This window comes from Triticum aestivum, chromosome 5A, assembly GCF_018294505.1.
Source record: "Triticum aestivum cultivar Chinese Spring chromosome 5A, IWGSC CS RefSeq v2.1, whole genome shotgun sequence".
NCBI classification, from domain to species: Eukaryota; Viridiplantae; Streptophyta; class Magnoliopsida; order Poales; family Poaceae; genus Triticum; species Triticum aestivum.
This window is the reverse complement of record NC_057806.1, coordinates 436,480,227-436,552,315: the sequence shown is the minus strand read 5'-3', so window position 1 is coordinate 436,552,315 and position 72,089 is coordinate 436,480,227. Positions and strand designations below refer to the sequence as shown.

The following is a 72,089-nucleotide window of genomic DNA, read 5'->3' as shown; positions in this document are numbered from 1 at the left end:
CTCTCCCCAAGGAAGGAAAAGAACCGCCCCTGAAGACCTGGAAATGAAGGTTTCCAAACAAGGAAAGAAACCTTCGCCAAGGGGCCTTGCCCCGGAGGGCTTCCTTACCGCACAGTGCCCACAAGGGGGCCAACCCTCCACCGAGCTGTAAGTGAATCAAGAGTATTTTTGGTAAATATATCCTGCTTTATCTCCAAGGACAATAACCGAGACATATATCTCGTAGCCCTTCTCAACAGAGTTCGTCTTCGGGGGATCTTCTTCCGGAGATGATGGAGAGCAAAATGCCTCCCCCTGCCTCCCCGCCTCCTGGGGCGGACGACCCTGAGGTGTCATCACGGAGGGTTTCTCCTGACCCACCAAGGCCAGAAGGTAACCCTTCAGCCACCCGAAGTTCGGAATATTCATCTCCTATGGAGAGCAACAGAAAGAGTCCGGGACTGTCCGGTGCGCAACCGGACGCCCTGATGAGTCTTTTGGAGAAAGCGGCTATCTCGGAGGCGCATCGTACTTTAATGGGTACGGTGGTTGAGAGGATTTCATCTGCCAAAAGTGGGTTGCATGAAGCTTTTGTGAGTCTGCTAAGAGGCTTTGAGGTACGCACAGTAATATATAAATTTTTTGATGGTTCCACACATGCTAGGTGTTCTCCATACAGATAGTAGCCCCTGAGACTCTGGTTGCTGTCCGGAGGCGGCAAACATAGGATCGTAGTCCCAGGTAATGATTGCGCTGCTTTCATGTGCAGGCAGCTGACAGTCCGGTGGCTCGCCGGACTGCTGAATTTGCCGGACTTAGCTGGCAACTTGACGCGGCAGATGCCGACATCGCGCTTGTGAACAAGCGGCTTGACAAGGCACAGAGTATGTATTTTCGGGTGGTCAACAAATATTAGGAGGAGCATGATGCTGGTATCTATAATATGTTGTGACTGCAGATGGAGCTGCCGCCGTGGAGACCCTTCGGGCGGAACTTGCCCAAGCTAAGGAACAAGCCAGGAGGAGTGATGCGGCCGCCCTAAAGGCGGCCGAAGAGTTAAGAGCCGACCAGGCTTCTCGTCGCCAGAGCGAAGATAAAATAGCCAAGATGGCTATTGAGCTGAAGGATGCCGCCGATCGGTATGAGCTTCTTGAAAATGAAAGCCAAGCAAAAGCGCCGGACCTGGAGAAAACCATGGTAGCAGCCGGGGAGACCCGCTCTAAAATCAGAGCGGCGAAGGAGGAGCTTCGTCAAGCCGGAGATATCATGGCTGGGAAGCCCTTTTTGTTGCAAACGAAGTTTGGAGATCCGAAGTATGCCCCTCTGGATCAATTATGGAGTGCTGCAGACACGTATTTGGACCTGGCAATGAGTGCTGCTGATGCGACTGAGTTTTTCAAGATCAAAAAGATCACGAAGTGGAAAAGTTGTTCTGGTCGCAGTTCAGTGCTCCAACGTGTCTGCTGCTGTTAAATGAGCAAATGCCCGAGTGGGGTGAGCTCCATAGGTTGTCCGGGCTTGCCATGAGGTATGTCGTGGATCATCTTTGGCCAGAAGGACCAAGGCCGAATAGTTATTTTGGGTTAGTGCAAAGATTTCTTGGTGATGTGCCGCATATCGACGCTGTAAAGAGGTCGGCGTGCATAGAGGGTGCGCGGATGGCTCTTGCCCGTGTTAAGACATACTGGGCAGAGATGGATGCCACTGCTATTGCAACCCAGGGTCCGGCCATAGGCCAGGTCTCGTCCGAGCACTATTTTGAAGAAGTCCTAGAAGGCGCTCGTATAATAGAGGCTCAGTACTCGAAGAGTATCATGTTCGAGTGACATGTATCCCAATTTATAAAAACAATGCTATTTGGCTTATAAAAGGCTATGTTTATACTTTTGCCTGAAAGTATTATGATGCCTCCTGTGCGGCTGTTTTATGTATGTATATAACCTGAAAGTTTGCAGTCGTCGGCTTCAGCCCCCACGCATATAATGCGGGGGTGTTCGGAAAAGCGTGTATTCACACTTGATCCAATGTCTTGGTCCATTAAGGAGGTGATAGCGCGGCGAACAAGGCAATCGGACTATATTGCTTTAACACTTTCACTTAGCCATAGGAGTTTGACAGTGGGGCTACTATATAGCCCCTGGTACTTCCGCGCTTATCCGAATGCGGTGCGCATACATACATGACCGGGAAACCGGTCCTTCGTTAATGCGGAGGAATCGCGAAGATTCCGCTGAGTCCTCGAGTGGTTGACCAGTCTCATGCTTTATCATAACAGTCAGTTTTCGGCTTTCTCTACTGAGGTGCTCGTCTAGATGAACCAGGGCACAATCGCAGTAGTTCTCCTGGTGCCACCTTAGCTGATAGAGCGGAACGTAAGGTAGCAAAAGACGGGAGCCGGGCAAACCCAACTATTGACCAAAGACATGATTCGGAGTTGATGCATATAAGGCCAAACTCGCGACACCGAACACTCCCTAAGGTATTCGGTCTTTACAATGTATACTGGGCTGAGTAACGCCCTCGATAATAAGCCTTGAATTTCCAGGTACGTGCATTAGTCTGACACGACGAAATGTCAATAACGCCAGCATCCCTCTTGGTTATGTTGAGTATCCTGAGGGGTGAACCAACAAGAGACAGTAAAAAAGGTTTACACAGGGACTTAATCTAAAAAGAAACCTTTGAACGGGGCCCTGGTGCACGTCTGCACTTGTGTCTCCATTGTGCCGTATCCTGGAAGGGTGTAGCACGACGATCATCTATAAGAGAGAAAAGCCCAGGTGAAAGTTTTCGTGCGAAAAATTGGTTATTCTTAATAAACCTTTAAAATTCAATCTAAATAAGATCAAGCCGAACTGTAGTCCTTTTTACATGTGGGAAGCCCCTAGCATCACCTATGGGGGTATATCCATCGACCCAGTTGAGGGAGTCCTGGATTAGGGGGTATCCGGACAGCTGGATTATATCCTTTGGCCGAACTGTTGGACTATGAAGATACAAGATTGAAGACTCCGTCCCGTGTCCGGATGGGACTCTCCTTGGCGTGGAAGGCAAGCTTGGCAATATGGATATGTAGATCTCCTTCCTTGTAACCGACTCTGTGTAACCCTATCCCCCTCCGGTGTCTATATAAACCGGAGGGTTTAGTCCGTAGGACCAACAACAACAATCATACCATAGGCTAGCTTCTAGGGTTTAGCCTCTTCGATCTCGTGGTAGATCAACTCTTGTAATACTCATATCATCAAGATCAATCAAGCAGGAGTAGGGTTTTACCTCCATCGAGAGGGCCTGAACCTGGGTAAAAACATCGTGTCCCCCGTCTCCTGTTACCATCCGCATAGACGCACAGTTTGGGACCCCCTACCCGAGATCCGCCGGTTTAGACACCGACATTGGTGCTTTCATTGAGAGTTCCTCTGTGCCGTCCTCGTCAGGCTTGATGGCTCCTTCGATCATCGATAGCAATGCAGTCTAGGGTGAGACTTTTCTCCCCGGACAGATCTTCGTATTCGGCGGCTTCGCACTGCGGGCCAACTCGCCTGGCCATCTGAAGGAGATCGAGAGTTACGCCCCTGGACACCAGGTCAGGTTTGGAAGCTTAAACTACACGGCTGACATCCGTAGAGACTTCATCTTCGACAGATTCGAGCCCCTGCCGGGTGCGCCGCACTGTCACGATGAGCATGATTTAGCTCTACCATCGGACAGTGTTCAAGAGAACGCACCGGCAACCGCTCCGACCCTCAATTCGGAGCCAATTGCTCCATCCATGGACGGGTGGATAGACCCCGCCACGGAGGCCGCATTCTCAGCGGCGATCGAGCCGAGTATCGACCTTACCCTTCACGAGAGCCGTGGTGCCAAACTGCCGGATTCTTCCCCGGCCACGGACTCCGAACCGCCTGCGCCCGTGCCTATCGAATCCGACCGGGCGCCGATCATGGAGTTCACCTCCGCGGATATCTTTCAGCACTCGCCCTTCGGTGACATACTGAACTCATTAAGGTCTCTCTCCTTGTCAGGAGAGTCCTGGCCAAACTATGTCCGGCAGGATTGGGATGCGGATGACGAAGAAATTCGCCGCCCACCCACCACCCACTTAGTAGCCACTGTCGACAATTTGACCGACATGCTCGACTTCGACTCTAAAGACATCGACGGTATGGACGACGATGCAGGAGACGAATAAGAACCACTGCCCATAGGGCACTGGATAGCCACCTCATCATACAATATATATATTGTGGACACACCCAAAGAAGGCAATGGCGATGGGACAGCAGAGGATGACCCCTCCAAGAAGCAACCCAAGCGCCGACGTCAACGGCGCCGCTCTAAGTCTCGCCAAGGCAAAAGCGGTGATACCGGCACAGGAGATAATAGCACTCCGGACAGTGCCAAAGATGATGACAATCCCATCCAGCAAGATTTAGAACATGAGGATGGAGAAGCCAGCCCTCCCGAGAGAGCGGCAGATGGAGAGGCGGAGGATGGTAATTACATGCCTCCCTCCGAAGACGAGGCAAGCCTCGACGATGACGAATTTGTCGTGTCTGAGGATTCTGTCGAGCAAGAGCGCTTCAAGCGTCGGCTTATTGCCACGGCAAATAGCCTTAAGAAAAAGCAACAGCAGCTTCGAGCTGATCAAGATTTGCTAGCTGACAGATGGACTGAAGTCCTTGCGGCCAAGGAATATGAACTCGAACGCCCCTCCAAGAGTTACCCAAAGCGCAGGTTGCTACCCCGACTGGAGGAGGAAGCATTAAAACCTACATCTCCAGCGTATGACACGGCTGATCGGCCACCTCGTGGCCGCGACAGAGAGGCATTTCAGCCAAAAGCTCAGCTCGCACCCCGATGCCACTCAAATAAAAATGTCAAGGCACGGGGAAACACGCTAGACCTGCGAGACATATTGGAGGACAAAGCAAAACACGCAAGATCAATCTACAGATCACGAGGGTGTGCCACTATGTGAGACGATAACTGTCACATCGGATACAGTAAAAGTAAATCCGGCCGGGCCGAACACAGCGGACAAGACTTGTTTGAGCTGTGTCGCGATATAGCCCAGTACAGAGGCGCCGCACACCCCCTATGCTTCACAAACGAAGTAATGGATCACCAAATCCCAGAGGGTTTCAAACCCGTAAATATCGAATCATACGACAGTACAACAGATCCTGCGGTATGGATCGAGGACTTCCTCCTGCACATCCACATGGCCCACGGTGACGACCTACACGCCATCAAATACCTCCCACTCAAACTCAAAGGACCAGCTCGGCATTGGCTCAACAGCCTGCCAGCAGAACCCATTGGCTGTTGGGAAGATCTGGAAGCCGCATTCCTCGACAACTTCTAGGGCACTTATGTGCGACCACCAGATGCCGATGCCTTGAGCCACATAATTCAGCAGCCAGAGGAATCGGCCAGGCAATTCTGGACACGGTTCCTGACAAAGAAAAATCAAATCATCGACTGTTCGGATGCAGAGGCCCTAGCAGCTTTTAAGCACAACATCCGTGATGAGTGGCTCTCCCGGCACCTTGGCCAGGAAAAGCCGAAATCTATGGCAGCCCTCACGACACTCATAACCCGCTTTTGCGCGGGAGAGGATAGCTGGCTGGCTCGAAGCAATAACATATCAAAGAACCATGGTACTTTAGATACCAAGGATAGCAATGGCAGGTCACGTCGCAACAAACACAAGCACCGCATCAACAGCGACAATACCGAGGATATGGCTGTCAATGCCGGATTCAGAAGCTCTAAACTCGGTCAGCGGAAAAAGCCATTCAAAAGAAGCACTCCGGGCCCGTCCAATTTGGACTGTATACTCAATCGCTTGTGTCAAATACACGGCACCCCCGACAAGCCAGCCAACCACACCAACAGGGAATGTTGGGTGTTCAAGCAGGCCGGCAAGTTAAATACCGAAAACAAAGATAAGGGTTACATAGCGATGACGAGGAGGAGCCCCGACCGCCGAACACCGAAGGACAGAAGACGTTCCCCCCACAAGTGCGGACGGTGAACATGATATACGCAACCCACATCCCCAAGAGGGAGCGGAAGCGTGCGCTAAGGGACGTATATGCGTTGGAGCCAGTCGCCCCAAAGTTCAACCCATGGTCCTCCTGTCCGATCACTTTCGATCGCAGGGACCACCCCACTAGTATCCGTCATGGCAGATTCGCCGCACTAGTCCTAGACCCAATCATCGACGGATTTCACCTCACTCGAGTTCTTATGGACGGCGGCAGCAGCCTGAACCTGCTTTATCAGGACACAATGCACAAAATGGGTATAGACCCCTCAAGGATCAAACCCACAAAAACGACCTTCAAAGGCGTCATACCAGGCGTAGAGGCCCATTGCACACGCTTAGTCACACTGGAAGTGGTATTTGGATCCCCGGATAACTTTCGAAGCGAGGACTTAATCTTCGATTTAGTCCTGTTCCGCGGTGGCTATCATGCACTGCTCGAACGAACCGCATTTGCGAGATTCAATGCGGTACCGCATTATGCATACCTCAAGCTCAAGATGCTAGGACCTGGGGGGTCATCACAGTCAATGGAAACACAGAGCGCTCTCTCCGCACGGAAGAGCACACTGCGGCCCTCGCAGCAGAAGCACAAAGCAGCCTCTTCAGGCAATCCACCAGTTCGGTGATTAAACACTCGGACACCGTCAAGCGCGCCCGGAGTAATCTGCAACAAGACCGCCTGGCACATTCCGAGCTCGCATAGCAATGCGGCCCCCACCCCAGTCCCAGCCAAACAGTGACATCCGTGCCACGCGTACATAATTACGCATTGAAAATACCATGGGCATAAGTGGGGGGGCACGACTACGGCATGCCCCAAAACGCGGATCAACCGCACTAGGGGCTTCCCGCTTTGTTGTTTTTTCTCTCATTCAGGACTTTACTCTCTGGAAACCCCGTCCTGCAGTACGATTGCTGGACACACGATACAACAACCAAGGAGGAAGAAAGCTACGTCGCACCATGGAACTCCCAGGTGGTCTCTGATAACGAGTGAAATACCTGCTTTTAATACCATTCCTCAGCTTGCCCTTGGAGGGGACATGTCAAATAGTCCTACTTTTTGCTTATCGCACTACTTGTATCATTCTGCTTTGATGCACCTTTTTGAATAAACAATGCATAGCACTAGACTACTACCGCATTCTCTATTCTTTTTTATATATATGTTCATTCATGACATTCAGCACCCGTACACTCTGGTACGGCCAATATGCCAGGAGCTTAAGCGTACCCCATAATACAGCGTGAGAAGTCTGAACACTTTCGACAGTGCAGCACCCCGAACTTATAGCATTATATGCATCAACTCCGAATCATGTCTTGGGTCAATAGTTGGGTTTGCCCGGCTCCCATATTTTGGTACCTTATGTTCCGCTATATCGGCTAAGGTAGCACTGGGAGAACTTCTGCGATTGTGCCCCGGTTCATCTGGGCAAGCACCTCAGTAGAGAAAGCTAAAACTGACTGTCATGATAAGGCGAGAGCTGTTCGCTGTTCGAGAGGTCTCGAGTCCCTAAAGACTTATGTCGCTTAGGCGAGGAGTCAGCTTTGTCCGTCTTAGGCGTGTATAGCGCCCTGAATTCGGCCTTCCGAATACTAGGGGCTTCGCCAAAATTTAAAATTGTAGACTTCTATGGCTAAGTGAGAGTGATAAAGCATTATAATCCGATTGCCTTGTTTGTTGTGCTGAGCACCTCCCCCCAAGGACCCAACAATGGGAAAAAGAGTGCTCAAATTTATCATGAACACCCCAGCACTCGTGGCATGGGGGCAGAAGACGACGACTGGCCATCTCTCAGATTTGATAAAAAGCCGCACAGAAGGTAATATTTTAAATTCAAACAAGCGTTGCATAGCGCACATGAACAAGTTTTCATAATACAAGATCACACGAGCAAGTTCATTCAAAAATTACATCCTTCGCACACTCGTCCGCCACAAGACGGGCACCCTTCAGGACACCCTCATAATACATTTCAGGGTGGCGATGCTCCTTGCCCTGTGGCGGCCCCTCCTTCACCAGCTTCTCGGCGTCCATCTTAGCCTAGTGCACCTTCGCACGGGCAAAAGCCCGGCGTGCACCTTCGATGCAAATGGACCGCTTTATGACTTCCAGCCGTGGGCAGGCATCCACAAGCCGCCTCACTAGGCCGAAGTAGCTGTTGGGAAGGGAGTCACCAGGCCACATCCGGACTATAAGGCCCCACATGGCCTGTTCGGCCGCCTTGTGCAGCTCGACCAGTTGCTTCAGCTGGTCGCTCACAGGCATCGGGTGTTCGGTCCCAGTATACTGAGACCAGAACAACTTCTCCATCGAGCTTCCCTCCTCGGCTTGGTAGTACTTTGCGGCATTCGACACGTTGTGGGGCAAATCTATGAATGCTCCTGGAGAGCTCCGGACTCGGTTAAGTAACAAGTAATTTACTTTCACATGCTTGCTTTGCATAATGAATGCCTTACCCGCTGCTATCTTCCTCATCGCCTCAATTTCCTGGAGGGCCTTTTGGGCTTCAGCCTTGGCATGCTTTGTGCTTTCGAGGGCCGCGGCAAGCTCGGACTCTCACGTCTTCGAGTCAAGCTCCAAAGTCTCGTGCTTCTTCACGAGAGCCTGGAGCTCTTGCTGCACCTCGCCCACCCGTGCCTCTTGTTTCTCCCGCTCAGTGCGCTCCTCAGCCGCTTTGTTTTCGGCCTCGGACAATGCTCGCTTCAGGGTCGCCACTTCTGTCGTGGCCCCTGGCACATCCATGGTGATCCTATCATTTTGCAACCACATCTTTTATATATATATATAGACAAGGTATTACTTACCTTTGTTCTCCTCGAGCTGCCTCTTGGCAAGGCCGAGTTCTTTCTTGGACCGCTCGAGGTTCTGCTTCAGCGTGGCGACCTCCGCAGTCAGTGCGGCAGAGGTCAGCAGCGAAGCCTGCATACGCATATAGACATACTTGTATTAGACTCCTGCAGATATTATTTGATCCTCTATTTGGCTTTTCTTTGTGAACACCAAACTGAGCATCAGGGGCTACTGTCTATGCGGTAATATTTTCTATATTTTAAATACTTACCTCAAAGCCTGTTAGAAGGCTGGCACAGGCTTCTGTCAATCTGCTCTTGGCAGACTGAACCTTCTTGATAACCGCACTCATAATAGTGCGGTGCTCTTCGTCGATGGAAGCGCCGCGAAGCGCTCCCAGCAGGTTGTCCGGTGCCTCTAGATAGACAGAGGTCACTGGCACGGGCGGCTTGCCCCTCTTGGCAGGGGGCTGCCTGCCGGAGTCCGGAACTACTGGAGGTTTCGGCACGGTGTTCGGCTAAGGGCCGAACTTGGAGCCCTTGGGAGTCTTGCTCCCTTTGCGCCTGGAGTCCGGAAGGTCGCCTTGAGGCGCCTCCAGGACTATCTCCCCTCAGTTCGGTGCCCCTTGAGACAATACCTCGACATTGTCCATAGGGCGAGGAGAGGAGGCAGTTGGAAGTGACTCTCTATTCATGTCCGACGAGTCCAAGGAACCGTCCGACGAGGATACGTCGATGCGGGCTCGGGGCGGACTGCATGATCATATTCGACGTTAGGAGAAGCAGTGCAATAAAAGTATGCTATGAGTTACTCTGGTATACGAATACTTACGACTTCGCCAGGGGCTTGGCCCTGAGTAACCACTCATCTTCGTTGTTGGCGGCGGTGGTGGAACAGTCCGGAAGGAGAGTCCTTCCCTTCTTGGACCCTCCGGCCTCCCCGGTTGGGGCGGCCTTCCTTTCTTGTCTCCCCCGGCTGGAGGAGGAGAACCGTCATCTTCCTCCTCCTCGTTTTCATGGGAGGAGTGCGTCTCGGAGTTATCAGACGATGAGTCCGATACCACCTGGCACCGGGAACTCTTTCGGGTTTCCGTGGCCTTCTTCTTGATCTTCTTCTCCGGCACCTCATAAGGAGCCGGAGTCCGCATCTCCATCAGGAGAGCGTCTGTAGGGTCTTCGGGCAGAGGGGCCGGATAGTCAATCTACTCCGATGTCTCCACCCAGTCCTATCAAAGGCATGGGAGCTCAGACCCCGCACATGGTTAAACTATGGAAAATAAATACCCTACAAGGTGTACAGAACTTACCGGATTCGCAGGGCGCGTCGCGCTTAGCCCGCGGTCCTCGGTAAGGGAGGGGGGACCTCGGCGCCCTTGAACAACACCTTCCAGACGTCCTTATGCATCGTGTCGAAGAGCTCACGTAGAGTCTGGTGCTAGGACGAGAAGAACTCCCATAAGTTGAAAGCCTGTCGTTGACACGGGAGGATCCGGCAGAAGAGCATGACCTGGACTATGTTGACAAGCTTGAGTTTCTTGCCTATCATGTTCCGGATACACTTCTGGAGTCCGTCCAGCTCCAGTGATGAGCCCCAGGACAGGCCCTTCTCCTTCCAGGAAGTGAGCCGCGTGGGGATTCCGGATCGAAACTCGGGGGCCGCCACCCAGTTGGTGTCGCGTGGCTCGGTGATGTAGAACCACCCCGATTGCCACCGCTTTATGGTATCCATGAAGGAGCCCTCGAGCCATGTAACATTGGGCATTTTGCCCACCATGGCTCTGCCGCATTCCGCTTATTGGCCACCTACCTTCGGTTTGACATTGAAGGTCTTCAGCCACAGGCCGAAGTGGGGCCGGACGCGGAGGAAAGCCTCGCACACGACGATGAACGCCGAGATGTTGAGGATGAAATTTGGAGCTAGATCATGGAAGTCCAGCCCATAATAGAACATAAGGCCGCAGACGAATGGATGGAGGGGAAACCCTAGTCCGCGGACGAAGTGGGTGAGGAAAACCACCCTTTCGTAAGGTTCCTGGGTAGGGACGATCTGTCCCGCGGCTGGCAGCCGATGAGCAATATTCGCGGCTAAGTATCCGGCGCCGCGCAGCTTTCTGATGTCTCCCTCTGTAACGGAAGAGACCATCCACTTGCCTCCCACTCTGGACATGTTTGGAGAGGGTTGAGGAGAAGGATGTCGACTTGGGCGCTGGAGCTCGAGTGCGCGAGAATGGATGAGCAAGGAGGAAGAAGGCGTGGGTAGAAAAAGGTGAACCCTTATCCCTTTATAAGGGCGGACGAAACTATGCGCCCCCACCAGCCTGGTAAAACTCGCTTATCCCCCAAGCGTCATAATTGATGGTGCGGTTGGGTTACCCACGTCCGTATTGATGGGAATCCCATAATAAGGGGACACGGTCTCTGCTTCGACAAGACATGCCATGGAAACCGCCTCGCGAAACACGCTGAGGTTGGTTGTGAAAAATGATTTGAATGGTGACCTGGCTGTGGTGTGATGTCACACTGCGGAATGCTTTGGCAGATTAGATTTGTGAAAATATTATTCTCTCTACGGTTGTATGTGGAACTTGTTTTGCATAGCCGGACACGATCCTCATGCTCAAAATCTTCTATGAAGTATTCGGAGGAGGAACCCGCCTTGCAATGCCGAAGACAATCTGCGCGCCGGACTCATCGTCATTGAAGCCTGGTTCAGGGGCTACTGAGGGTGTCCTGGATTAGGGTGTATCCAGGTAGCCAGATTATATCCTTTGGCCGGACTGTTGGACTATGAAGATACAAGATTGAACACTTCGTCCCGTGTCCGGATGGGACTCTCCTTGGCGTGGAAGGCAAGCTTGGCAATACGGATATGTAGATCTCCTTTCTTGTAACCGACTCTGTGTAACCCTAGCCCCCTCCGGTGTCTATATAAACCGGAGGGTTTAGTCCATAGGACCAACAACAACAATCATACCATAGGCTAGCTTCTAGGGTTTAGCCTCTTCGATCTCGTGGTAGATCAACTCTTGTAATACTCATACCATCAAGATCAATCAAGCAGGAGTAGGGTTTTACCTCCATCGAGAGGGCCCGAACCTGGGTAAAAACATCGTGTCCCCCATCTCCTGTTACCATCCGCCTAGACGCACAGTTCGGGACCCCCTACCCGAGATCCGCCGGTTTTGACACCAGTCTTGGGTTTATCTGAGATGTTGCAGCTAGTTGTGCGCCAGACTCGTCTAGCCGTGTTCGCGGTCTTGACGACCTATCATTTATTCTGGTTGGAGAGGGTGTTCAGTGTTCGGCTGCTAAAGCTGCCACACGTTCTTACGCACATAAGGAACGTTCTGTGTTTCCGCTAACTATGATGATGTCGTTCTTCCGAGTAGTGCGTAATGAGCGAAGGCCGTTCTTCCGAGTAGTGCTTGATAGCCACTTCGGAATGGAGCGATGTCAAAGATTAACTTTTCACTTCGGAAGTTGTCGGGAGAACCGAATACAACCTCTAGTACTAGAGAGCCCGTGCAGCGGGCCTCTGAGCCTGGTATTATTCCTTTAAAGGTAGTATTGCTTTGGCTGATTCTTGTCGGGTCTATCCCCATTTTGCGGACTATGTCCTGATATACTAGATTAATACTACTACCGCCGTCCATAAGGACTTGGGTGAGATGGTATCCGTCAATTATTGGCTCTAGTACCAAGGCAGCCAATCCTCCGTGTTGGATATTAGTCGGGTGATCCCTGCGATCAAAAGTGATCGGGTAGGCTAACCAAGGTTTGAACTTGGGGGTAGAGGGCTCCACGGCGCGTACGTCTTGGAGTGTGCGTTTGCTCCTCCTCTTTGTTACGTGAATCATGTTCATTGTTTTGACCTCCGGTGGGAATTTTTTCTATCCCCTAGTGTTCGGCTGGCGAGGCTCATCCTCGTCTTCGCCTGGTGTCTCCCTCCCCATGTGTTCAGTGTTTAGCTTGTCGGCCTGCATGAAGACCCAGCATTCTCTGTTGGTCTGATTTGCGGGTTTGTCAGAGGTGCCATGAATCTGACATAATTTGTCTAGAATCTTGTTTAGGCTAGATGGTCCATCTCTGCTACCTTTAAATGGCTTTTCCATTGACCGGGTTGAGAGCTCCTGAATGCGGCGTTTACCGCCGTGTTGTCTGGGATGTCTTCCTTGTTTCGATGCTTGCTTTATTGCGTCGTGGTTTTCCATTGCCATCCCTGACTTCGAATGTGCCTGGGTCGCTGGTGCCGCTACGGGCCAGCCAACTATCCTCGCCCGTGCAAAAGCGGGTCATAAGGCTTGTTAAGGCTGCCATTGTCCTCGGTTTTTCCTGGCCGAGGTGTCAGGCAAGCCATTCGTCCCGGACACTGTGTTTGGAAGCCGCTAAGGCTTCGGCGTCCGGGAAGTCGACAATTTGGTTCTTCTTAGTGAGGAATATGTTCCAAAGCTTTTGGGCTGACTCTCCGGACTGTTGAATTATGTGACTTAAATCATCTGCATTCGGAGGTCGGACATAGGTCCCTTGAAAATTAGCCCGAAAAGCATCTTCAAGCTCTTCCCAACTTCCATTTGAGTTCTCGGGGAGGCTCTTCAGCCAGTGCCTAGCTGGTCCTTTCAACTTGAGGGGTAAGTATTTAATGGCGTGGAGATCATCTCCGCGAGCCATGTGGATATGAAGGATAAAGTCCTCAATCCAGACCCCAGGGTATGTCGTTCCGTCGTATGCCTCTATGTTCACGGGTTTGAATCCTTCTGGGAATTTGTGATCCAGAACCTCATCGGTGAAGCATAGGGGGTGCGCGGCACCTCTGTATTTGGATGTGTCATGGCATTCTGACGGTTGTAGTGTTCGGTTTTGATTCTGCGTCAGAGCGCGCTTCCTAGATCCATAGATGGACCTGGTCATACCAGCTTTTTGGTGCAAGTCCTCACGTAAATCGTGTGCCGACTTATGTGCGACATCGTTAGCCGCCCTATCGCGGCCACGGGGTGGTCAATCCGGCTGATCGGCCGTTTTATTTTTCGGCTTTATAGGTTCTAAGGCCTCGTCATCGAATTCGGGCAGCAGCTTGCACTTTGGATAGCTCTTTGTGTGGCGGCTGCCCCCGTACTTTTCTTCAGTGTCGAGTACTTTGTTCCATCTACTGTTGAGTGTATTTTGCGCGGCCTTAAGCCTTTGCTTCTGCTTCTTCAGACTCCTCGTGGTGGCGATAAGCCTTCTATGGAGGTCCTCTTGCTCCAAGTTCCTTTCAAGGATGATGTGTGCATCATCATCCGGACTGTTTTCCTCTCCGGAGACAGGTTGATGAGCTTTACCTCGGCATCACCGTGATCGGACAGCGGCTCCGTGCTATGTTCATCGTTCGCTGGTTCATCCTGCTCTGTCGTTGGGTCCATGTGGTCGTCGTTTGCTTTGGAGTCGACCGAGGTATTATTATTTCTTGCGCTATTATCGCTATTTTTGCCGAGGCGGGGTTTGGAGCGGCACCTACGTCGTCGCTTTGGTTGCTTCTCGAGGGAATTATCCTCGACTGTATCCTTCCGTTCCTCATCATTGTTTTCTTTGGGTGTATCCACCATGTATATATCGTGTGATGAAGTGGCTGTCCAGCGCCCTGTGGGCGGTGGTTCCTGTTCCTCTCGTGCATCGTCGTCCATACCGTCGATGTCTTCGGAGTCGAAATCAAGCATGTCGGTTAGGTCGTCGACAGTGGCTATTAAGTGGGTGGTGGGTGGGGAATGAATTTTTTCGTCGTCCGGTTCCCACTCAAGCCGGACATAGTTCGGCCGAGGGTCTCCTGATAAGGAGAGAGAGACCTCAATGAATTTAGCACGTCGCCCAAGGGTGAGTGCTGAAAGATATCCACGGAGGTAAACTCCATGATCGGTGCCCGATTAGATTCGATAGGCACGGACGCAGGCGGTTCAGAGCATGTGGCCGGGGACGAATCCAAGGGTCCGGCAACACAGGTCTCATAGGAGGTGGAGTCAGTATTCGGCTCTATCGCTGCTGGATGTGCAGCCTCTGTGGCGGGGTCCATCCAGTCGTCCTCGGACGGTATGATCTCCTCCGGATCGAGGGCCGGAGTAGCCACATGTATGATCTCCCGAACACCGTCCGGCGGCAGAGCTAAGTCATGCTCGTCGCGACTATGCGGCACACCTGACATGGGCTCGAATCCCTCGAAGAACAAGTCTCCGCGGATGTCTGCAGTATAGTTCAAGCTTCCAAACCTGGCCTGATGGCCAGGGGCGTAGCTATCGATCTTCTCCAGATGGCCAAGCGAGTTGGCCCGCAGTACGAAGCCGCCGAATACAAAGATATGTCCGGGGAGAAAAACCTCACCCTGGACCGCATCGTTGCCGATGATCGACGGAGCCATCAAGCCTTATGGTGACGACACAGTGGAACTCCCAATGAAAGCACCAATGTCGGTGTCAAAACCGGCGGATCTCGGGTAGGGGGTCCCGAACTGTGCGTCTAAGGCGGATGGTAATGATGACCCACAAGTATAGGGGATCTATCATAGTCCTTTCTATAAGTAAGAGTGTCGAACCCAATGAGGAGCAGAAGGAAATGATAAGCGGTTTTCAGCAAGGTATTCTCTGCAAGCACTGAAATAATAGGTAACAGATAGTTTTGTGATAGGATAATTTGTAACGAGCAACAAGTAACAAAAGTAAATAAAGTGCAGCAAGGTGGCCCAATCCTTTTTGTAGCAAAGGACAAGCCTGGACAACTCTTATATGATGTAAAGCGCTCCCGAGGACACATGGGAATATCGTCAAGCTAGTTTTCATCACGTTCATATGATTCACGTTCGGTACTTTGATAATTTGGCATGTGGGTGGACTGGTGCTTGGGTACTGTCGTTACTTGGACAAGCATCCCACTTATGATTAACCTCTATTGCAAGCATCCTCAACTACAACAAAAGTATTAAGGTAAACCTAACCATAGCATGAAACATATGGATCCAAATCAGCCCCTTACGAAGCAACGCATAAACTAGGGTTTAAGCTTCTGTCACTCTAGCAACCCATCATCGACGTATTACTTCCCAAATCCTTCCTCTAGGCCCAAATAATGGTGAAGTGTCATGTAGTCGACGTTCACATAACACCACTAGAGGAGAGACAACATACATCTCATCAAAATATCGAACGAATACCAAATTCACATGACTACTAATAGCAAGACTTCTCCCATGTCCTCAGGAACAAACGTAACTACTCACAAAGCATATTCATGTTCTTAATCAGAAGGGTATTAATATGCATATAGGATCTGAACATGTGATCTTCCACCAAATAAACCAACTAGCATCAACTACAAGGAGTAATTAACACTACTAGCAACCCACAGGTACCAATCCCAGGCTTGGAGACAAGAACTGGATACAAGAGATGAACTACGGTTTTGAGAGGAGATGGTGCTGGTGAAGATATTGATGGAGATTGCCCTCTCCCGATGAGAGGAGCGTTGGTGATGATGATGGCGATGATTTCCCCCTCCTGTAGGGAAGTTTCCCCGGCAGAACAGCTCCGCCAGAGCCCTAGGTTGGTTCCGCCAAGGTTCCGCCTCGTGGCAGCGGAGTCTCGTCAAGGAAGATGGCTTATGATTTGTTTCTCATCGAAAGACTCCATATAGCAGAAGATGGCCACCAGGGGGCCCACAAGGTAGGGGGCGCACCCAGGGGGTAGGGCGCGCCCCCCACCCTCGTGGGCAGGGTGTGGCCCCCCTGGTGAAGTTCTTGCGCTCAATATTTATTATATATTCTAAAATTGACTTCCGTGAAGTTTCAGGACTTTTGGAGCTATGCAGAATAGGTCTCTAACATTTGCTCCTTTTCCAGCCCAGAATTCCAGCTGCCGGCATTCTCCCTCTTTATCTGAACCTTGTAAAATAAGAGAGAATAGGCATAAGTATTGTGACATAATGTGTAATAACAGCCCATAATGTAATAAATATCAATATAAAAGCATGATGCAAAATGGACGTATCAACTCCACCAAGCTTAGACCTCGCTTGTCCTCAAGCGAAAGCCGAAATCGAAAAATATGTCCACATGTTTAGAGATAGAGGTGTCGATAAAAATAAAATACGGACATGAGGGCATCATGATCATTCTTAGAACAACAACTTATATAATTATTGTCATATGATTTCTTATGCTAGAGTAATAATTCAATCACAATTTCAAGTATGAATCATAAACTTCGTTGAAAACTAACAAACTATAATCTCAGTCATTGGAGCAATTGCAATTTATCATAACATAGGAAAGAGTCAAAATAAGAGCTTTTCATCAAGTCCACATACTCAACTATCATATAGTCTTTCACAATTGCTAACACTCACGCAATACTTATGGGTATGGAATTTTAATCGGACACAGAGAAAGATAGGGGCTTATAGTTTTGCCTGCCAGCGTTTTACCTCAAGGGTAATGTCAACAATAATAGTTCATGAAAACTCACATCCAATTAGCCATATATACCAGGATCCTTCCAACATGTTGTGCTTGCCAAAAGATAAAATATAAAAAGGAAAGGTGAAGATCACCATGACTCTTATATAAGGTAGAAAATGAAGGTAAAAGATAGGCCCTTCACAGAGGGAAGCAATGGTTGTCATGCGCTTTTATGGTTGGATGCACAAAATCTTAATGCGAAAGAACGTCACTTTATATTGCCACTTGTGATATGGACCTTTATTATGTAGTATGTCGCTTTTATTTCTTCCATATCACATGATCGTATAAAGCTTATTTCCTCCACACCAATCAATCATACATATTTAGAGAGCAATTTTTTATTGCTTGCACCGATGACAACTTACTTGAAGGATCTTACTCAATGCATAGGTAGATATGGTGGACTCTCATGGCAAAACTGGTTTAAGGGTGTTTGGAAGCACAAGTAGTATCTCTACTTGGTGCAAAGAATTTGGCTAGCATGAGGGAGAAAGGCAAGCTCAATCATGTTGGATGATCCAAGACAATATAATTTATCTCAGATGTAAGAAAACATAACCCATTACGTTGTCTTCCTTGTCCAACGTCAACTCTTTAGCATGTCATACTTTAATGAGTGCTCAGAATCATAAAAGATATCCAAGATAGTATATTTATATGTAAAGACCTCTCTTTCGTTATTACTTCCTATTGATTGCAACGATGACCAAAACTATCTTTGTCAACTCTCAACAACTTTTATTCATCATACTCTTTCTATGTGAGCTCATTGCTCTCCATAAGATCCATATGATCTCTTTTATTTCCTTTTATTCTTTCTCTTTTCTTTTATTCACTCAACATCATGGCAAAATAATCAAGCCCTTGACTCAACACTAATCTTTATTATATATATAGCTCACGGACTCGATTACATAGAAGGGTCATAAAGCAAAACTCACAACTAGATCATACTAAAAAGCTTTATGCTACTAGATCAAGATATTATCAAAAGGATCGAACTAAGAAAAATGGTAAAGGTAAAAGTGATGGTGATACGATATCGGGGCACTCCCCCAAGCTTGGCAGATGCCAAGGGGAGTGCCCATACCCATGTGATTATGTCTCCTTTGTTGGTGAACAAGGTGGAGTTGTTGGTGATGCATAGTCACACATCGAGCGTAGGAGGTCTTCTAACTTGCGGATAATGCCTTTGAGTGCGATGATATGCTCCTTCAACAAAATATTTTCACGTGTGATATACTTATTTTGTATATGAGCTAACTCGATCATCTTGAAAGCTTCGATCTCAGTTGGGGTAAGAAGATTTTGATCAAGTTGAAGGATGTCTTTTGTCGCCGGAACTTGGTCCTCCGTGGTCTTCTTGATCCCATCATCCTTGTTGATCTCCATGGGTTCTTCTCTCTTCAACTCTATCTTCATTAGCCAAGCGTCATTGTGCTCATTGTTGGAGGAGGAGGGAGACGGCATGATGCTTAGCTTTGACAACCCTGGCAGAAAACAGCTCGAAACAAGAACAATATATTTTTGCGTGATACGGTGGTCAAAACCTTCGGGAGATTATATAATGAATTTTTACCGACCAAAATATGTGTCGTGTAAGAAAACGGAGTCCGGAGAGCACACGAGGTTCCCAAGAGGTAGGGGGCGCGCCCTCCACCCTCGTGGAGCCCTCGTGTCCATCTCGGATTGCCTCTTATTTTTCTATTTTTCTAAATATTCCAAAACGGAGAAATATTGCCATTAGAACTGTTTTGGAGTCGGTTTACTTACCGTAGCACATACCTATTCCTTTTCGGAGTCTGAAACATTTCAGAAAGTGTCCCTTATGTATTCCTCCGGGGTTACGATTTCAATCACATCGGTTTCAACATTTATAGGATTACCTGATATATAATGTTTAATTCTTTGACCGTTCACCACCTTCAGATTTGTGCCCTCGAAGTTGTTGATCTTTATGGCACCAGAACGATAGACCTCCTCGATAACGTAAGGACCTTCCCATTTAGAGAGAAATTTTCCTGCAAAAAATCTTAAACGAGAGTTGTATAGCAATACATAATCACCTACATTAAACTCATGCTTTTGTATTCTTTTTTCATGCCATCTTTTAACCTTTTCTTTAAATAATTTGGCATTCTCATAGGCTTGGGTTATCCATTCACCGGCAAGTTTGAAATCATAATTGAGCTCTTTAATACCTAGTAAGCCTTATGTTCTAGTTCGAGAGGTAAGTGACATGCTTTTCCATAAACCATTTTATACGGAGACATACCCATAGGATTTTTATATGCACTTCTATAAGCCCATAATGCATCATCAAGTTTCTTGGACCAATTCTTTCTAAATCTATTAATAGTCTTTTGCAAAATTAATTTGAGTTCTCTATTACTCAATTCTACTTGACCACTATACTCTGGGTGATAATGAGATGCAATTCTATGATTAACATCATATTTAGCAAGCATTTTACAGAAAGCACCATGAATAAAATGTGAACCACCATCATCATTAAATATCTAGGGACTCCAAACCTCGGAAAAATAACTTATTTAAGCATCTTAATAGAGGTGTTATGATCAACACTACTAGTTGGAATAGCTTCTACCCACTTAGTAACGTAATCAACAGCAACTAAAATATGTGTATATCCATTAGAGGCAGGAAAAGGTCCCATATAATCAAAGCCCCAAACATCAAATGGTTCAATAACAAGTGAATAATTCATAGGCATTTCTTGACGTCTACTAATATTACCAATTCTTTGACATTCATCACAAGACAAGACAAACTTATGGGCACCCTTGAAGAGAGTAGGCCAATAAAAACCGGATTGCAATACCTTGTGTGCAGTTCTATCTCCAGCATGGTGTCCTCCATAAGCCTCGGAGTGACACTTGCGTAGGATCTGTTCCTATTCATGCTCAGGTACACAACGTCTAATAACACCATCTACTCCTTTATAGAGATGTGGGCCATCCCAAAAGTAATGTCTCAAATCATAGAAGAATTTTTTCTTTTGCTGGTATGTAAAGCTAGGTGGTATAAATTTAGCAACGATGTAATTAGCATAATCAGCATACCCATGGAGCAGTATGAGAAGCATTTATGACATTTAATTGTTCATCAAGAAAGCTATCATCAATAGGTAGTGGGTCATCAAGAACATTTTCTAACCTAGACAAGTTGTCTGCAACGGGGTTCTCAGCTCCCTTTCTATCAATAATAGGCAAATCAAATTCTTGTAGCAAGAGAACCCATCTAATAAGTCTAGGTTTAGCATCTTTCTTTTGAAGGAAATATGCCCTAGAGGCAATAATAAAGTTATTATTTATTTCCTTATATCATGATAAATGTTTATTATTCATGCTAGAATTGTATTAACCGGAAACATAATACATGTGCGAATACATAGACAAACAGAGTGTCACTAGTATGCCTCTACTTGACTAGCTCGTTAATCAAAGATGGTTATGTTTCCTAACCATGGACAAAGAGTTGTTATTTGATTAACGAGATCACATCATTAGTTGAATGATCTGATTGACATGACCCATTCCATTAGCTTAGCACCCGATCGTTTAGTATGTTGCTATTGCTTTCTTCATGACTTATACATGTTCCTATGACTATGAGATTATGCAACTCCCGTTTGTCGGAGGAACACTTTGTGTGCTACCAAATGTCACAACATAACTGGGTGATTATAAAGGAGCTCTACAGATGTCTCCAAAGGTACATGTTGGGTTGGCGTATTTCGAGATTAGGATTTGTCACTCTGAATGTTGGAGAGGTATCTCTGGGCCCTCTCGGTAATGCACATCACTTAAGCCTTGCAAGCATTGAAACTAATGAGTTAGTTGCGGGATGATGTATTACGGAACGAGTAAAGAGATTTGCCGGTAACGAGATTGAACTAGGTATTGGATACCGACGATCGAATCTCAGGCAAGTAACATACCGATGACAAAGGGAACAACGTATGTTGTTATGCGGTCTGACCGATAAAGATCTTTGTAGAATATGTAGGGGCCAATATGGGCATCCAGGTCCCGCTATTGGTTATTGACCGGAGGCGTGTCTCGGTCATGTCTACATTGTTCTCGAACCGTAGGGTCCGCACGCTTAAGGTTTCGATGACAGTTATATTATGAGTTTTTGAGTTTTGATGTACCGAAGGAGTTTGGAGTCCGGGATGAGACCGGGGACATGACGAGGAGTCTCGAAATGGTCGAGATGTAAAGATCGATATATTGGACGACTATATTCGGACATCGAAAAGGTTCCGAGTGATTCGGGTATTTTTCGAGTACCGGAGAGTTACGGGAATTCGCCGGGAGAAGTATTGGGCCTTATTGGGCCATACGGGAAAGAGAGAGGGGCTGCCTAGGGCAGGCCGCGCGCCCCCCCAAGGCCTAGTCCGAATTGGACTAGGGGGAGGGGCTGCGCCCCTTCCTTGTTTCCTACTCTTACTACATGGAAGGACTCCTAGTTGGACTAGGAAAGGGGGAATCCTACTCCAGGTGGGAGTAGGACTCCCCTAGGGCGCGCCATAGAAAGGGCCGGCCCTCCCCTCCTCCACTCCTTTATATACCGGGGCAGGGGCACCCCATAGACACACAAGTTGATCTTCGTGATCGTTCCTTAGCCGTGTGCGGTGCCCCCTCCACCATATTCCACCTTGGTCATATTGTAGCAGTGCTTAGGCGAAGCCCTGCAACGGTAGAACATCAAGATCGTCACCACGCCGTCGTGCTGACGGAACTCCTCCCCGACGCTTTGCTGGATCGGAGCCCGGGGATCGTCATCGAGCTGAACGTGTGCTAAGAACTCGGAGGTGCCGGAGTAACGGTGCTTGGATCGGTCGGATCGGGAAGACGTACGACTACTTCCTCTATGTTGCGTCAACGCTTCCGCTTCGGTCTACGAGGGTACATAGACAACACTCTCCCCTCTTGTTGCTATGCATCACCATGATCTTGCGTGTGCGTAGGAAAATTTTGAAATTACTACGTTCCCCAACATCTTTTCCATAAGATATTTAATAGCAGCATGATCAGTGTGAATAGTTACTTTAGAATCAATAATATAAGGTCTGAACTTATCACAAGCAAATACAACTGCTAAGAATTCTTTTTCAGTAGTAGCATAATTTCTCTGAGCATTGTCTAGAGTTTTACTAGCATATTGAATAACATTTAATTTCTTATCAACTCTTTGCCCTAGAACAGCACCTACAACATAATCACTAGCATCACACATAATCTCAAAGGGTAAATTCCAATCAGGTGGCTGAACAATAGGTGCAGAGATCAATGCTTTCTTAAGTATTTCAAATGCTTCTACGCAATCATCATCAAAAACAAATGGTATATCTTTTTGTAATAAATTAGTCAGGGGCCGAGAAATTTTTGGGAAGTCCTTAATGAACCTCCTATAAAAACCGGCATGACCAAGGAAACTTCTTATACATTTGATGTCCTTGGGACATGGCATCTTTTCAATAGCATCAACCTTGGCTTTATCAACTTCTATACCTCTTTCAGAGACTTTATGCCCCAAAACAATACCTTCATTAACCATAAATTGGCACTTTTCCCAATTCAAGACAATATTAGTTTCTTCACATCTCTGCAAAACTCGATCAAGGTTGTTTAAGCAATCATCAAAAGAGGATCCATAGATGGAAAAGTCATCCATGAAAACCTCACAAATCTTTTCACAAAAGTCAGAGAATATAGCCATCATACATCTTTGAAAGGTAGCATGTGCATTACAGAAACCAAAAGGCATACGTCTATAAGCAAAAGTACCAAAAGGGCAAGTAAAAGTAGTCTTTGATTGATCATTGGCTGACATAGGTATTTGAGAGAAACCAGAATAACCATCTAGAAAGCAAAAATGTGTATGTTTCGATAATCTTTCTAGCATTTGATCGATAAAAGGTAAGGGGTAATGATCTTTTTTAGTAGCTTTGTTTAATTTGTGGAAATCAATTACCATCCTATAACCTATAATAATTCTTTGCGGGATCGACTCATCTTTATCACTAGGAACAACAGTAATACCTCCCTTCTTAGGGACATAATGGACAGGACTTACCCACTGACTATCAGCGACGGGATAAATTATACCTGCCTCAAGAAGCTTTAGTATTTCCTTTCTTACCACTTCCTTCATCTTAGGATTCAGCCGTCGTTGATGATCACGAACTGGTTTGGCATCTTCCTCCAAATTTATTTTGTGTTGACACAGAGTGGGACTAATGCCCTTAAGATCATCAAGAGTATATCCAATAGCAGCTCGGTGCTTCTTTAGAGTTTTCAATAATCTCTCTTCTTCATGCTCTGAAAGGTTAGCACTAATAATAACAGGATATATCTTTTTCTCATCAAGATAAGCATATTTAAGAGTATCAGGTAACGGTTTAAGCTCAAACATGGGATCACCCTTGGGTGGAGGAGGATCCCCTAGGATTTCAACAGGCAAATTGTGTTTCAGGACGGGTTCATGTTTAAAGAATAATTCATCTATTTCCCTTCTTTCATTCATAAACATATCATTTTCATGGTCTAGCAAATATTGTTCTAAAGGATCACTAAGAGGTACGGCAATAGAAGCAAGACCAATAATTTCATCTTTACTAGGCAATTCCTCTACACGGTGTTGTCTATAAAATTTGGAGAAATTAAATTCATGAGACATATCATCTAAACTAATAGTAACAACATCCTTTTTGCAATCTATCTTAGCATTAACTGTGTTCAAGAAGGGTCTACCAAATATAATGGGACAAAAGTTATCTTGTGGGGAACCAAGAAAAAGAAAATCAGCAGGATATTTAGTTTTCCCACACAAGACTTCAACATCTCTAACAATCCCCATTGGTGAAATAGTATCTCTATTGGAAAGTTTAATTGTGTCATCAATATCTTCTATCTCAGCAGGTGCAATATCATGCATAATTTCTTTGTATAAGTCGTAAGGTATTGCACTAGCACTAGCACCCATATCACATAAGCCATGATAACAATGATCTCCTATTTTAATAGAAATAACAGGCATGCCTACCACAGGTCTGTTTTTATCTTTAGCGCAAGGTTTAACAATTCTAGCAGTCTCATCAAGAAAATGAATAACATGCCCATCAATATTATCAGACAAGAGATCTTTAACAATAGCAATATCAGATTCAACTTTAATTTGCTCAGGAGGTGTATAAGTTTTAATATTGTTTTTATGAACCACAGTTGAAGCTTTAGCGTGATCTTTTATCCTAACAGGAAAAGGTGGTTTCTCAACATAAGAAGTAGGAACAATAGGATCATTATAAGTGATGGTCTTTTCTTCAACTTTAATAGGTGCAGCTACTTTTACTTCTATGGGAGGATGATATTTAAACCACTTCTCCCTAGGGATATCAACATGAGTAGCAAAAGATTCACAGAAAGAAGCTACTATCTCAGAGTCAAGTCCATATTTATTGCTAAATTTACAAAAACATCGGTATCCATAAAAGATTTAACACAATCAAACTTAGGTGTCATACCCGACTCCTTACCTTCGTCGAGGTCCCAATCTTCAGAGTTGCGTTTAATTCTTCCCAATAAATCCCATTTGAATTCAATAGTCTTTGTCATAAAAGAGCCAGCACAAGAAGTATCAAGCATGGTGCAATTGTTATCAGAAAGCCGAGCATATAAATTTTGAATAATCCATTTCTCTTGAGAGCTCATGATTGGGGCATAAATATAACATTGATTTAAGCCTCCCCCAAGATTGAGCGATGCTTTCTCCTTCGCGAGGCCAGAAATTATATATATAATTGTGATCACAATAAACAAGATGCATAGGATAAAACTTCTGATGAAATTCCAATGTCAGTCGTTTGTAGTTCCATGACCCCATATCATCACATAGCCTATACCATGTCAATGCATCTTCCTTCATAGATAAAGGGAAGACTTTCTTCTTAATAACATCTCCGGGTACACCTGCAAGCTTAAATAATCCACAAACTTCATCCACATATATTAGGTGCTCATCAGGATGCGTTGTTCCGTCTCCTGCAAAAGGATTAGCTAGCAGTTTTTCTATCATACCCGAAGGAATTTCAAAGCAGACATTTTTAATTTCAGTAGGTTCAGTAGGTTGAGGAGCAACTCTTTGCTCTACTGGTCGCGGTGAAGATACCCCGAACAAGCCCCTCAGAGGATTACTTTACATAGTAACAAGTGACAGTAAATTTCAGCACACTATATAAATTTTTCCTTACCAAATTCCACCTACCAAAGGCGCTTCACTCCCCGGCAACGGCGCCAGAAAAGAGTCTTGATGACCCACAAGTATAGGGGATCTATCGTAGTCCTTTCGATAAGTAAGAGTGTCGAACCCAACAAGGAGCAGAAGGAAATGATAAGCGGTTTTCAGCAAGGTATTCTCTGCAAGCACTGAAATAATAGGTAACAGATAATTTTCTGGTAGGATAATTTGTAACGAGTAACAAGTAACAAAAGTAAATAAAGTGCAGCAAGGTGGCCCAATCCTTTTTGTAGCAAAAGACAAGCCTGGACAAACTCTTATATGATGTAAAGCGCTCCCGAGGACACATGGGAATATCGTCAAGCTAGTTTTCATCATGTTCATATGATTCGCGTTCGGTACTTTGATAATTTGGCATGTGGGTGGACCGGTGCTTGGGTACTGTCGTTACTTGGACAAGCATCCCACTTATGATTAACCTCTATTGCAAGCATCCGCAACTACAACAAAAGTATTAAGGTAAACCTAACCATAGCATGAAACATATGGATCCAAATCAGCCCCTTACGAAGCAACGCATAAACTAGGGTTTAAGCTTCTGTCACTCTAGAAACCCATCATCTACTTATTACTTCCCAATGCCTTTCTCTAAGCCCAAATAATGGTGAAGTGTCATGTAGTCGACGTTCACATAACACCACTAGAGGAGAGACAACATACATCTCATCAAAATATCGAACGAATACCAAATTCACATGACTACTAATAGCAAGACTTCTCCCATGTCCTCAGGAACAAACGTAACTACTCACAAAGCATATTCATGTTCATAATCAGAGGGGTATTAATATGCATATAGGATCTGAACATATGATCTTCCACCAAATAAACCAACTAGCATCAACTACAAGGAGTAATTAACACTACTAGCAACCCACAGGTACCAATCCCAGGCTTGGAGACAAGAATTGGATACAAGAGATGAACTACAGTTTTGAGAGGAGATGGTGTTGGTGAAGATGTTGATGGAGATTTCCCTCTCCCGATGAGAGGAGCGTTGGTGATGATGATGGCGATGCTTTCCCCCTCCCGGAGGGAAGTTTCCCCGGTAGAACTTCTCCGCCAGAGCCCTAGATTGGTTCCGCCTCGTGGCGGCGGAGTCTTGTTAGGGAAGATGGCTTATGATTTTTTTTCTCATCGAAAGACTCCATGTAGCGGAAGATGGCCACCGAAGGGCCACCAGGGGGCCCACGAGGTAGGGGGCGCGCCCAGGGGGTAGGGCGCGCCCCCACCCTCGTGGGTAGGGTGTGGCCCCCCTGGTGAACTTCCTGCGCTCAATATTTATTATATATTCTGAAATTGACTTCCTTGAAGTTTCAAGACTTTTGGAGCTGTGCAGAATAGGTCTCTAACATTTGCTCCTTTTCCAGCCCAGAATTCCAGCTGCCAGCATTCTCCCTCTTTATGTGAACCTTGTAAAATAAGAGAGAATAGGCATAAGTACTGTGACATAATGTGTAATAACAGCCCATAATGCAATAAATAATTAAATATCGATATACAAGCATGATGCAAAATGGACGTATCGGGTAACAGGAGGCGGGGGACACAATGTTTACCCAGGTTCGGGCCCTCTTGATGGAGGTAATACCCTACGTCCTGCTTAATTGATCTTGATGATATGAGTATTACAAGAGTTGATTTACCACGAGATCGTAGAGGCTAAACCCTAGAAGCTAGCCTATGATTATGATTATTGTTGTCCTACGGACTAAATCCTCCGGTTTATATAGACACCGGAGGGGCTAGGGTTACACAGAGTCGGTTACAAGGGAGGAGATCTACATATCCGAATTTCCAAGCTTGCCTTCCACGCAAAGGATAGTCCCATCCGGACACGGGACGAAGTCTTCAATCTTGTATCTTCATAGTCCAACAGTCCGGCCAAAGTATATAGTCCGGCTGTCCGAGGACCCCCTAATCCAGGACTCTCTCAGCTGCCGTGATGGCCACGCCTCCCGTGCTCGTCGTCTCCGCCTCGATCCGGCCTGGAACCGGCCCCGGCGAACCCCCTCGTCCCGGATCCGGGCTGTCCCCACCGCATCGGCCTACCTCCGACGCCCTTCGCTCGGCCGCGCCGCCACCTGCTCGCCGGAGCACTGAAGTCGCCGCCGCCTCGCTCGATCGGGAGGTCCCCGATCCGCACCTGCCCGTTGACCGTGCGTGGGCCCCGCGTCCGGCCCATCTACAGCAAGGCCCAGTTTGCCCCGGCCCAGTGGCCACGCTGGTGAGCACCGCTTGCAAACCCTCGCCCATGGGCACTGTGTAATATGATGCGCCCACTATTCTGGCCCATGTTGTTTTTTTCCCTGAACGAATTTGTCTAATTATCCTATGCACTGCAGTTTTGCAGAAAAGCCCTCCAACATCATGCATTTAATAACTCACCAATCGTGCATCATATTAAAATAAGTTATATATGTAAAATGCTTAGAATTTTGTGTAGATTAATAATTTCCAACTTTCATCCATCTTTAAAATGTTTAAATTGCTATTTGAGTTTATTTTGCTTAATTGCCATGCTAAAATGTTTTATTTCATAACTAAAAACCGTAGCTCGGATTTAAATACTTTATATGTAAATGGGGTAGAAAAATGCCCAGTTTAACATGGTGGCATCACTTTGCATGTTTAATAACTATAAAATATGGTTTAGGGCAGAACAGTACCAAATTCATAATATGCATATGAGGTTTTTCCGGACTTGTTGCGTGTTGTTCCGGCCTCATTTAAACTTGCCTAGTTAGATAGTTTTATTATACTTTATCTCTTGCCATGTTTAATAACATTTAACCTTATTGGGTACATAAACGGGAGAGAACTAAATAAGTCATGTGGCGTTTCGTCAATATGCAACTCGTTGCATATTGAGCTCCACTTAACTTGTAGTTTTGCTTGTGCACTTTGCCATGCCATGCCTCATTAAACCGGACATGCATCATACTTGGTTGTGCATCATGCCATGTTTATGTGATGGTTGTTTACTATGTTGCTTGCTTCTTTCTGGGTTGCTACTCTCGTTAGCTTCGGTTTCGTTCCGGAGTTGTGAGGATTTGTTCGACTACGTCAGTTTGTATTCTTCATGGACTCGTTCTTCTTCCTTGCGGGATCTCAGACAAGATGACCATACCCTCGAAATCACTTCTATCTTTCCTTGCTAGTTGTTCGTTCTATCGCTATGTCACTCTACCTACCACTTGTTATATCATGCCTCCCATATTGCAATGACAAGCCTCTAACCCACCTTCCTAGCAAACCGTTGTTTGGCTATGTTACCGCTTTTGCTTAGCCCCTCTTATAGCGTTGCTAGTTGCAGGTGAAGTTGAAGTTTTGTTCCATATTGGAACATAGATATGTTGAGATATCACGATATCTCTTATATTTTAATTAATGCATTTATATACTTGGTAAAGGGTGGAATGCTCGGCCTTATGCCTGGTGTTTTGTTCCACTCTTGCCGCCCTAGTTTCCGTCATACCGATGTTATGTTCCTTGATTTTGTGTTCCTTACGCGGTTGGGTGTTATGGGAACCCCTTGATAGTTCGCTTTGAATAAAACTCCTCCAGCAAGGCCCAACCTTGGTTTTATATTTTCCTAACAACCTATTACCCTTCCCTTGGGTCGGCCAACCCGAGGGTCATCTTTATTTTAACCCCCCCTCCTCGGGCCAGTGCTTCTCTAAGTGTTGGTCCGAACTAGAGCCTCTTGCAGCGCCACCTCGGGGAAACTTGAGGTTTGGTTTTAGTTGTACGGATTGCTCACCCGGTGTTGCCCTGACAACGAGATATGTGCAGCTCTATCAGGATTGTCGGCACATCGGGCGGCTTTGCTGGTCTTGTTTTACCATTGTTGAAATGTCTTGTAACCGGGATTCCGAGACTAATCGGGTCTTTCCGGGAGAAGGAATATCCTTCGTTGACCGTGAGAGCTTGTGATGGGCTAAGTTGGGACACCCCTGCAGGGTGTAAACTTTCGAGAGTCGTGCCCGCGGTTATGTGGTAGATGTAATTTGTTAATGTCCGGTTGTAGAGAACTTGACACTTGACTTATTTAAAATGCATCAACCGCGTGTGTAGCCATGATGGTCTCTGTTCGGCGGAGTCCGGGAAGTGAACACGGTTTTATGTTATGCTTGAACATAAGTAGTTTCAGGATCACTTCTTGATCACTTCTAGCTTCTCGACCGTTGTGTTGTTTCTCTTCTCGCTCTTATTTGCATACGTTAGCCACCATATATGCTTAGTGCTTGTTGCAGCTCTACCTCACTACCCTTTCCTACCCATAAGCTTAAACAGTCTTGATCTCGCGGGTGTGAGATTGCTGAGTCCTCGTGACTCACAGATACTTCCAAATAGTTGCAGGTGTCGATGATACCAGTGCATGTGACGCAAACGAGCTCAAGTGGGAGCTCGATGAAGATCTTGATCGTTGTTATGTGTCTTTTCCGGATGATCAGTAGTGGTGCCCGGTTGGGACGATCGGGGATCTAGTATTTGGGGACCTTGATTGTATTCTAGATGATATATGTTTAACTTGTTATTTGTGTGAAGTAGCGATTGTAAGTCAACTCTTTATCCCATTCTTATTCAGTACATGGGATTGTGTGAACATTACCCCACTTGCGACTAAACCACCATGCGGTTATGCCTCTAAGTCGTGCCTCGACACGTGAGAGATATAGCCGCATCGTGGGCGTTACAATGCTGCTCTTTGTCAACCTCATTATTTTCCTGCAAGTTAATTTGGTAAGTGTAGATTTCATCATTTTATTTTCCCAATTATTGCATCAAAGGTTTTCTTCATGGTGTACATTTTTTTCTTCATTTTTCTGTGAGGGCTGCAAAAGATTTTTTTTCCCAAGGCGTTTGCAATTCACTCTCGGTCATTGATCACTTATGCATTATCATATAAATTAACTAGGCAGGACCAATGAATAGGATGCACATCATTATAGATCATACTAAGTAAAATACATTCTAACCTCATACTTCTTATTTGATGTAGAGTCTCACCAGAACATTCACGAATCACTAATTCTATGACCTTAATACTATCATTGCATTTATCACCATTATTGTAAGTTTTTATGTTAGATCTATACTATACTAACCTTAATCATTGAGATGCTCTTCGGATTCACAATTTTCGCATTGCAATGGGTATGAACTATGAAGCATATATCATGGATGAATCATTGTTCACAACCATTCTTTTCTCTTCTCATCACTAGTAACCAATCTTGGTAGACTCATGTCTCTCTTGTCGTCTGTTAGAAATTTTGTCTGCTTAAGAATAGTCATCTCGAAAGACATGGTTAGAAGATTTTTTATTATTTTTATTTCAAATAAAAGCAATAAGATAAGTAGAAACCATGTGCCTGTATCGCACACGATGAACCGAGCTGAAATGTGTGTGAAGCCCCCATTATCACACCCGATTAGATATGCAGAACAGTGTGCTTGACGTCGCCCATGATTTGCACAAGGACGCTCGCACAGGGACGCTCGGCTGATGGCGGATCTGACCGCGGTTGTTGCTCCTGGCCTTGGAGGCACGCATTGTTCCCCTCCTGGGTGGCGTGCGGCAATGAGAAACATTGGGTAGAGCCGGCTCGCGCAGCTTGGAGCGCGTCTAGGTTGGTGCTGGGGTGGCGGTTCCTTGCTACATAGGCGGGGCTCCTCTGGTAGCGGAGGATGTCTGTCGGCGAGCAGGTTCAGAAGGCCGACTTGTCCGCGCTGGTTTATGCTTCCGTGTTGTGCTCTCCCGACTCGTGGTTCGGTCGTGGTGTCGGTCTGGGTTGAGCTCGCTTGCACGGCTGTGCCATTGGCGGATCGGCATTGATCGCCATGGGCATGGCGGCGTGCAAACTCACCTAGGCCATGGCCAGAGGTCTAGGATCGAGACTTGCTTGATGGTGGCCGTCGACAGCCATTGGGTTGTGTGCCCCCGTCCAGCAGGACCGGTTGCTTCATTGTTTTATCTTGGAACTTTTTCTATGCTCAACAAACATTATCACATGTTCCAACCCACAATTTGGCAATTTTCAGGATTGCTATACTTATATCATTTAGTGCATTTCCAAGCATTTAGTGAATATAATTCGAATTTGAATTGTGACTGCATGAGAAAAATGGTAAAATTGGATTGAAAAATACTATCGGTATTCTTTAGTATGTGCGTAGGCTTTATTTAAGAAAAGAAAATGAATTCAAACATCTGGGTGCCAAGACTCAACCCCGGACATGGAGCTTATCGATTTTTAATTTATAAAAAAAGCGAGAAATAGAATCTTAAAAACATGAAACCTGACAGGGTATCATCATATGGCATCAATATTCAAGGTAAAACTTTGAGAAGGTTTTGCGAAAGCTATGACATATACTGCATGGAAATCGGGCCAGTTTGGAGAAAGAATTTATGTATGGCAAATTTGAAGGTGAAGTGTCGGTTGATTCATCATTTGACCTTAAAATAAATCTAAGTGCACCCCATCACAATTTGACCTTCTTCGAGGTTTGTTTGCTATACTTAAGTCATAGAGTGAATTTCCAGGCATTTAGTAAATATGTTTTAAATTAAACTGCTTGTACATGAAGCTTGTTGATCTATAGTCTATTGGTGGTCTTTAGTCTATGTGCCAATTTTTTCATACAAAGAAGTTTCGAAGAGAAACAAAGCAGCTCCGATAGTATGAACTCTCTTTAATTAGTATAAGCACTACAAAGAATTTGAAAGATGATCAGCTCTCATCATTTACATGTCCTACTAGTACTAGCTACATATGTTGTGTTATCCGGTCGAGACAACAAAGCTAGTTTACACGTTGATAAAAGGCGCGCCGATGATGATCTCGGTGGCCGCGAGCGCGACGAGTCCGAGCATGGCGAAGCGGCCGTTCCAGAGCTCCGCGTTGGCGTTCATGATGGCGCCGGCTCTGCCCTCGGCGCTCTCGCCCTGAAGCAGCGGCACCAGCGACGCCACGGACAGCACCGCCACGGAGTAGGCGAACCACGCTTGCCCGGTGCCACTGCCCGAGCTGCGAGAGGAGCCCATCGCCACGTCCTGCCTCCACCGCAAGCGCCGTCACGAAGAAGCCTACCATGGCAAGGCGCCCGTTGATACGCTCTGGCGCAGGGCTGCTGAACGCTTGTATCGACGCTCAGGAGGACTCCAGAATGGACAAGAAGCTTGTATCGACGCTCAGCACTATGTGATGTGATTCGGGTTTTGTTTCTAACTCAAGCTAACAAAAGCACTAGAGAGATCTCCGTGGCGGCCGCAGGAAGGCAGCATGTACACTTTATTCTTTTTTAGTGTGGGTATGTAAACTTTATTCTTGCCGGTAAAGTGGTAACTATTTTTTCTTTTTATGAAAGGGGTCTCCCGACTTGTTAACAAGACAACCACATAGTGATAGGGCTTTCAAAAAAAAAAAAAACAAGACGACCACATAGGACACTTTGGTTGGTCGCATTAGCCTCAGCCAGGTCCGTGCAGGAAGAAAAAGACCCGTTTGGTTACCCACATTTACTATTGGGCCTGCATAGCACGAAGATTAATGCACCTTTGGGCCTGCATTCCTGGGAACGCTCAAATCGGCCGTTTTTCTTTAGCCAGGCCCGAGCGATGCAACCCTAGGCACGCGGGCGTGGGCAGTTGCACGCATGGGTACGGTCCCGAGACGTCGCGTTGTTTCGAGATGCGTCGTCATAAATTACCCTCACCTCCCCCTCCTCACCACTCTCTCCCCTCTTCCCCACTCACACCGGCGGCGGCAACGGCGGCGACCACGTGAGCTCTACTGCGAATCGATCGAAGACGGCGGCAGCAACCACCGGAACGACTTTAGACCTCCACCGGAGCGTATCGGCCATGGCGGTAAGACCTCGTCGTCTCTGTACATTCACTGCTTTCAACTCGGGCTAGATTTGATTAGAGCACGCCATTGAAGAGGTAGGGGGGATTGAACACATCGGGGGAGGGGGGAGGATTCGATTAGAGCACATCAATCGATTCTGCATCTACGGCTCATAGGTTATTTTTCGATTACATCGGGGGTGGGGATTGGATTATCTAGCCGCAGTGACCCTGGAGTCGCCTCGAGCGGCGGGGGAGCGTAATCATCTTTTTTTCTTCCTCATCGTCTTCGTCAAGAACGATGGGTCTTGCACGGTCGCCTGTCGCCGGCGCCCTGGCCACCATCTGCACATCGTCGTTATCGGACTTCAGCGAACCGAACGTACTACTCCAGTACGCTGCGGCACGCTAGTCTTGAGGCGCCTTGTACTGACTGTACTTGGCCCATCTTGCCCGCTGTCGACCGTCGCCGAAGTATGCCTGATTCATGGCCCAACACAGGTTGTCCGCTAACATCGCGCCCTCGGCTGGGTCGGGAACCAGTGTCTTCAGCTCGTCCGGCGTAGCCTTCTTGAGCACAACATCGGCCTCCTTGTGCATGTCATCGCAGCTGCTGAAGTTCGAGCACACTTCCATGGTTTGCTCGAACTTCTTGCGGTCACCGAGCGAGCACCAAAGGAAGAAGGCCCTCCATCCAATGCCCCAGGGGAAAGGGTTGGGGTTGGAGTTAGAGTTCATGGCGAGGGAGAGGCTATGAAACAGAGAGGTGGAAGAGGAGAGGTGGTGAAACAGAGAGGGTTTGAGTGCGATGCTGGGTTAGTGGGGTGGGTTAATATAGGAGAGCTAGGTCGATATGAATGAATGCTAATAGTTGAACTGCGTGTTGTAGGCAACCAATCAAACAACAAGCCTTTCAATTTAGCACATTCAGGCTAGAGGCGATGTAGGCACCCAATCAACATGCAGATGTTGGTTTTTAGCCTGTATATGATCAGCCAGGCCCAACTGGGACAAGTATGCAAAGTAGCAAAAAACGGTACAGGTAACCAAACACGCCCTAAGTGTATGTGGTAAGAAAGCACAAAACAAACAATGTCAAGACTTGTTAACAAGACAATTAGAGGTTTATCTGGCTGAAGGAAATCATTAGGCATTGTGCCAAATATGATATCACAGTGTTGATCACTCAAGTGTTTTTTGGTCTCAAGGTGTTGAATAAGATGCAATGTCTGCAAACTCGCAATCCGCCGCTCCACCGATGGCTATCCTTTGCCACAATCAAACACCTCAGTCATCACCACCACGAGTCTTTTGGATTTTCATCGAAGAATCACCATCGCTTTTCCCTTTTGGACACTGGTCCTATCATCATTGTAACGACATATAAAGTGAATGATGTCAAATAGCTCCTGCGGAAATTCCCTCATAGAAGCACACTTTGTTGTTTGTCTTCCAAATGTCCCATATCACCGAAACCACTCCACCGTTGTGATTCTCCGAGAGAAGTACACATGAATGCATAGAATGAATCTCACCCATTCCAATCTCGTCCCCATGTCGCTCCAACGAGCGACTCGGGCGCCAACCCTAGTGTGTCGCTCCTCCGCTTCCCTCTCCTCCCCCCCCCCCCCATTGCGCTGCCGGGTGAAGCCTGTGTGGCTGCGGTGGTGGCGGGGCGTCTCCTCCCGCATGCATGTCTTTTCGGGTAGCGGGGGCCTCAAGCACGTGGGGGCGCGGTCCTGACCTGGTGGCCAACGACGGCGTGGTGGCTAAGCGCATGTGTGTGGACACGACGACAATGCGATGGCATCATGGAGGTGTGGGTGGAGTGGCTCACACACAAGGACGCTAGGGTGGCGGCGGATCTGGTTGCGGCCATTGCTCCCGGCCTTGGAGGCACGCATTGTTCCCCTCGTGGGCGGCGTGCGGCGTATGGCAGTGGGCAGTGTTGGGTAGGACTGGCTCGCGTGGCTTGGAGTGCGTCTAGCGTGGTGTTGGGGCGACGGTTCCTTGGTACACAGGCGGGGCTTTGGTGGTGGATGACGTCCGTCGATGAGCATGTTCAGAATGCCGAGTTGTCCACGCTGGTTCGTGCCTCCGCATTGTGCTCTCCTGACCTGTGTTTCGGCCGTGGTGTCGGTCTGAGTTGAGCTCCCTTGCGCGGCTGTGCTGTTGGTGGGTTGGAGTCGATGGCCATGGGCATGACGGCGTGCAAGCTTGCCTAGGCCAAGGCTAGAGGGCTAGGGCCGGGGCTTGCTCGACGGTGGCCGTCGACAACCGTTGGGTTGTGTCCTCCCGTCCACCGGGATTGGTTGCTCCATTGTTTTATCTTGACATTTTTTTCTATGCTTAACGTACATCATCACATGTTCCAAGCCACAATTTGGCATTTTTTTTCAGGGTTCCATTGCTATATTTATATCATTTAGTGCATTTCGGGCATTTAGTGAATATAATTCAAACTTAAATTGTAAGTGCGTGAAAAAGTTGGCAAATTTGGATTGAAAAATACTATTTTTATTCTTTAGTCCGTGGTGGGCTTTACTCAAGAAAATAAAATGAATTCAAACATCTGGGTGCCAAGACCCAACCCTGCACATGGAGCTTATCGATTTTTAATTTATAGAAAAACGTCAAACAAGATCTAAAAAACATCAACATGCGAGGTAAAATTTTGAGAAGGTTTTGCAAAAGTTATAACTTATACTGCTTGGAAATCGCTTGGAGAAAGAATTTAAGTTTCGAGAGGGAATGGACCATGTTTGAAGGTGAAGTGCCGGTTGATTCATCGTTTGACCTTAAAAGAAATCTAAACATACACCATCACAATTTGACCTTGTTCGAGGTTTGTTTACTATGTTTAAGAGTGAATATCTAGGCATTTAGTTAATATAATTTAAATTTAAACTACAAGTATATGAAGCTTATTGATGTTTATATATTGGTGGTCTTTAGTCTGTTCTGGCCAACATGGAGCTTGTTGATATTTTGAGAACCAGATTATTTTTAATAATTCTATCGAATGCAAACCAAGTGTGAAAAGAATGCATTTTGATTCTTTTAAAAAAAGTGGAGGTTGGGGCTCGAACGTCTCCTCACATGTTAAACAAACAAAAAAATAAAAAAATCCAACACTTCTAAAAAAAGTGGCCCAACTAGGACTCAAACCTAACACCTCTACTTCCTCTAATTCCCTTGCTACAACTACTGAACTACACTATGCCATTTCTTGTGTCTATATTGCAACGCTACACATATTGTAGTTAATACAAATACACATAGGAAACAAGCAGACGATCTGTGTGCTGAATGACCATTGGTGGAGGTAAAGAAAAACTCAGCAAAGCACCTGAGACACGTGGCAATTACAATTTCTATCGTCTAGCCGCCAAATACTTTATTTTGCCGAATATCCTCGTTTGATACTCGGCAAAGCTTTCGTGAAGGGTGTATGTTAAACATCCTTTACCGAAGGCAACACTAGGTTACGATTTTTTCTGAAGGGTGTATGCGGAACATGTAAAGACTTTGTCTAAGTTGAAAATGAATTCAAACAAAGAAGCAAATTTCAGTACATAAAAAGAAGAGCTCGAACGAGAAACAAAGCAGCTCCGGTAGTATGAACCGTCTTTAATTAGTACTATAAGCACTACAAAGAATATGAGGATGATCAATTCTCATCATTTACATGTCCTAGGTACAGGTTGTGTTATCTGGTCCACGACAAAGCTAGTTTTAGACGCCGATGAAGGGCGTCCCTGTGTGTGGCTGGAGTGCCTCACACAGGGACGCTCGACTGGCGGCGGTTCTAGCTGCGGTCGTTGATCCTGGCCTTTGAGGCACGCATTGTTCCCCTCTTGGGCGGCGTGCGGCAGCAGCGCACATTGTTCCCCTATTGGGTGGCGTGCGGCAGCGGGCAGCGTTCGGTAGGACTGGCTCGTGTAGCTTGGAGCGCGTCCGGCGTGGTGCTGGGGCGAGGATTCCTTGTTGCACATGCGAGGCTCCTCTGTTGGTGGATGACGTCTGCCGACGAGCATGTTTAGAAGGCCGATTTGTCCGCGCTAGTTTGTGCCTCCGTGTTGTGCTCTGCTGACCTGCGGTTCGGTCGTGGTGTCGGTCTGAGTTGAGCTCCCTTGCGCGGCTATGCCGTTGGCGGATCGGTGTCAATGGCCATGAGCAGTGGCAGAGCTTGAAGCAAAAGGTTGGGTGGGCCAGGCTAACCAAGCTACAGAAGATTACCCATGGTTTGACGTTTCATGGCCTAAAACTGAATGTACAGTAAAGAGAATCATGCTGAGCTGGGCGGGCTAGGGCACGTGTTGGCCCTCACGTAGCTCCGCCACTGGCCATGAGTATGGCGGTGTCCAAGGTAGCCTAGGCCGTGGCTAGAGGGCTAGGGCCGGGGCTTGCTCGGCGTGGCCGTCGACATCCATTGGGTTGTGTCCCTTCCTGTCCATCGGGACCGGTTGTTTCATTGTTTCATGTTGAAACTTTTCCTATGCTTAACATACATCATCACATGTTCCAAGCCACAATTTAGCATTTTTCAGGATTCAATTGCTATATTTATATCATTTAGTGCATATTTCAGGCATTTAGTGAACATATTTCAAATTTGAATTGTATAAGTGCAAGAAAAAGTTGGCAAAATTAGATTGATTTTTTTACTAATTTTATTCTTTAGTATGAACATTTGAGAAGGTTTTGCAAAAGTTATGACATATACTGCTTGGAAATCGTACCAGCTTGGAGAAAGAATTTAAATTTCGAGAGGGAATGGGCCAGGTTTAAAGGTGAAGTGCCGGTTGATTCAACGTTTGACCTTAAAAAAATCTAAACATACACCATCACAATTTGACCTTCTCCGAGGTTCGTTTGCTATATTTAAATTTAAGTCATAGAGTGAATTTCTAGGCATTTAGTTGATATAATTTAAATTTAAACCGAGGGTACATGAAGCTTATTGATGTTTGTATATTGGTGGTCTTTAGTTTGTTCAGGCCAACATGGAGCTCGTTGATATTTTGAGAAAGGGATTATTTTTTAATAATTCTATCAAATGCAAACCAAGTGTGAAAAACTGCATTCTGATTCTAAAAAAAAAGTGGAGGTTGGGGCTCGAACCTCTACTTCCTCGCATGTTAAACAAACAAAATAAAATGAAAAATAAAATTGAAAAAATAACCCAACAAAAAAAGTGGCACAACCAGGACTCAAACCTAACGCCTTCACTTCCTCTAATCCCCTGCTACAACTACTGAACTACACTATGCCATTTCTTGTGTCCATATTGCAACACTATACGTATTGTACTTAATAAAAGTACACATAGGAAACAAGCACACGATCTGTGTGCTGAATGACCATTGGTGAAGGTAAAGAAAAACTCAGCAAAGCAGCTGAGACGCGACATGTTGCTAGTACCATTTTCATCGTCAAACACTTCATTTTGCCGAATACCCTCGTTTGATACTACCTCTGTCCCGGTTTATTGGTACCCTCGTATTTTGTGTCAAATTTTGACCGTAGATTTAATAAAAAAATATTAATGCATGTCAAAAAAAGTTATATCGATGGATTTGTATTTGACATGGTATAATTTTTTATTACATGCATTGACATTTTGTTAGTTAAATTTATAATCAAAATTTGACACTTAATACGAAGGAGACCAATAAATCAGGACGAAGGTAATACTCAGGAAAGCCTGTACCGAGTAAGAAACTCAGCATACCCTGCTTTGTGTGAAGAGTGTATGCCAAACATCCTTTACCGGGTTTAACACTAGGTATTGACTTTGCTAAGTTGAAATGGCCCTTATCGAGTATAAGAAAATTGAGACATTTATTTTAGGACGGAGGAAATACTCGATAAAGAAGCAAATTTCAGTAGTGGACATCACTATCAAAGAAGATCTCGAGTTAGAACAAAGTAGCTCCGGTAGTATGAACTGTCTTTAATTAGTAAGTACAGAACTACAAAGAATATGAAAGATGATCAGTTCTCATCATTTACATGTCCTACTAGCTATAGGTTGTGTTATCCGGTCCATGACAAAGCTAGTTCTACACGTTGATGAAGGGCGCGCCGGTGATGATCTCGGTGGCGGCGAGCGCGATGAGACCGAGCATGGCGAAGCGGCCATTCCAGAGCTCCGCATTGGCATTCATGATGGCGCCGGCTCTGCCCTCGCGAGCAGTGGCACCAAGGACGCCACAGACAGCACCGCCACGGAGTAGACGAACCACGCCTGCCCGGTGCCGCTGCCGAGCTGCGAGAGGAGCCCGTCGCCGCGGCCTGCCTCCACGGCGAGTGCAGTCACGAAGCCCACCATGGCCAGACGCCCGTTGATGCGCTCAGGCGCGGGGCCAGCAAACGCGAGCGCGTCCCAAATTGAGGTGCTCGCCTGTGCGAGAAACAAACATCAGAAACCTGGCACTGAACCGAATAACACTATGTAGAGGCTTAAGCTTAACTGATACTACATCGTACCTTGGGTTTGTTTGGCGGTGGTGCACTCGGGCCATCGGTTTGTGCCCTGACGACGAGGCTGCGTCGGCCCAGCGCAGGCAGAGACTGGGCACCGAAGTGGCCGGTCGAGCCACGCGGCAGGACGGCGGCACCGGCGAAGGAGCTCATGGTCATCATGGTTGCCATTAATCAGCCGCGGAAGGTGGACGAAGGAGAGAAGGAAGTTACAGATGCTGCAGCAAGGGAAGAATCGGCTAGACGATTGGTAGTAGTTGCTGTTTGTCGTGTGTCGCCGAGTGTTTGCTGGTGTATTGTTTTGAGTGAGTGGGCACATTTTATAGGTCACGCTCCGCGCGAGCCAACCCGTGACGAGGTGGCCGCGGCGGTGCCCACGTCGCGAGCGGCTCTCGGCCATGAAATGAATAGCCTCGACGTGGAGCGAGGCAGGGACTACGCGGACGTGGAGGCCAACCTGCGGAGGGCTTCTTTCAGAACCCGCCAAACAGTCAGACAAGTTGCAAAGCATAGAGGACAAGATTGTGTCGGCACGCAGCTCTATGTGATTCGGTTTGTGTTTCTCGCCCGAGCTAATCAAAAGCTCTTTGAGAAAAACGTACGTCATGTGAATTTGGGAACCTCGCAGGCAGGAAAGCATGCATGTAAACTTTCTTCTCGACGGCCATTGTTGTACTCACGTGAGTATCATGCCATCATGCATACGCTGATCTGGCGTAAGTGGTACCAGTTATTCAAGGAACTATGAAGATTATTATTTCTCATTACAATGGCTCAATAGTGGTACTAGGGCCCTGAAGCCCACGCCACGCGTACTGTGTCCCATGGGTCGAATTCACCCGGAATTCGATGATGTGGCCGTGACGCTTGCCCGTGAGAAACTCCCGCGGCAGCACCTCACCCTGGTCGACACCGAGGAGGAGGAGATCACCCGCCGTGCCGGGGTGCGGCCCGCAACCGCTCATGCTCCCGCCGTGGTTATTGTTAGACAATTTAGTAGGAGTAGTTTAGTTTAGTCGTAGTTGTTGATCAAGAAATAACTTTCGACGAGGAATATCCTTAAAAATATGGCTAGTGATGAGTTGGCGGGGGTATGCACAACAATCTTATAGCAAAGGTTCGCCGTACACACGACAAAGTGATTTTTTTTTTTAAATGGAGGTAAACCCCCGGCCTCTGCATCATGATGATGCATGCGACCCTTTTATTAAAAATTCAGAAAGTATCCTCAAAAGGTCTTACAACTCGCAAACGGAACAAAATCAAAGCACATAAATCTGACAAAATAGAAAGGGCCTAAAAACAACCGATATGGTGATAATAAGGACAAGCACTCTAGCCATGTATCCTGTTATGCGAACGCCATCCGAACCGGTTGAATATAGCTCGAGCCATCATCTCCCATTGGTTGCACCCAGTAACCAAAGGCTCCCTGGAGTTCATAGGAGTGAGTAAGGACCACGTACGGATCTAAGCTGTAGCTCTGAAGATAACCTGCAAAAAAGTTAAGTTGTGTTGTCTGTTAAAAATCATATCATTTCTGCAGTTCCATATAGCCCATAGTAACGCACATATTCCAATCCGAATACGAGCTGCCGTAATCTGTGCAACCCCAGCTAACCACGTCCCAAACAAAGACGCAATATCTACTGGGGGATTAATATTAAAAGCTATATGAATCGTTCTCCAAAGTAACTTGGCAAGTGGGCAATCAATGAATAAATGTTGTATTGTCTCATCCTGAGCACAAAAACAACACCGCGAGTTGCCTACCCATCGCCTCTTAAGTAAGTTGTCCTTTGTGAATATTACTTGCTTGTGGACAAACCACATAAAAATTTTAATCCACAAAGAAACCTTAACCTTTCATATATTAAGTGACCTTGAGAGGGGGCCAGAATTAATCAAATCCGTATAAAAGGATTTCACCATAAATATCCCATTTTTAGTTAACTTCCATTGTGTAGAGTTCGGCACGTCGGAGAGTCAAACTTCAATCAATCTCCGAACCAAGTGCATCCAGGCTGTCCATCTCGCACCCATTAACGTACGTCTGAACTGGATATTCAAGGGAATAGTTTGAAGGATGATACCTACGTAATCTTCCTTACGTTGCACAATATTGTAAAGGGTAGGATATTGTAAGGCCAAAGGTGTCTCTCCTAACCATGTATCCTCCCAAAATCTTGTTGACATTCCGTTGCCAACCAAGAATTTGACCCTACGAAAGAACATATCCTTCGTTCTCATAAGTCCCTTCCAGAACGGTGAATCAGTTGGTCTGATGGTAGTCTGGGCTAGTGTTTTCGAGTGCAAATACTTATTGCGCAGGATTTGAGACCACATGCCCTCCGGCTCTGTCCCTAACCTGTACAAGTGATACAACAATGTTTTTCAAATAGATTCATCTGGCTTGTGGAGCGCTACCTACGTCCTATGAGAAGGTCATAAGACAGTCGTCCAGAGTGGTGCTCGGTGCACGGAATACTAGTGTTGCCACCTCCGTGGTCCTATGATTTATGACTAGTCTGAGACTACGATTCTCAAGCTCCTGTCGAGACTTGCTCCATCAAAGGGGGGGGGGCTCCTCTTGAGTTTATTCAGGTGGGGGTGAATGAGTTACATGCACATGAGTGTCTCATATAGTCTAGGGATCCTTGACATTATGCTACCCTTGAGAAGAGATTTTTAGGGGTCCTTGAGAAGAGGAGGTGGGAGGGTAGAATTTGGTAATTTTTTGTCCTTTGGCCCATATGCCCCTAGTTTGGCCTAAATGTGGGTTGTAGCCCATTAAGAGATAATCCTTAAACTATCTGAAGTTTTCTTTGCTCCTTTGACTTTTTTATGTGTTCTTTGTCCTTTGACTCCTTGACCATGAAGATTTGCTTAGGCCTTCGTTGACCGAGGTGGCTTGCTTTGACCCATGGGATTTGCTTGGACTATTGTTGACCTCCTTGACTTGTATTGATTAGCGTTGGCCTTTGTTGACCGCCCATGTGGTACGCCATATAGAACAGGGGTGGGACATTGAATACAGTTGAAGCAATTACCACAACAAGAGGAGTGGACACACACACGCGCGCGCGCGCGCGCTTGCGCACACACGCACGCCCGCACGCACCCATACACACGCACACGTATACGCACTTGCAATGGCAATCCCAGTGCCCGCCTCCCTCGTGCCGTCCTTGTCATGCTGGAGCTCGCCCGCCCGCCATCGTTGCCTTGGAGCATGCGCCCAACCCCTTAATCTTAGACTTTGATTTTGAATGATAGGAGGAGGAAGACGTGAAGGAAATATGCCCTAGAGGCAATAATAAAGTTGTTATTTATATTTCCTTATATCATGATAAATGTTTATTATTCATGCTAGAATTGTATTAACCGGAAACTTAGTACATGTGTGAATACATAGACAAACAAAGTGTCCCTAGTATACCTCTACTTGACTAACTCGTTAATCAAAGATGGTTAAGTTTCCTAACCATAGACATGTGTTGTCATTTGATGAACGGGATCACATCATTAGAGAATGATGTGATGGACAAGACCCATCCGTTAGCTTAACACTATGATCGTTTAGTTTATTGCTATTGCTTTCTTCATGACTTATACATGTTCCTCAGACTATGAGATTATGCAACTCCGGAATACCAGAGGAACACTTAGTGTGCTATCAAACGTCACAACGTAACTTGGTGATTATAAAGATGCTCTACAGGTGTCTCCGATGGTGTTTGTTGAGCTGGCATAGATCGAGATTAGGATTTTTCACTCCGTGTATCGGAGAGGTATCTCTGGGCCCTCTCGGTAATGCACATCACTATAAGCCTTACAAGCATTGTAATTAATGAGTTAGTTGCAAGATGATGCATTACGAAACGAGTAAAGAGACTTGCCGATAACGAGATTGAACTAGGTATAAGGAACCGACGATCGAATCTCGGGCAAGTAACATACCGATGACAAAGGTAACTGTTGGGGAACGTAGTAATTTCAAAAATTTCCTACGCACACGCAAGATCATGGTGATGTATAGCAACGAGGGAAGAGTATTGTCTACGTACCCAACGCAGACCGACTGCGGAAGCGATGACACGACGTAGAGGAAGTAGTCGTACGTCTTCTCGATCCAACCGATCAAGCACCGAAACTACGGCACCTCCGAGTTCGAGCACACGTTCAGCTCGATGACGATCCCCGGACTCCGATCCAGCAAAGTGTCGGGGAAGAGTTCCGTCAGCACGACGGCGTGGTGACGATCTTGATGAACTACAGCAGCAGGGCTTCGCCTAAACTCCGCTACAGTATTATCGAGGAATATGGTGGCTGGGGCGCCGCACACGGCTAAGGAATAGATCACGTGGATCAACTTGTTGTACCTTTGGTGCTAGCCCTGCCCCTCTATTTATATGTTGAGCCCCGGGGTCGAAACTTGGAGCAAAAGCCTCCTCAAAGTCGGTTTTGCCCGAAAGGCAAGAGTCCCACTCGGACTCCAGGACCAAACGCCACAATCCTTGGCGTCTGGCCCAGACGCCATGGGCCTCGACGTCTGGCCCAGGGCCAGACGCCAGGGTCTCCGGCGTTTGGCCCCCTGGCCTCCGCAAAACTCCTTTTGCACCGACCTAAAGTCTCATGGGCTTGACCCCTTGGCCTAACCATATCATCCAATATATGAATCTTTACGTCTCGACCATTTCGAGACTCCTCGTCATGTCCCCGATCTCATCCGGGACTCCGAACTCCTTCGGTACATCAAAACATGTAAACTCATAATATAACTGTCATCGTAACCTTAAGCGTGCGGACCCTACGGGTTCGAGAACAATGTAGACATGACCGAGACACGTCTCCGGTCAATAACCAATAGCGGGACCTGGATGCCCATATTGGCTCCTACATATTCTACGAAGATCTTTATCGGTCAGACCGCATAACAACATACGTTGTTCCCTTTGTCATCGGTATGTTACTTGCCCGAGATTCGATCGTCGGTATCCAATACCTAGTTCAATCTCATTACCGACAAGTCTCTTTACTCGTTCCGTAATACATCATCTCACAACTAACATATTAGTTGTAATGCTTGCAAGGCTTATGTGATGTGTATTACCGAGAGGGCCCAGAGATACCTCTCCGACAATCGGAGTGACAAATCCTAATCTCGAAATACGCCAACCCAACATCGACCATTGGAGACACCTGTAGTACTCCTTTATAATCACCCAGTTACGTTGTGACGTTTGGTAGTACCCAAAGTGTTCCTCCGGTAAACGGGAGTTGCATAATCTCATAGTCATAGGAACATGTATAAGTTATGAAGAAAGCAATAGCAACATACTAAACGATCGGGTGCTAAGCTAATGGAATGGGTCATGTCAATCAGATCATTCTACTAATGATGTGACCTCATTAATCAAATAACAACTCATTGTTCATGGTTAGGAAACATAACCATCTTTGATTAACGAGCTAGTCAAGTAGAGGCATACTAGTGACACTTTGTTTGTCTATGTATTCACACATGTATTATGTTTCCGGTAAATACAATTCTAGCATGAATAATAAACATTTATCATGATTATAAGGAAATAAATAATAACTTTATTATTGCCTCTAGGGCATATTTCCTTCAGTCTCCCACTTTCACTAGAGTCAATAATCTAGTTCACATCGTCATGTGATTTAACACCAATATTCATATCTGTATATGATTAACACCCATAGTTCACATCATCATGTGACCAACACCCAAAGGGTTTACTAGAGTCAATAATCTAGTTCACATCGCTATGTGATTAATATCCAAAGAGTATTAAGGTGTGATCATGTTTTGCTCGTGAGAGAAGCTTAGTCAACGGGTCTGTCACATTCAGAGCCGTATGTATTTTGCAAATATTCTATGTCTACAATGCTCTGTACGGAGCTACTCTAGCTAATCGCTCCCACTTTCAATATGTATCCAGATTGAGACTTAGAGTTATCTGGATCAGTGTAAAAGTTTGCACTGATGTAACTTTTACAACAAACTCTTTTATCACCTCCATAATCGAGAAACATCTCCTTAGTCCTTACTAAGGATATTCTTGACCAATGTCCAGTGATCTACTCCTAGATCACTATTGTACTCCCTTGCCAAATACAGAGCAAGGTATACAATAGGTCTGGTACAAAGCATAGCATACTTTATAGAACCTATGACTGAGGCATAGGGAATGACTTTTCATTCTCTTTCTATTTTCTGCTGTGGTCGGGATTTGAGTCTTACTCAATTTCATACCTTTGCAACACAGCCAAGAACTCTTTCTTTAACTGTTCCATTTTGAACTATTTCAAAATCTTGCCAAGGTATGTACTCATTGAAAATCTTATCAAGCGTCTTGATCTATCTCAATAGATCTTGATGCTCAATATATAAGTAGCTTTTTACTGAGGTCTTTTCTTTTTAAAGAACTCCTTTAAAACACTCCTTTATGCTTTGCAGAAAAATTCTACATCATTTCTGATCAACAATATGTCACTCACATATACTAATCAGAAAGGTTGTAGTGCTCCCACTCACTTTATTGTAAATACAGGCTTCATCGTAAGTCCATATAAAACTATATGCTTTGATCAACTTATCAAAGCGTATATTCCAATTCCGAGATGCTTGCACCAGTCCATAGATGGATCGCTGGAGCTTGCACATTTTGTTAGCACCTTTAGGATTGACAAAACCTTCTGGTTGCATCATATACAACTCTTCTTTAATAAATCCATTAAGGAATGCAGTTTTGACATCCATTTGCCAGATTTCATAAAATGTGGCAATTGCTAACATGATTCAGATAGACTTAAGCATCGATACGAGTGAGAAAACCTCATCGTATTCAACACCTTGAACTTGTTAAAAAACTTTTGCAACAAGTCGAGCTTGGTAGATAGTAACACTACTATCAGTGTCCGTCTTCCTCTTGAAGATCCATTTATTTAACATGGCTTTGCTGATCATCGAGCAAGTCAATCAAAGTCCATACTTTATTGTCATACATGGATCATATCTCAGATTTTATGGCCTCAAGCCATCTCGCGGAATCTGGGCTCATCATCGCTTCCTCATAGTTCGTAGGTTCATCATGGTCTAGTAACATGACTTCCAGAACATGATTACTACACCACTCTGGTGCAGATCTTACTCTGGAAGACCTACGAGGTTCTGTAGTAACTTGATCTGAAGTTTTATGATCAATATCATTAGCTTCCTCACTAATTGGTGTATTTGTCACAGGAACTGATTTCTGTGATGAACTACTTTCCAATAAGGGAGCAGGTACAGTTACCTCATCAAGTTCTACTTTCCTCCCACTCACTTCTTTCGAGAGAAACTCCTTCTCCAGAAAGGATCCATTTTTAGCAACGAATATCTTGCCTCCGGATCTGTGATAGAAGGTGTACCCAACAATTTCCTTTGGGTATTCTATGAAGACGCACTTCTCCGATTTGGGTTCGAGCTTATCAGGATGAAACTTTTCCACATAAGCATCGCAGCCCCAAACTTTAAGAAACGACAACTTGGGTTTCTTGCTAAACCACAGTTCATATAGTGTCGTCTCAACGGATTTAGATGGTGCCCTTTTAACGTGAATGCAGCTGTCTCTAATGCATAACCCCAAAACGACAATAGTAAATCAATAAGAGACATCATAGATCGCACCATATCCAATAAAGCGCGGTTACGACGTTTGGACACACCATAACATTGTGGTGTTCCAGGTGGCGTGAGCTATGAAACTATTCCACATTGTTTTAATTGAAGACCAAACTCGTAACTCAAATATTCGTCTCTGTGATCAGATCGCAGAAACTTTATTTTTCTTGTTACGATGATTTTTCCACTTCACTCTGAAATTCTTTGAACCTTTCAATTATTTCAGACTTATGTTTCATCAAGTAGATATCCCCATATCTGCTCAAATCATCTTGTGAAGGTCAGAAAATAATGATACCTGTTGTAAGCCTTTCATCGGACCACATACATCGGTATGTATGATTTCCAACAAATCTGTTGCTTGCTTCATTGTTCCGGAGAACGGCGTTTTAGTCATCTTGCCCATAAGGCATGGTTCGCAAGCATCAAGTGATTCATAATCAAGTGATTCCAAAATCCCATCAGCATGGAGTTTCTTCATGCGCTTTACACCAATATGACCTAAACGGCAGTGCCATAAATAAGTTGCACTATCATTATTAACTTTACATCTTTTGGTTTCAATATTATGAATATGTGTATCACTAAGATCGAGATCCAATGAACTATTTTCATTGGGTGTGTAACCATATAAAGTTTTATTCATGTAAACAGAACAACAATTTATTCTTTTACTTAAATGAATAACCGTATTACAATAAACATGATCAAATCATATTCATGCTCAACGCAAACACCAAATAACACTTATTTAGTTTCAACACTAATCCCGAAATTATAGGGAGTGTGCGATGATAATCATATCAATCTTGGAACCACTTCCAACACACATCGTCACTTCACCCTTAACTAGTCTCTGTTTATTCTGCAACTCCCGTTTCGAGTTACTAATCTTAGCAACTGAACTAGTATCAAATACTTAGGGTTTGCTATAAACACTAGTAAAGTACACATCAATAACATGTATATCAAATATACTTATGTTCACTTTGACATCCTTCTTATTCGCCAATCACTTGGGGTGATTCCGTTTCCGGTGACCAGTCCCTTTGCAGTAGAAGCACTTAGTCTCAGGCTTAGGACCAGACTTGGGCTTCTTCACTTGAGCAGCAACTTGCTTGCCGTTCTTCTTGAAGTTCCCCTTCTTCCCTTTGCCCTTTTCTTGAAACTAGTGGTCTTATCAACCATCAACACTTGATGTTTTTCTTGATTTCTACCTTCATTGATTTTATCATCACGAAGAGCTTGGGAGTTGTTTCCGTTATCCCTTGCATATTATAGTTCATCACAAAGTTCTACTAACTTGGTGATGGTGACTAGAGAATTCTGTCAATCACTATCTTATCTGGAAGATTAACTCCCACTTGATTCAAGCGATTGTAGTACCCAGACAATCTGAGCACATGCTCACTAGTTGAGCGATTCTCCTCCATCTTTTAGCTATAGAACTTGTTGGAGACTTCATATCTCACAACTCGGGTATTTGCTTGAAATATTAACTTCAACTCCTGGAACATCTCATATGGTCCATGACGTTCAAAACGTCTTTGAAGTCCCGATTCTAAGCCGTTAAGCATGGTGCACTTAAACTATCAAGTAGTCATCATATTGAGCTAGCTAAACGTTCATAACGTTTGCATCTGCTCCTGCAATAGGTCTGTCACCTAGCGGTGCATCAAGGACATAATTCTTCTGTGCAGCAATGAGGATAATCCTCAGATCACGGATCCAATCCGCATCATTGCTACTAACATCTTTCAACACAATTTTCTCTAGGAACATATCAAAATAAACACAGGGAAGCAACAACGCGAGCTATTGATCCATAATTTGCAAAATACTACCAGGACTAAGTTCATGATAAATTTAAGTTCAATTAATCATATTACTTAAGAACTCCCACTTAGACAGACATCCCTCTAATCCTCTAAGTGATCACGTGATCCAAATCAACTAAACCATGTCCGATCATCACGTGAGATGGAGTAGTTTCAATGGTGAACATCACTATGTTGATCATATCTACTATATGATTCACGCTCGACCTTTCGGTCTCCGTGTTCCGAGGCCATATCTGTATATGCTAGGCTCGTCAAGTATAACCTGAGTATTCCGCGTGTGCAACTGTTTTGCGCCCGTTGTATTTGAACGTAGAGCCTATCACACCCGATCATCACGTGGTGTCTCAGCACGAAGAACTTTCGCAACGGTGCATACTCAGGGAGAACACTTCTTGATAATTTAGTGAGAGATCATCTTATAATGCTACCGTCAATCAAAGCAAGATAAGATGCATAAAAAAATAAACATCACATGCAATCAATATAAGTGATATGATATGGCCATCATCATCTTGTGCTTGTGATCTCCATCTCCGAAGCACCATCATGATCACCATCGTCACCGGCGCGACACCTTGATCTCCATCGTAGCATCGTTGTCGTCTCGCCAATCTTATGCTTCCACGACTATCACTACCGTTTAGTAACAAAGTAAAGCATTACATCGCGATTGCATTGCATACAATAAAGCGACAACCATATGGCTCCTGCCAGTTGCCGATAACTTGGTTACAAAACATGATCATCTCATACAATAAAATTCAGCATCATGCCTTGACCATATCACATCACAGCATGCCCTGCAAAAACAAGTTAGACGTCCTCTACTTTGTTGTTGCATGTTTTACGTGGCTGCTACGGGCTTAAGTAAGAACCAATCTCACCTACGCATCAAAACCATAATGATAGTTTGTCAAATAGACTCCGTTTTAACCTTCGCAAGGACCGGGTGTAGCCATACTTGGTTCAACTAAAGTTGGAGAGGCAGTCGCCCGCAAGCCATCTCTGTGCAAAGCACGTCGAGGGAACCGGTCTCGCGTAAGCGTACGCGTAAGGTTGGTCCGGGTCGTCTCGTCCAACAATACCGCCGAACCAAAGTATGACATGCTGGTAGGCAGTATGACTTGTATCGTCCATAACTCACTTGTGTTCTACTCGTGCATATAACATCAACATAAATAACCTAGGCTCGGATGCCACTATTGGGGAACGTAGTAATTTCAAAAATTTCCTACGCACACGCAAGATCATGGTGATGTATAGCAACGAGGGAAGAGTATTGTCTACGTACCCAACGCAGACCGACTGCAGAAGCGATGACACGACGTAGAGGAAGTAGTCGTACGTCTTCTCGATCCAACCGATCAAGCACCGAAACTACGGCACCTCCGAGTTCGAGCACACGTTCAGCTCGATGACGATCCCCGGACTCCGATCCAGCAAAGTGTCGGGGAAGAGTTCCGTCAGCACGACGGCGTGGTGACGATCTTGATGAACTACAGCAGCAGGGCTTCGCCTAAACTCCGCTACAGTATTATCGAGGAATATGGTGGCTGGGGCGCCGCACACGGCTAAGGAATAGATCACGTGGATCAACTTGTTGTACCTTTGGTGCTAGCCCTGCCCCTCTATTTATATGTTGAGCCCCGGGGTCGAAACTTGGAGCAAAAGCCTCCTCAAAGTCGGTTTTGCCCGAAAGGCAAGAGTCCCACTCGGACTCCAGGACCAAACGCCACAATCCTTGGCGTCTGGCCCAGACGCCATGGGCCTCGGCGTTTGGCCCCCTGGCCTCCGCAAAACTCCTTTTGCACCGACCTAAAGCCTCATGGGCTTGACCCCTTGGCCTAACCATATCATCCAATATATGAATCTTTACGTCTCGACCATTTCGAGACTCCTCATCATGTCCCCGATCTCATCCGGGACTCCGAACTCCTTTGGTACATCAAAACATGTAAACTCATAATATAACTGTCATCGTAACCTTAAGCGTGCGGACCCTACGGGTTCGAGAACAATGTAGACATGACCGAGACACGTCTCCGGTCAATAACCAATAGCGGGACCTGGATGCCCATATTGGCTCCTACATATTCTATGAAGATCTTTATCGGTCAGACCGCATAACAACATACGTTGTTCCCTTTGTCATCGGTATGTTACTTGCCCGAGATTCGATCGTCGGTATCCAATACCTAGTTCAATCTCGTTACCGGCAAGTCTCTTTACTCGTTCCGTAATACATCATCTCACAACTAACATATTAGTTGTAATGCTTGCAAGGCTTATGTGATGTGTATTACCGAGAGGGCCCAGAGATACCTCTCCGACAATCGGAGTGACAAATCCTAATCTCGAAATACGCCAACCCAACATCGACCATTGGAGACACCTGTAGTACTCCTTTATAATCACCCAGTTATGTTGTGACGTTTGGTAGTACCCAAAGTGTTCCTCCGGTAAACGGGAGTTGCATAATCTCATAGTCATAGGAACATGTATAAGTTATGAAGAAAGCAATAGCAACATACTAAACGATCGGGTGCTAAGCTAATGGAATGGGTCATGTCAATCAGATCATTCTACTAATGATGTGACCTCGTTAATCAAATAACAACTCATTGTTCATGGTTAGGAAACATAACCATCTTTGATTAACGAGCTAGTCAAGTAGAGGCATACTAGTGACACTTTGTTTGTCTATGTATTCACACATGTATTATGTTTCCGGTAAATACAATTCTAGCATGAATAATAAACATTTATCATGATTATAAGGAAATAAATAATAACTTTATTATTGCCTCTAGGGCATATTTCCTTCAGTAACAACGTATGTTGTTATGCGGTTTGACCGATAAAGATCTTCATAGAATATGTAGGAGCCAATATGAGCATCCAGGTTCCGCTATTAGTTATTGACCGGAGATGTGTCTCGGTACTGTCTACATGGTTCTCGAACCCGTAGGGTCCTCACGCTTAACGTTTGATGATGATTTGTATTATGAGTTATGTGATTTGATGTACCGAAGGTTGTTTGGAGTCCCGAATGAGATCACGGACATGACGAGAAGTCTCGAAATGGTTGAGACGTAAAGATCGATATATTGGAAGGCTATATTCGGACATCGGAAAGATTCCGAGTGATTCAGGTATTTTTCGGAGTATCGGAGAGTTACGGGAATTCACCGGGAAAGTAGTGGGCGTTAATGGGCCATACCGGAAAGGAGAGAAGGGCCTCAAGGGGTGGCCGCGCGCCCCCCATGGCAAGTCCGAATTGCACTAGGGAGGCCCCCCCCCCTCTCTTTCCTTCTCCCTCTCCTACTCCTTCCCTCTCTCCTCTCTTGGAAAAGGAAGGGGACTCCAACTAGGATTGGGAACCCTAGTTGGACTCCCCCTATAGGCGCACCCCTCCTAGGCCGGTCTCCTCTTCCTACCCCCTTTATATACGTGGGCAGGGGGCACCCATAGACACACAAGTTGATTTCTTAGCAGTCTGCGGTGCCCCTCTCCACAGATTTCCATCTCGGTCATGTTGTCGTAGTGCTTAGGCGAAGCCCTGCGTCGGTAACTTCATCATCACCGTCAACACGCTGTTGTGCTGACGAAACTCTCCCTCAGCCTCAGTTGGATCTAGAGTCCGAGGAACGTCACTGAGCTGAATGTGTGCAGATCGCGGAAGTGCCATGCGTTCGGTGCTTGATCGGTTGGATCGCGAAGACGTTCAACTACATCAACCGCGTTACTAAACGCTTCCGCTTTCGGTCTACGAGGGTACGTGAACACACTCTCCCCGCTCGTTGATATGCTTTTCCTAAATAGATCTTGCGTGATCATAGGAAATTTTTTGAAATACTACGTTCCCCAACAAGACGACCATGTGCTCTGGTCGACGGCAACCTCGACGGATTCTGGGCGCTACGTGATGCATGCTATGACGATTTAGCGAAGCAGCAGTGTGCCCACGAGTGTGCCGAGTTGGTCGATGCCACCCCCCGTAGCATCGAATGCGTAGAGTGTGAGGCCCATGCAGTTGCGGAAGCAGCTGTTTGGCCTGATCGCATCCTCACTCCCACCATTTTGTCACCGTAGTCGGGAGGATTGGATGATTTGCCCCACTTTACAAGGGGTTGGATGATTTGCCTCAGGGTTGTTTTGATGACCAGTAGCTCCGGCCCCACCTGGCAGCCTCTCAACGGGCAAATTATCAAATGGAGAAGTAAAGTGGGGTAAAAGATTCAATTTCTCCCGTGGTCGAGGCTACCGCAGGGACACGAAGCCGGCATGGCGCAGCCAATGGAAGTGGTGGACTTGGATGTTGGCCACATGGAAGCCGCAGACGCGTTCTTAGTTAGTGATGAAGCAAAAGACGATGCCTAGCTAGCTATATAATTCTGAGATTTTATCTTATAAATTAAGTAATTCCATTGTTGAAATACTATGTTTAGCAACATTAAAAAGGAAGTACTATTTTTGAATTAACCATGTGAACAACTTCACACACAATTATTATTGAAGAATTGCCTGTGATTGTACAAATCACAACACACGGTGACGACAGATAAACGTGTCCCCGTATTGCACATGATGTTCCGAGATGAAATGTGTGCGAGGCGTCCCATCATCACACTTGATTAGATATGCAGAACTGTGTGCTCGATGTCGCCCATGATTTGCTTTGACAACCGTATGGGATGATGCCAGTCGTCGCACACGCTTCGTGCAAGCAAAACATGTGTAACACAACGCACACGGTTTCATTATGCAAATTATGTGTGATGGGTCAAACATCGCACACTATCCTTTTCTTTGAAGCCCCAAGCTGCTTGTTCATCCCCTCAATTTCATCCCTATGTGTAACCTCGAGCCAGAAGCGTGCATTTGGAGTAGTTGATTTTTTTTAATGTAATCTTATGTTGCTCAGTATAGGTGCAAGTACAAGTTAGAGATGTGCAACTTTGCTTTAATCTGTACTCCCTCTTATAAACTAGTAATATAAGATGTTTTAGAACGCTTAGGAAGTATTTTCCATGTCCGAATTGTAAAACTACATGTCTTAACATGTTATTTGTGATAAAATTTCAAATGTAATAAACGTGGTAGAAAGAGGAATTCATCTCAAACATACATGGAGTGAGAAAAAAGAAAGATGAATCTTCTTTAATTAGCAAGTACTATATATACTTACAAAGAATACATGCCCTACTAGGTAAGTCCAGGTTGTGTTATCCGGTGGACAACAATGCTAGTTTATTCTACACGTTGATGAAGGGCGCGCCGGTGATGATCTCGGTGGCCGCCAGAGCGACGAGGCCAAGCATGGCGAAGCGTCCGTTCCAGAGCTCCGCGTTGGCGTTCATGATGGCGCCGGCTCTGCTCTCGGCGCTCTCACCCTGGAGCAACGGAACCAACGACGCCATGGACAGCACCGCCACGGTGTAGGCGAACCACGCCTGCCCAGTGCCACTGCCAAGCTGCGAGAGGAGCCCATCGCCTCGGCCTGCCTCCACCGCGAGCGACGTCATGAAGCCCACCATGGCTAGCCGCCCGTTGATGCGCTCTGGCGCAGGGCCGCTGAAGGCCATCGCGTCCCAGATCGAGGTGCTCGCCTGTGTCAAGAACAAATATCAGAAACGTGCCACTGGACTGAGATTAGCTACGACGCCATGCTGCCTACTCCCTCCGTTTCTAAATATAGGTCTTTCTAAAGATTCCAACAAGTAATTACATACAAAGCAAAATGAGTAAATTACGCTCTAAAATATGTCTATATACATCTGTATGTTGTACTTCCTTCGTAAACTAATATAAGAGCGTTTAGATCACTACTTTAGTATTCTAAACGCTCTTATATTAGTTTACAGAGGGAGTAGTTTATTTGAAATGTCTTAAAAAATTTATATTTAGAAACGAAGGGAGTATATGGCATGCATACCTTGGGTTTGTTTGGCGGTGGTGCACTCGGGCCCTCGGTTTGTGCCCTGACGACGAGGGCACGTCGGTCCTGCGCTGGCAGAGACCGGGCGCCTAAGCCACCAGCCGAGCCTCGCGGCAGGACGGCGGCACCGACGAAGGAACTCATGGTCATCATGGTTGCCATTAGACAGCCGTGTAAGGTGCACGAAGGAGATGCTGCAACAAGCGATGAACCGGCTAGATGATTGCTAGTTGCTGTTTGTTGTGTCGCTGAGTGTGTGTTGGTGTATTGTTCGGAGCGAGTGGGCGCAATTTATAGGCCGTGCTCCACGAGAGCCAACCCGTGACGAGCTGGGCGTGGTGGCCGCGACGGTGCCCACGTCGCGAGCGGCTCTCGGCCGTGAAATTACCCTCTACGTGGAGAGCACGCGGACGTGGAGGCCACCGTGCATTGGCCGGAGGGCTTCCTGTCAAACACGGGCCAGTAGCTTCTGTCATTATTTTCCCCCTGTATAAACTTTCTCACGTCAATCCTTTTTTTTTCGGGGCGGGGACTTACCCACGTGAACTAATCAAAAAACACTTTGAAGACACGGTGAAACATGATTATGTTACTATTGAGATTCAGACAAATTGACAATTCAAAAGAAATGAATCCAACGTTACTTTACTACCGAAATAGAAATCCTTTCCTCGCAAAAAAATAAATTAGAAATCCTTTTATTTTCATCTATCAAAGTGCATACAAGTCGTTGAAGTACCTGGAAGGTTTGATTAAAATTGTCAAGGAACCATTTATTTCTACAGTATCTGATTAGGCAATAGTAAATAGTAAGGTGAACAAAAATCAGATATACTAGGTAAAGGCCCAAAATTTTCTCGAATAGGAATTCTAGGATTAGATTCTTTTATCACATTTGGATGTTTTTGATTTTTGAATAAACCAATTCGAGCGCAGTTTGATGCCAAAAAAATCATCAAAGATTGGTATTCTTTATTTTGATTCAGTAAGGTGCTAATAGCTTCTTCATGTTGGCTAAGTGATTCACTCTCCGCCTTGGAATAAAGGGACTGATATTGGCAGAATTCTTAGAGTTAACTTGCTATTAGCATGAGAAGTAAAATTGACAAGTCAAACTTGGGAGTGAGGCGTTTTGGCTCCCAGGAGCATCTGCACCTGCGCTGAATAAAAAAAATCAAAAAATACTAGAAAAATTCATGATGTGCATGATGTCCGGTCCAATTTTTCGGAGTAGCTCTCGACAAAAAAGACAAATTTAGGGTCTGCTAAATAGTGTACTGTTTGTATACTGTTCTGACCCAATTTATCTTTTTTGCTGAGAGCTACTCAAATGTCGAAATGCTCTGAAATTTGGAGCGCACCTCACGCACCAAATTATCTACCATGCACAAAAAAATTGGATTTTTTTGAATTTTTTTATGAATTATTTCTTAACCGGGTGCAAATGAGTCCGGGCTCAGAATTGGATATTCGCAAACTTGGGGCTTATGTTCTTCTTGCAAAAGATCATGCGGGAAAAGTGTTGCTAAATTTCTTCCTTCATCCATATCATATGCGGTTGTAGGGAAAACAGAAACAAAATAATTTTCCTTGCTCCTGATTTTTTTTCCTGTTGAATGTTGACCGATTTTTTTTCTCTTCTTTCGATTCCTTTGAATCTATTTTTTTGTCTTTCTAGAGGTATCAAACAACCACCTAATATTTTATCTATCTCCTCAAGAATATGAATATTTCCATAAAATACTATGAGTTTCGTATGGCTTTCTTTTCTCTTCACTCGGACCAGTCTACCTAGTAGACTTCTCGTATTTTTGTTCTAGGTTGTGTATCCACTCCAATTATACTATTGTCAATTGTCAAGAAACTTTGGGAATGAAGATCTTGCCCAGATATACAGTTCCTGAAGAACGAATAGAAAAAGGTCAAATTGTTTTTGCACCTTAGACTAAATTCTTTTGTTCCTCGGTGCTCAATCAAACATTGTTTTTATGATGGAATCTTTGGATGGGCTATCGTATTCGTCCTCCAAGTTTTCCTCTAAAGTCCCATATTTGTCCTTCTACCTTTCCTCGGGGTTGGCATACTTTTCTTCTTCCTTTAGAGTTTCATATTCGTCCTCTTGGGTCATATATTTGCTCTATGGGCTCTCATATAACTCGTCTGAATCTTCCTATAAAGTCCTATACTCGTTCTCTGGGATCCCATATTTGTCTTCTAGAGTTTCATATTCACACTCGTCCTTTAGGATTCCACGCATTTATATTCTTCTTGGGTTTCATATTCGTCATGTTGGGTCTTGTATATTCATCATTTACCGTCTCCTAATCCTCCTCTGAGTCTTCCTCTCTACTCATATATTCATCCTCCAGGGTCCTATTTTCTAAATTTAAAATTTCTGAATCCATTTTGTATTTACAATAACATTATGCAATAAGAAAAAAAATAGTATTTCTACGCAAAACACCAACAAAAGGGGATTTCAATATAAATCCAGGATACAAGTTTTCTCTATTGTTCATGATGATATTGTACTGGAATGACGAAACGATTTCTTTGCTTTCGGCAACAAACCCGAATTATCCTGAAAATTAGAAGGATATATAAAATTCAAATGGTCGTATTAATTGCTAAATCATAGTGTGCATGAAATGTACTAGTTAATTGTAAGATCAAGTTTGTGCAAGTGGTACAATAGCAAAGTGAAGTTTAAGACTCACCTCTGAATTTTAGGACGCGGGATGAGCCAAGCATCCTACAAGTGACTATCGAGCATTTTTATCGAATCCAACCGTATAATATCATTTCTGATATCGACAAGGTACCTTTGTACGCCTATTACATCCCAACCCAGCTCTCATTTTTAAGAAGATTTTGGATGACAAACAATTCAGCTCCTGGTAACATATGAACGAGCAATTTTAACATCTTAGGTGGTAAGCGTAAAAAGAGGAGGTAAGAGGGACGTTAAAACTACTCATGATCGAGTATCTTTAATTAGTAGTACTACAAAGAATACGAGGATGATCAGTTCTCATCATTTACATGTCCTACTAGCTAAGTACAGGTTGTGCTATCTGGTCGACAACAAAGTTGTTTACGTTTAGTCTACACGTTGATGAAGGGCGCGCCCGTGATGATCTCGGTGGCCGCAAGAGCGACGAGGCCGAGCATGGCGAAGCGGCCGTTCCAGAGCTCCGCGTTGGCGTTCATGATGGCGCCGGCTCTGCTCTCAGCACTCTCGCCCTGGAGCAACGGCACCAAGGACGCCATGGACAGCACCGCCACAGTGTAGGCGAACCACGCCTGCCCGGTGCCGCTGCCGAGTTGCGAGAGGAGCCCGTCGCCGCGGCCTGCCTCCACCGCGAGCGCCGTCACGAAGCCCACCATGGCAAGCCGTCCGTTGATGCGCTCCGGCGCAGGGCCGCTGAACGCCATCACGTCCCAGATCGAGGTGCTCGCCTGTGCCAGGAACAAATATCAGAAACTTTGCCACTGGACTGAGTTTAGCTACGGCGCCGTGCTGCCGATATGGCATGGCATGCATACCTTGCGTTTGTTTGGCGGTGGTGCGCTCGGGCCCTCGGTTTGTGCCCTGACGACAAGGGCGCGTCGGCCCAGCGCTGGCAGAGAGCGGGCGCCGGAGCGGCCAGCTGAGCCACGAGGCAGGACGGCGGCACCGGCGAAGGAGCTCGTGGCCATCATAGTCGCCATTAGGCAGCCGCGGAAGGTGCACGAAGGACGCAAGAAGATGCTGCGACAAGCGATGAACCGGCTAGATGATTGCTAGCTGCTGTTTGATTTCTCGCCGAGTGTTTGTTGCTGTATTGTTCGGAGTAAGTGGCCACAATTTATAGGCCGTCCTACGGGTAAGCCAACCCGTGACGAGCTGGGCGCGGTGGCCGCGACGGTGCCCACGTCGTGAGCGGCTCTCGGCCGTGAATTTACCCTCTACGTGGAGCGACGCAGTGAGCACGCGGACGTGGAGACGGAGGGCTTCTTTCATTACCCGCCAAAATATCGAGGACTCCAGCACGGGCCAGAAGCTTGTGTCGACGCTCAGTGCTTCGGGCTTTGTCTCATTATTACTCCATTATTACTCTCACATGCAAACTAATCTTTTTTGTAAAGTTTCTCACGTAAACTAACAAAAAAGCATTTTCGAGACACAGGCGGAACATGATTATGTTACTATCGAAAATTCGAAATTTGGACAAAGTCGCAATTATATATTTAAAAGAGATGGATCCAACATTATGTTATTATCAAAATTAGAAATCCTTTTATTTTCAACATTTATTAAAGTGTATATAAGTCCTTGATGTACCTGGAAGATTTGTTTCAAATTGTCAAGGAACAATTTCTTTCTACAGGATCTGATTAGGTAATACTCCCTTCGATCCATATTAATTGCCGCTGACTTAGTACAACTTTAACCGAAGGGAGTAGTAAATGGTAAGATGAAGCAAAATAGAGGCATTCTAGGATTAGATTCTTTTTTATCACATTGGGATGTTTCCCGTTCTTGAATAAACTAATTCGAGGGCAGTTTGATGCCAACAAAATCATCAAAGAGTGGTATTCTTTATTTTGATTCAACAAAGTGCTAAGAGCTTCTTCATATTGGCTAAGTGATTCACTCTTCGCCTTGGATAAAGGAATTGATATTGGCGGAATTCTTGGAATTAACTTGCTATTAGCATCAAAAATAAAATTGACAAGTCAAAGCTGGGTTTTTTTCTTGCAAGAGATCATGCAGGAAAAGTATTGCTATATTTTTTTTCCTTTGGCAATTTCATATGTGACAGTAGGGCAAACAAAAATGAAGTACTTTTCTTTGTGTCGTGATTCTAAGCCTGACAGTAGAGTGGGGGTAGGTATGGAGAGGCAAGGTCCTAGCTATGGAGAGGTTGTAAGCACAAAGGATGTACGAGTTCAGGCCCTTCTCGGAAGAAGTAACAGCCCTACGTCTCGGAGCCCGGAGGCGGTCGAGTGGATTATGAGTATATGAGCTACAAAGTGCCGAACCCTTCTGCCTGTGGAGGGGGGTGGCTTATATAGAGTGCGCCAGGACCCCAGCCAGCCCACGTAGGAGAGGGTTTAAGGTGAGTTAAGTCTGGGGCGTTACTGGTAACGCCCCACATAAAGTGCCTTTACTATCATAAAGTCTACTTGATTACAGGCCGTTGCAGTGCAGAGTGCCTCTTGACCTCCTGGTGGTCGAGTGAGTCTTCGTGGTCGAGTCCTTCAGACCAGTCGAGTGAGTCCTCATTGGTCGACTGGAAGGCGACCTCTTCTAAGGATGTCTTGGGGTAAGTTACTTGGATCAGGTCCATGACCCTACCCTAGGTACATAACCCCATCATTAGCCCCCGAATGGATTGAGGCTTCGAGTGAAGAAGGAGTTGATGTCGTTTCCGATTAACCTTTGCGCTCTAGTTGTGCGCTGTTCTGGACCAAACAATCTCTTCGTTGACAGGGAGCAATTTGCCTTCAGTCGACTCGATCCATTCTATTTTTGCGTCGAGTGATCTTTCGGGCTTCGACGATCTCCGAGCGACGGATCGCCGGAAACATCGCGTCTGACAGACTGATTTGTTGCTCGCGGATTCCGCGGGATGCGAAATTTGGGGGCGCGCGCGAAGCGGGGCGGACCGCGGCGTTCGGATGGGACGGGGCATAGACGCCTCGATCTCCGCGCCGCCTTTTTCGCCACGTATCCAGTCTGCATAACTGCTCCCAGATATGATTAGATCGACCGGGCCCACATGTCAGCCACTCGGAAGGGACCTTATAAATGCGCCCGGCGAGGATTTCTGTGCTGCGCCCCAGCATTCTCCCTCTCCCTCTGCTTCCTTCTTCCCTGCTCAGCGTCCTCGCTCTCGCCCCCGTACCACTTCCCTTCGCGCATCTCGCCGGCGACCATGGCCAAGGAGAAGACGGCGGCGCTGGAGCGTGCAAAGAAGGCGTCGGCGTCGGAGAAAGCAAAGGGGAGATCCACCAGCCGCGGAGGGTCCTCGTCCAGATCCCGCCTGCCGAAGGGCTGGGTCCAAGGAGACTGGATCCAGTCGACCATCACGGAGAATGACCTCCTCGACATGGCCAACGAGGGCTTGATCCCCCACGGAGCTGCGAGGCTTCCGGGGAAGGAGTGGCAGCCCCAGCTAGAAGAGGGTGAGTGTGTGCTTTTGGCCACCCATGTTGATCGTGGGTTTTCCTTGCCGCCGAGTGTTTTCTTTCGTGGCTTCTTGAATTTCTTTGGAGCGCAGCTTCACCACTTTACCCCAAACTCCATTGCCTATCTTGCTGCGTTCGTGTCCATGTGTGAGGGTTTCTTGGGCTGTCGACCGCACTGGGGTTTGTTCAAACATATATTCACGTGTCGATCTCAGACCGTGAAGAAGGCGAGCCCAGGTGATGAGAGAACCCGAGTCGTCCAAATGTGTGGGGGTCTGGGGATTCAGGTGAGGAATAAGAGCACCTTCCCGCCCATGACCTTTCCCGAGTCCGTCAGAGGCTGGCAGTCGACTTGGTTCTACTGCCAGGTCCAGTCGACGCCAGGGCAGTCGAGTGGACTCCCTCCGTTCACCATGGACCGAGTGAGCAAGCCTTCCCCTCTGAAGCTGATTCCGGAGGAGAAAGCTGACGTGAAGATGTTGATGGAGCGCGTGGTGCAGTTGGTTCGGGAGGGAGTGACGGGCATGGACCTCCTGGAGGTTTTCCTCAGGCGTCGCATCCAGCCTCTCCAGTTCCGGAGCCACTGCATGTGGTTGTACTGTGGGACCGAAGACGAGACTAGAGTCCATCCAGAAGCAGTCGACGATGTCACTCTGGAAAGATGGATGGCAGCCGTCACCGGAAACAAGGACAACCCACGCGGAGCCAGAAGGATTCCTCCACTCGACCACAACAGCGACTCAAACAAAGTACACTTGCTCTGCTCTCCACTGCGCCCTTGTCGTATTCATTTCTGTTAACCCTGCCGACTGGTCGACTGATCCTTGTCTGGGCATCTGCTAGGCCCTCACCGAGCTGTACTCGATGCCCAATGGGGCACAAGCTTCGACTGAAGAGGGCGAGGCGAGCGGGGGCGAGAGCCAGGAAGAGGAGGAATGGGACTCGGATGTTGCAGAGGATGATGACGACGATGATGATGGTGACGGTGATGAAGACGACGTCGAGGACGAGGAAGAAGACGAGGAGGAGGTCGTACCATCGCGCTCAGAAAGGCGGTCGAAGCTTGTCCACGACCCTTCGACCGAACGTGGTAAGGGGGTTGCGACCGCCACTCAGTCGACCAAGCGCCCTCGGACCACCTCTCCGGTGCCGACTGAAAAGGCGCCGAAGCAGCCCAGGGCGGCCTCGTCGAAGCCGATCAAGCTCTTGCCGAAGATGAAGGTGTCCATCCCCACCATATCAGGGTAACCGTGCTGCTCATATTTTCTTATTCTGTGTGAGCTTTATCTCTGGTCGACGCTGAAGTTAGTCGACTGATCCTTTGGAGTTGCAGTGCTGCTACTTCTGAAACCTCGGCCCGGGCTGATGACCACGAGATGGAGGACGCAGCAACTTCGAACCCAGGTACTGTATTCTTAACACCGTTCTTAGTCGACTGACTCGCGATCTCTGATCCTGATTCTTCTCCGCAGCTCCACCCAATACTGTTATCAATCTCCCTGATGACGACGAGGATGAAGAACCACTGGCACGCAGGAGGAGTCGGAAAGCGTCCGCCAGTAAGGTGCATCAGGATGTGACGGCGCCTGAGATTCTGACTGTGGAGGAAGAGAACACCACTCGACACGCGGTGTCCTTCGCAAATCCACTGACGAGTGCTCAGCAGCCCTCCCTCTTCACGACGCACCACGTCCCAGAGGACCAAGCTGGCGCAGCGAAGGAGGCAATACGCCAGGCGGGACTCATGATGGAGCAGCTGAAGACCATCCGGGACGCGAGCCAGGCAGCTTATGACGCCAGCTCTGCCCTCCAAAGCAATGTCCAGGTCAGTCGACCGCTGTTTGTTCTGTTGGATATGTTACCAAAAACTTTTCTTTTCCGGAATTTATAGCAGTCACCCAGTGGGTGTGTCGAATAAACTCCGTGTTAGCGGGGGCACGCTGAGTGCACCCGCTGGGTGTAGTCCCCAAGGCTAAGGTCGACTGCTGGCAGTCGGCCTTAGGCTTTATGATGTCAATCTTTCCGTCAGTCGACTGGTCGACTGGATTTCACAAACCGGTGGGGGCACGCTGAGTGCACCCACTGGGTGTAGTCCCCAAGGCTAAGGTCGACTGCTGGCAGTCGGCCTTAGGCTTTATGATGTCAATTTTTCTGTCAGTCGACTATGTCGACTGGATTTCACAAACCGGTGGGGGCACGCTGAGTGCACCCACTGGGTGTAGTCCCCGAGACTGTGGTCGACTGCTTGCAGTTGATCACAGTCTTAGAGAATGCATCTCTTTTTTTTTGAGGTCGACTGGTCGACTTTGTCTTCAACAGGATTAGTGGGGGCACGCTGAGTGCACCCACTGGGTGTAGTCCCCGAGACTACGGTCGAATGCTTGTATTCGGCTGTAGTCTTAGAAACGTGTGTTTTTCCCTTTTTCACTCGGAAGTGAATTATTTTTGACATTTAGTCGATTGGTTCTTCGCAGAACTCTTGTGATCTTGTGGCTCGCTACTCAGAGCTGGAACAAAAACATACTCAAGTCGAGCTAAGCTTGAAGCTGGTTCAGGAGAAGCTGACAAAGGCAAAGGAGGAGACCGAAGGTATGTTTGGTGAGACCCTGACGACTGCTTTTCCCCTTGCTTGTTTCAAAATCTGATCTTGCTGTAACTTGTAGGTAAGGTAAGGGAGGCCCAGCAGAAGAAAGACCTTGAGCTAGCTGAGAAGATCAAGCTTGCCGACGAGAAGTTAGCTTCAGTCACCAAGCTTGAACAAGACAATGCCAATCTGAAAGCTGCTCTTGGGATTGCCAACAAGGAGGTCAGTCGACTGAAAACTGATAAGGCTGCCCTGACCGACCAAGTCAGCAAATTGACTGGGAAGAAAACTGATCTGGAGGCCTTCCTGAGTGGACTTGCCAAGAAGCTGTTTCTTATGCTTGAAGGTAAACCTCTATGCTTGGCAGACATTTCCAATTGTGATTTTTCCATTCGACCATCCTCTTGACTTAGTGATCACCCTTGCAGAATTTTGTCAAAACTTTGAAGAAGAAACTAGCCGACTGGAGCCAAACCTCGACCCCGTCAATTCTCCGGTGAACGACGAAGTTGCCATGGATGTTTTCCGACTGGAGTCTCGTGTTGCAGCTGTCGTGGACTATATCGCAAGGCTGAAGGCCGCCACATCTCGCATCGACTCGACGCTCTGGCCTGAGGAGACACTTCAGAATGACCTTGAGTCGCTGATGGCCCGCTTGAACACGATCCCTGGTCGAGTGCAGGAGTGGAAGAAGTCCTCGGCTCGGTGTGGTGCAGATGTCGCTCTGTGTCTGGCCCGAGTCCACTGCAAAGATGCGCGAGAAGAGAAGCTGGCGGCCCTTCGGGTGGCCAATACCAAGAAGCATGACTTCAGGTCCTTTATGGAAACTTTCCTTGCAGCTGCCACTCGAATCGCCGACGGAATTGACCTTGATGAATTTGTTGCACCTTCCAGCCCTCCACAGGAGGGGTAAAAAACTTCTTCTGGCTCGACGCTTTAAATTTGCCTCGGTATGCCGAGTGGAATTGTAACCGACAAACCTTAACAGGCTTGACGCCTGAGCACTTTCGGTTCCTTTAGATGTCGATTCAAACTTGGATTTGGTGCTTGAATACGATTGCCTTCGGCTCGGAATGTCTTTTGCAGGTTCAAAGCAAGGTGCCTGTACTGCAATCGACTTATTCTTTAGTCCACTTAGGCGAGCACTGGGCTGCAGCTAAGCCTCCGAGTGAGAGGGTTGCTCTCCACTCGGCAGGGTTTTTATACCTTAGGCGAGCACAGGGCTGCAGCTAAGCCTCCGAGTGAGAGGGTCGCTCTTCACTCGGTAGGATTTTTATAACTTAGGCAAGCACATGGCTGCAGCTAAGCCCCCGAGTGAGAGGGTTGCTCTTCACTCGGTAGGGTTTTTATACCTTAGGCGAGCATAGGGCTGCAGCTAAGCCTCCGAGTGAGAGGGTTGCTCTTCACTCGGTAGGATTTTTATAACTTAGGCGAGCACATGGCTGCAGCTAAGCCCCCGAGTGAGAGGGTTGCTCTTCACTCGGTAGGATTTTTATAACTTAGGCGAGTGCTTGGACTGCAGCTAAGCCCCCGAGTGAGAGGGTTGCTCTCCACTCGGTAGGATTTTTATAACTTAGGCGAGTGCTTGGACTGCAGCTAAGCCCCCGAGTGAGAGGGTTGCTCTTCACTCGGTAGGATTTTATAACTTAGGCGAGTGCTTGGACTGCAGCTAAGCCCCCGAGTGAGAGGGTTGCTCTCCACTCGATAGGATTTTTATAACTTAGGCGAGTGCTTGGACTGCAGCTAAGCCCCGAGTGGAGGGTTGCTCTTCACTCGGTAGGATTTTAAACTTAGGCGAGTGCTTGACTGCAGCTAAGCCCCGAGTGAGAGGGTTGCTCTTCACTCGGTAGGATTTTTATAACTTAGGCGAGTGCTTGGACTGCAGCTAAGCCCCGAGTGAGAGGTTGCTCTTCACTCGGTAGGATTTTATAACTTAGGCGAGCTTGGACTGCAGCTAAGCCCCGAGTGAGAGGTTGCTCTTCACTCGGTAGGATTTTTATAACTTAGGCGAGTGCTTGGACTGCAGCTAAGCCCGAGTGAGCTGGCTTCACTCGGTAGGATTTTGATAACTTAGGCGAGTGCTTGGACTGCAGCTAAGCCTCCGAGTGAGGTTGCTCCACTCGGTAGGATTTTGATAACTTAGGCGAACGGCTGCAGCTAAGCCCCGAGTGGAAGGCTGGCTTACCACTCGGTAGGATTTTGATAACTTAGGCGAAACGGATTCGCAGCTAAGCCTCCGAGTGGGAGTCTGGCTCACCACTCGGTAGGATTTTTACAAACTTAGGCGAAACGGATTCGCAGCTAAGTCACCCACTGAGGGGAATTTCATTGGACAAAAATAAAAAGTGACAGATATTATGGAGGAACTATGACACTATTATTTTGAGGTCCATGAACTACAAAAGTACTTTATTGCAACTCATCCGATTGATAAAACTTAAGTGTAGAATGGGCGGAGTAGCTCCGCGTTCCAAGCTCGGGGCTCGTCGATATTATGCTCGACGTTGTAAAGACGGTACGCCCCATTGTGGAGGACCTTAGTGACGATGAAGGGGCCTTCCCAAGAAGGAGCAAGCTTGTGTGGTTTGTGCTGATCCACTCGGAGAACCAAATCTCCTTCCTGGAAGGCTCGACCTCTCACATTTCTGGCGTGGAAACGGCGCAGATCTTGTTGGTAGATGGTCGACCGGATCAGAGCCATCTCCCTTTCTTCCTTTAAAAGGTCGACTGCGTCCTGCCGCGCTTGTTCAGCTTCTGCTTCGTTGTAGATTTCAACTCGGGGAGCATTATGCAGAAGATCACTCGGCAAGACCGCTTCAGCTCCGTAGACCAAGAAGAATGGAGTTCTTCCGGTCGACCGATTAGGTGTGGTCCGCAGTCCCCAGAGTACAGAGGGAAGTTCATCGACCCAAGCTCCAGCCGCGTGTTTGAGATCACGCATCAGTCGAGGCTTCAATCCATTAAGAATCAGTCCATTAGCTCGCTCTGCTTGTCCATTCGACTGCGGATGGGCGACTGAAGCGTAGTCGACCCGTGTGCCCTGGGAGTCGCAGAAAGCTCTGAATTCCTCTGAGTCAAAGTTCGACCCATTATCCGTAATGATGCTGTGTGGGACTCCATATCTGAATATTAGTTCCCTGATGAAGCTAACAGCAGTACCGGTGTCAAGGCTCTTGATTGGTTTAGCCTCGATCCACTTGGTGAACTTGTCGACTGCCACCAGTACATGCGTGAAGCCGCTTCGTCCTGTTCTCAAAGGACCGACCATGTCCAGCCCCCAAACTGCAAAAGGCCAGACGAGTGGGATGGTCTTCAAAGCTGACGCAGGCTTGTGCGACATATTCGAGTAGAACTGACATCCCTCGCACTTATCCACTATCTCTTTTGCCATCTCATTCGCCTTGGGCCAGTAAAATCCGGCTCGGTATGCTTTGGCCACGATGGTCCGAGAGGACGCATGATGACCACAGGTCCCCGAGTGAATATCATTGAGGATGAGTCGACCTTCTTCTGGTGTTATGCACTTCTGACCGACTCCAGTCGCGCTTTCTTTGTATAATTGTCCTTTGATTACGGTAAAGGCCTTAGATCGACGGACGATCTGTCGAGCCTCTTCCTCATCCTCCGGAAGCTCTTTCCTCAAGATATATGCGACATACGGAATCGTCCAGTCGGGAATGACCACCAAAACCTCCATGATCAAGTCGACCACCGCTGGGACTTTAACTTTAGTCGGATCTATGGCACTCTTGGGCTGCGGAGTTTCTTCGGTGAAAGGATCTTCTTTGACTGACGGAGTGTGTATATGTTCCAAGAACACACCACTCGGAATGGCTTCTCTCTTGGAACCTATCTTTGCTAGATCATCAGCTGCTTGATTTTTCAGTCGGGGTATGTGATGGAGCTCCAACCCCTCGAACTTCTTTTCCAGCTTCCTCACTGCACTGCAGTATCCAGTCATGGCTGGGCTTCTCACGTCCCACTCTTTCATCACCTGATTGACCACTAAATCCAAGTCGCCATAGACCATTAGGCGACGGACGCCGAGTGAAATGGCCATGCGCAACCCATATAGGAGGGCCTCATATTCTGCCTCATTGTTGGAGGAATCAAAGTGAATCTGGAGCATATATCTGAGCTTATCTCCTCTGGGGGAAACCAGGACAACCCCAGCACCGGAACCATTCAACATCTTAGAGCCATCAAAGAACATGGTCCAATGCTCCGAGTGAACTTCAGTCGGCTGCTGCTGTTCAATCCACTCGGCGAGGAAATCTGCTATTGCCTGGGACTTAATGGCTTTCTTTGCCTCAAACTTGATATCAAGGGGAAGAAGTTCAATCGCCCATTTGGCCACTCGACCAGTTGCATCTCTGTTGTGAAAATCTCTGATAGTGGAGCGTCGCTGACGACTGTGATGGAATGGTCAGAGAAATAATGAGCAACCTTCTTTGTGGTCATGTATATCCCATACACAAGCTTCTGATAATGAGGATATCTCTGCTTGGATGGAGTCAAGACTTCAGACAAATAATACACTGGGCGCTGAACTTTGAGAGCTTTTCCTTCTTCTTCCCGCTCGACCGTTAGCACAGTACTGACGACTTGTCCTGTGGCTGTGATGTAGAGCAACAGAGGCTCTTTGCTGATTGGAGCAGCAAGCACCGGCTGGGTGGAGAGCAGAGCTTTTAGCTCGGCAAATGCTGCATCAGCTTCTGGAGTCCACTCGAACTTGTCAGCCTTCTTCATCAGTCGGTAAAGAGGCAGTGCCTTTTCACCGAGTCGTGAGATGAATCGACTTAATGCGGCCAAGCATCCAGTAAGCTTCTGGACATCGTGCACTCGCACAGGGCGTTTCATTCGGAGAATAGTGCCAATCTTCTCTGGGTTAGCGTCGATTCCCCGTTCGGAAACGAGAAAACCGAGTAACTTGCCACCAGGAACTCCAAATGTGCACTTTGATGGATTGAGCTTGATATCATACCTTCTGAGGTTGGCAAATGTTTCGGCGAGGTCAGCGAGCAGGTCGGAACCTTTTCGTGACTTGACAACAATATCATCCATATAAGCTTCCACATTCCGACTGATTTGAGTGAGTAGACACTTCTGAATCATTCGCATAAATGTGGCTCCGGCATTCTTGAGGCCGAATGGTATGGTGATATAGCAGAAGCACCCGAATGGAGTGATGAAAGCTGTTTTTACCTCATCGGGCCCGTACAGACGGATCTGGTGGTACCCGGAGTAAGCATCTAAAAAAGACAACCTCTCGCATCCCGCGGTCGAGTCAACAATTTGATCTATGCGAGGGAGAGGAAAGTGATTTTTTGGGCAGGCTCGGTTGATGTGCTTGAAATCAATGCACATTCAGAGCGACTTGTCCTTCTTAGGAACCATGACGACATTAGCGAGCCACTCGGAGTGGTATATCTCTCGGATAAATCCTGCCGCCAACAGTCGAGCCACTTCTTCACCAATGGCCTTTCTCTTCTGGACGGCAGACCGCCGAAGATGCTCTTTGACTAGTTTTGCAGACGAGTCGACTCTTAGGCGATGCTCAGCCAGTCCCCTGGAAACACCTGGCATGTCAGCGGGCTTCCATGCAAAAATGTCCCAGTTCTCACGGAGGAACTGGATGAGCGCTTCTTCCTATTTTGGGTCGAGTGTTGTGGAGATGCGGGTCGGAGCTGCATCGGGATCGGTCGGGTGAATATGAACAGGCTTCGTCTCCCCAGACGACTGGAATGCAGATTCTGTAGCGGGTTTCTTCGGTCGCAGCAAATCACTCGGATCTGCGTTTTGCTTGTACTCCTCGAACTCGACCGCTGTCACTTGGGAATCGGCAATCTTGGAGCCCTTCTGAAAGCACTCCTCTGCCTTTTTCCTATCACCGGTGACAGTGATCACTCCTTTGGGGCCGGGCATCTTCAATTTGAGGTATACGTAACATGGTCGAGCCATGAACCGTGCATAGGCTGGTCTCCCCAAAATGGCATGATATGCACTTTGAAAATCCACGACCTCAAACGTCAACTTTTCTTTGCGAAAATGCTTCGAATCACCAAACACCACGTCCAAAGCTATCTGGCCGAGTGACTCGGCCTTCTTCCCTGGTATAACTCCGTGAAAGCTCATGTTGCTAGCGCTCAGTCGGGACATCGGAATGCCCATACCTTTCAATGTGTCTGCATATAACAGATTCAGCCCACTTCCACCATCCATCAGCACTTTTGTCGGTCGAGTGCCTTCGACAACTGGATCGACCACCAAAGCTTGCCTCCCAGGGGTGGCAATATGAGTCGGGTGATCAGATTGGTCGAATGTGATGGGTGTTTGAGACCACTTCAGATAATTTGCCTTTGCTGGGGCAACCATGTTCACCTCTCGGTTAATCACTTTCAGTCGACTTCTGCTTTCTACATCTGCAAAGATCATCAGAGTGGAGTTGATATGCGGATATCCTCCCTCACTGTCCTCCTTGTCTTCGGCCTTGTCCGACTCCTTCTCCTTGTCTTTAGACTGTTTTCCCTGAAACTGCTGGATCAGGAGTCGACATTGGCGAGTGGTGTGCTTTGGGTAAATGATATTCCCCTCTTCGTCTTTCTTCGTGTGAATGTGACATGGCATATCCAACACGTCGTTCCCTTCTTTATCCTTTACCTTCTTGGGGTTCCAGGATCCTTTTGGTTTCCCCTTAAACTTTCCTTGAGTCACGGCCAGAGCCTCTCCAGGAGCTGCCGGTTCAGCCTTCCGCTTCTGTTTCCGACTGGTGTTTCCCTTTTCCGACTGACTCGGCTTGTGCTTGCCGCTTCGGAGTCGGTCTTCTTCTTCGCCGTTAGCGTACTTGGTAGCAATCTCCATCATCCGACTCAAGGTCATGTCACCGGTTCGACCAAATTTCAAACTCAGTTCTCTGTTCTTGACGCCGTCTTTGAAGGCGCAGACTGCCTGATGATCAGAGACATTTTCCACAGTGTGGTGCAAAGTGATCCACCTCTGAATATACTCTCTGAGAGTCTCATTAGCTTTCTGCACGCAGACTTGCAACTCTGTCAATCCAGCTGGTCGCTTGCAAGTCCCTTCAAACGTTCTGACGAACACTCGGGACAGATCTTCCCAAGTGTAAATGCTGCTAGGAGGTAATTGAGTCAACCATGCCCTGGCAGAACCTTCCAACATGAGGGGTAAATGCTTCATGGCCACCTCGTCGTTCCCACCACCAATCTGAACTGCCACTCGGTAGTCTTCAAGCCAAGTTTCAGGCTTAGACTCATCAGTGAACTTGCTGACTCCTGTTGCCAACCTGAAATTGGGGGGAATAACTGCGGCTCTGATAGCTCTGCTGAAACATTCAGGACCAGAAACATGCACTCGACTGCTTGTGGGTACATCTCTGTCAAGTGCACCTCGATGGGCTCTGTTCCGGTCGACCAACCCTTGCACGATAATGGATCGCGCGTCGAAGCCTGGCTCTCTGGGGTCAACTGGAACCCTACGCCCCGTACTATACTGACGCCTATCATCTGGCTGCCGAGGAGCGTAAGACCCACCCCTCGGAGGGGAATAGGGCACTCGACGCCTATCATCTCGGTCGAGTCTGTCGCCATATTGATCTCGCCGATTCTCACGCCCTTCGCGCCGCGGAGGCGATCTGGGGCTGTGAGCCGACTGAACCATATTCACAGTGACGGATCGACTGTGAATTCTGTTGCGCGACTGAGACACGGCTGAATTCTGATCTCCTGCTGCCCGGAGCAGATCCCTGATCTGCAGCAAACCTCTGCCAGCTTCCGACTGCGAAGGCTGGATGGACTCTGCTATACGGGTCGCAGCTGCTAAATTCTGAATTGGGGTTCGATATACCTGAGTCGGCGGGAAGAGTTGACG

At 46.8% G+C, this 72,089-nt stretch overlaps 2 protein-coding genes and 2 pseudogenes across 2 annotated transcripts; all 4 read right to left on the bottom strand.

Annotated features, from left to right (window-relative positions):
- Positions 1-32,321: 32,321 nt before the first annotated feature.
- LOC123101356 (low molecular mass early light-inducible protein HV90, chloroplastic-like) lies at positions 32,322-33,506 on the bottom strand (annotated as a pseudogene).
- Positions 33,507-39,431: 5,925 nt separating this feature from the next.
- Positions 39,432-40,251, bottom strand: LOC123107084 (low molecular mass early light-inducible protein HV90, chloroplastic-like; annotated as a pseudogene).
- A 14,389-nt stretch (positions 40,252-54,640) lies between these two features.
- Positions 54,641-55,737, bottom strand: LOC123103810 (low molecular mass early light-inducible protein HV90, chloroplastic). The gene is made up of 2 exons (XM_044525491.1): positions 55,442-55,737; positions 54,641-55,115 (listed from the first exon to the last, which is right to left on the bottom strand). The coding sequence occupies exons 1-2, from the start codon at positions 55,604-55,606 to the stop codon at positions 54,762-54,764; spliced, it is 519 nt and encodes a 172-aa protein (XP_044381426.1). The 5' UTR covers positions 55,607-55,737; the 3' UTR covers positions 54,641-54,761.
- A 2,671-nt stretch (positions 55,738-58,408) lies between these two features.
- Positions 58,409-59,266, bottom strand: LOC123103812 (low molecular mass early light-inducible protein HV90, chloroplastic). Its single transcript, XM_044525492.1, has 2 exons — positions 58,991-59,266; positions 58,409-58,903 (listed from the first exon to the last, which is right to left on the bottom strand). The coding sequence occupies exons 1-2, from the start codon at positions 59,153-59,155 to the stop codon at positions 58,550-58,552; spliced, it is 519 nt and encodes a 172-aa protein (XP_044381427.1). The 5' UTR covers positions 59,156-59,266; the 3' UTR covers positions 58,409-58,549.
- Between the last annotated feature and the right edge of the window lie 12,823 nt (positions 59,267-72,089).

Excerpts from the sequence above, each read along its gene's own strand:
- LOC123103810 (XM_044525491.1), bottom strand. The coding sequence starts at position 55,606 with ATGGCAACCATGATGACCATGAGTTCCTTCGTCGGTGCCGCCGTCCTG. Across the intron at positions 55,116-55,441 it reads CACCGCCAAACAAACCCAAG|GCGAGCACCTCGATCTGGGA; the intron begins GTATGCATGCCA and ends TTCTTGACACAG.
- LOC123103812 (XM_044525492.1), bottom strand. The coding sequence starts at position 59,155 with ATGGCGACTATGATGGCCACGAGCTCCTTCGCCGGTGCCGCCGTCCTG. Across the intron at positions 58,904-58,990 it reads CACCGCCAAACAAACGCAAG|GCGAGCACCTCGATCTGGGA; the intron begins GTATGCATGCCA and ends TTCCTGGCACAG.